Source organism: Coffea eugenioides, chromosome 4, assembly GCF_003713205.1.
Source record: "Coffea eugenioides isolate CCC68of chromosome 4, Ceug_1.0, whole genome shotgun sequence".
In the NCBI taxonomy this organism is placed as follows: domain Eukaryota; kingdom Viridiplantae; phylum Streptophyta; class Magnoliopsida; order Gentianales; family Rubiaceae; genus Coffea; species Coffea eugenioides.
In genome coordinates this window covers 9,358,928-9,429,656 of record NC_040038.1, presented here as the reverse complement: position 1 = coordinate 9,429,656, position 70,729 = coordinate 9,358,928, and the positions used below count along the sequence as shown (strand labels likewise).

The window sequence follows — 70,729 nt, the reverse complement described above, 5'->3', positions numbered from 1 at the left end:
GGTTGGGAATATCAGAATCATAGATAATTATGTACTATTCCAATGAAAAATAAGTTAAAGTGAAAAAGTTACCCTCCAATAGGTTAATAGGACAAAGATATTTGTGAAATGAAGTTTCTCAAAGCAAATAGTGAGCAGTTTCTGTGTGATTAACCCAAATTGTGAAATTGCCTTTTTCTTGTTTCTTTTTTTTTTTTTGGATAGAAAACTGCATTTTCATTACTCCAATTGGGACATTTCCCCATTTCCCTGAAAATTGCCTGTTGATCCATCCCCATTTTTTAAATCAATTTCGAGAATAATGTACCCAAATATCCATTTCCGTGAACATCAAAGTTCATCCATCTAATTCATGAAATCTCATCTTGTCATATTAATCATCTCCTCAGGTCCTACCAAATTGATCTCACACTGTGGACCATCCTCTTTTCTATTTTCTTCATGCTGTTACTATTATCTCCTAGACACTAGAAATCAAATATAAACGTAACTATTTTGTTTCTGTCCTAAAGCTTCAAACTTGTCGAGTTTCACATGGACGAGGAGTCTTACAATCTCGAACAATTATTAGTGGTTCTACCAAGAAAACAAAGAGAAAAGAAAATTGTCTATATATGTATGATTCAGCATCTATTGTATAACTTTTGCAGGAAGGCAAAATATTTATACAACAAATAGGTTATATTGAAATATGGTTCTAATTAAACATATCTATCTTGGACTTAATGCAAATTAAACGCAGATGTGATTTTTCCATAGAAAACTCTGTGCAGCAAGAAACATTTTAATTGAGAGTTCTGGCCAGCTAATGTAGTTTAATTAAAGTGGCATTAATTACTCTTTGCTTTGAGTAATTATTGTTGCCTTTTCACAATAATTATCTAAATTGGTGCCAAAGCAGCAAAGTTTGGTCCAGGTTGTTAACAAGCCAACCATGTAGAAGTTACGTTGTTGATCTATGTTTCCAAGTTCCTAAGCAAAAATTTTTGTTTTGTATGGATCATGCAACTTGGGAGCAAAAAGGTGTAATAATGGAGACTTCAATTTATACAAATGCATGTTGGGACATGCATCAAATAGTAAATGATGCTCGATCAAACATCAACTAAAAAAACCTAAAAACGAAAGATTTGATGTTTGCTTATCATGAAAACAATATAACGTACTGTTAAATGATGAAAGAAATAATTAAAGGATCTCTTAATCTACTAGTTTCCACGTGCAGTTCTGAGATTGTAAGCCAATTTTGTTAATTAGTTAGGTCTAGAAAGGTGATGAGGACCTAAAACACCATTAATTCCTATCAAAATGGTCTAACTAGCATATCAACCTTTCCTTCAACTATAAAAGTACACATCAATAATAATAAATCCAGCACAAAAAAAAAAAATACTTTTGTCCCACCTGATATATGTGACAAAGGAAGAAATTAACAAACTCCAATCCATATTTGGGGTTCAAGGTTTGGTTAGGCTTACGGTTTAGGTTGGAAATTTTCCCAAATGTGGTCAACAGCCATTGAACCATACATAAACCTGGTAGGCATTTAAGTTGTTAGAACTTAGAACAAGAAAGAAGGAAATTCTTTGTACAGTATACAGATGTTGCATGTAAAATTTTAACCCTTTTCCCTTTTTTTTTTTTGGTTTTTTTTTTGGTGGGGGGGGGGGGGGGTGTTGGGGTAATATAATATAATAGACAAGTTAGTATAACGTTGCATGTACGGTTAGAAAGAAAAGAAAATTCTCTCCTGCTAGGTGGGTTACAAGTAGAAGTTGTAGGTTAGAATTTTGGAAGGACGTTGAAAGAAGAACCAAAATCACCCCACCAAGCAACCCTCTCATATGTATCTTTCATTTTCTCTCCCCATATATACTACGACTACTACAGTTTTAGAAGGTGAGAGGCATATATAGAGGAATATGAATATAGTTATAGTTCAAGGGTGAGTTTTAATTAGTTAGCCTAGACGTTGCATCAATCGCTGGTGAAGGTCTGTCCAAACCTTCCCACTCTCTAACGGAAAACACTTCTCATCTTCCCCTTATTTATATTCTTCTGTTGGGATCGGCTTTTTTTCCCCTTACACTATTTCCTCTCTTCTTAAAATCCCTTTTTTTTTTTTTGGTAGGGGAAAAAGAAACAAACTCTCATAAATTTGTTCAAGAGCATCCTTTAGGCTTTGTCCCTTGATCACCGTGTTATCATCCGATTGTTCTCTTTGTGTTGTGTGATTTGTTTTTGTTGTATGTTAGTTTCGGTTTTTTGGGGTGGTGAGGTGGGGAGTTGTTAACTTCAATATTAGTTCATCAACATCAAAAAGAGCAAGAAAGATAGCTAGAAGAAACAAGGATTTTGGAAAGACCTTGATAAAAGCTGGATGGGTGGTTATCTTGCTGTGCTTTCTGGATAAAAATTGGCGGCTTATATATATATATATACACACACATATACATACTGGTGATAAACAGATAACCAGATGTGTAGCAGGGGCCATTGGAGGCCTGCTGAGGATGAGAAGCTACGAGAGTTGGTGGAAAAATATGGACCTCATAATTGGAACGCCATAGCTGAAAAGCTACAAGGAAGATCAGGTGAGAATCATTTTGTATCAAGTCAAATTATTTTTCTTCTATTAATTCACTTGTACCATCTTACACCCCTGACATCCCCCAACCTCCCAAAAATGGATGCAAAATTTAGGGCAGTTAACGAAAAAAAAGTAAAGAAGGAAATGAAAAAGTAGAGTTGAACACTGCTGGTTGGCTTCATCTCATGAACAGTGATTAGGGTTTTGACATTCATGAAGAAAGTGTAACAGTAATATGTTGGGCTAAGTGGAAAAGAACAAAAGAGAGAGAGGAAAAAGTTATTGACAAAGAATCAATCTTTAAGCACGTAATGTATTATTGGATTGTAAATTCATCTACTAATTGTAGGAGTACTATACATTGAATGTTACATTTCACCTTTGATCTGGTGAATGTTCATCTCAACCCCATGCAATATATTCGGCCTCAAGATATCTCTATTTGCTATATTGAATTAGCAAAACCCAAGAAAAAAAAAAAAAAGAAAGTTGTTCAATTGTGCTTGTCATGGTTTGCAAGTGTCTAAAACCAACTATTAATTTGCTAAGTGTATTTATTTCTAAGGATACATGTTATTTGTGTAGTGGAATTATTTTCTAAGACCTAAAAAAATAAAATAAAATAAAATATTGTGCATGTCATGTTTACAAGGGTGTAATGTAATATCAACTATAATTTGTGTAGTGGATCTATTTTCTAAATGATAAATACGTCACTTATTCAATATTACATTAAACCAATCATCAACTTACGAGGTGTATTTCTTGATCAGGGAAGAGTTGTAGGTTGAGATGGTTTAATCAGTTAGATCCAAGAATCAATCGAAGCCCCTTCACAGAAGAGGAAGAAGAACTCCTCCTCGCATCTCATCGTATACATGGGAATCGATGGGCAATAATTGCTAGACTTTTCCCTGGTAGAACTGATAATGCAGTGAAGAATCATTGGCATGTTATCATGGCTCGGAGATGCAGAGAGAGGTCAAAAATGTATGCAAAAAGAGCTGCTCAAGCATCAAGAACTGATCAGCAGAAATCTGAGTCGCCAAAGCAAGACATGCAAGCAAGTAGTAATCAGATCAAATGTAGCTTCAGTCCAATACTCTTTGAGAATAATTACTCTCAAAGGCTTCATCAGTACCCTCTAACATTTAGCACTTGTTCTCCATATCTAAAGGAGCTATTGTCTCAAAAACATATTCATGATATGAATATGAGCCGTGATAAAGGTATTCAAGTTGTAAATCCTTTTCCATTATAGGACTTTTTTTCCGTGAATAGACTCGATCATTATTTGGTGATTTTATAAATTCAATTGCAGATAAAAATGAACCAGTGGAGTTTTATGATTTTCTTCAAGTGAATGCTGACTCTAACAGAAGTGAAGTGATAGACAATGTTGCAAGAAAAGAAGACGAGGAAGTGGAACAAGAATCAATACTGGAGCATGATCATCAGACAAAGACTGGTGTGCCGTTCATTGATTTCTTTTCAGCTGGAGGAGATCAGTACTCTGAAATTATATCAGAGGGATGCAATTATAACCACTCTGAAAAGGTTTATTACTGATGATAATGAGAACACTTACATTTCCAAATTCTAGGTTCTAACCAAACATATTTCCTGCATCCCGATTAATTCCCTGATATATGCATTGCCCGAACAAGATTATCTGCATGCACAAGTTGTAGATAATGAGTTGTACTAGTTAATTATGTACGTGTTCCAGTTTAGTTGAGAGAAAGAATGCAACTGATAGAAGAATTAAATGTTGTTAAAATGATCATAGTGTTAAATCGTGACTTCAATCTGCAGCAATGTACTGAAAGTGTAGCTGAAAAGGTTACCTTTTATTTCATGACTATATTATCCATGAATATTTCATTTCATGAACACGAAGAAATGCGCAACAAGAATGTTATGCTTGATTCATGCATGCAGAGTTTTTGTGGTTTTCAACTTTTGGGAAGATAATTTTTCTTGGTTTAGCATCAGGAAAGGGTTTCTGCCTTGGCTCTTTTCTAATAAATAATAATCGCTGGTTCCTTCTGGAGAACTAATTACGGCTTAGCATTGGAAACTACAGCACTTTTTGTTGCTTCTCTTCTCATGTATTTATATGGATGATGAGAAGCATATTTGGCTACATATATAATATTCTTAATGTATTTTTTTTTTGTTTTGGAACAGAGACTAAAAAACAAATATCGTACAGTTAAAGAAGTGATCACCTAATGGAAAACTTACAATGCAACTACGAAATGCATTCCTTTTGGCTGTTTAAGCACGCATAAAAACTCACTCCTCACCTTATTTTTTTTCCTCTAATTCTTTCCTTAATTAATTTCCTTTTATCATATGCTTTTGGGCTTTTTTTGTTTTTAATACTTGTGAAAGGGAGGGGGGGGGGGGGAGATGGAAAAAAAAATAGTCTCATTTCCCTTGGACTAGAGAAATTTAAAGGTATTTACCAGAGGGAAAAAAGAGAAACTTGGAGGGCACTGAGAAAATTTAATTTCATGCTTAAAGTTGCAAGTGATATGATCAAAAGACATAATTCAAGAATTTCATGACAGTCTGGAATAATGGCAGCCTCTGCTCCATCATGACTGGGAGCTTCCAGTTGGAGGTTTTTGATGGAAATCAAGATGTATGATGTGTGTGTATATATATATAATGGCAATAATCCTAACCTACTAATAATTTACTTAAAGCTGAAAAGGGATAAAACTACTGCTTTTTTCTCCTCGTTCTCTAAGCCTAGTTGTCAATTGTCATGCAGATGCATGCAGATCTTTACAAGAAAGACATTTCATTAATTATAAGCAAGGGTTTTAGTAGAGGTACAGAAATGGTTTGAAGTTTGAAGACATTAAATCAAATCTTCTTTTAAACGAGATCCAAGCAAGACATTATTGTCTAGTGTTATCAAGTTTGCATATCTTGTGGAATAGAAAGTATGAAGAAAGTTAAGAGCATATTCATCCAAAAATAGATGTATGGTGGAAAATTGGGAAATGACTTTTGAGGAATATCAACATAGTCAACTTTCAAGAAAAATCGGCTGATGGACTCTTCTAGAAATCAGCATATTGATTTTACCTCACCATTATGTGAATTCCATAATTATGAAGCTAAGAATACACCTTAATTAATCTAAGATACTTTGAGACTATAAACCCATGATTTTGACAGGACTCATAACCACCCCATATGTGTCTCCCTACAAATGGTCCAGAGGATTAATCACAATGGTGCAAAACTCTCTGACTATTTGGTTTGTCACAGAAGCAATAATGACTTTCTTAGTGACATTCTTAATCGGTTGTGATTAAGAATTAACCTGGGATTTATTCAACATTTAAATCATAATTAAGTAGCGTTTCACGTCAAAATCCACCTTGTCATTTTACACTGCTAGCTATACAAATTTATGTACATTTACAGAAATGAAAATTCAGAGATTCTATGAATTGTGGAATAATTTAAATACCCAAAAACAAGAAGTTATGGAATGTTACATTTTTATTGTGTAGTTTTCTCATGAAAGTTCATATGCCATGAAATCGATAAATCTTTTCCAATGAAGAAACAAAAATAGAAGGAATGCTATATTTGCTTGTCGGCAGCATATAGTGCAAACTTTTACGGCCTACAACAAAAAGTAAAAAAAAAAAATCTAGAAAGGAGTGGGAATCCATAGAAAATTGATTAATCAAAAAGGTTCTAATCGCCAATTACTTTTGAGTTGGATTTCTGATTATTTAATATTACGTTTTTCTTATAAAATATTTGAACAAGATGTACATTATTAGTGAAGTCCATCTTTTATTTAAAATAATAATATTTTTCAGAACTTTTAGTATCTGAATACTAGATTTATCCGCCTCTGACTCGCTTCACTCGAGGGATTCAATCCCACTGTGAAGGTTCACGGGCTATGTAGCTTCTCTGGGCATTTGGTCGCAACTACTACTGCTGTATTGATCATCATCATAAATATAAATTGCCGTTTTGAGGGAAACAGTCATTGATCATCTACGTTAGTGTCAACTTTGAGAATGTGGAAACTTAGACACTAGTTTAAAAAACTCTATGCCCGTAATTGGTAGATGGATGGCAATTCCTTAGAAAATAGCTCTTTCCAAAAAAAAATCCATCAAATATGTCTGAGGAATAGATTTATACACACATTCCAAATAATCATATTTGACGGATTTTTTTTTCGGAAAGAGCTATATTCTGAGGAATCTCCCATACTTATTCTCGTTAGTATATCTAAACTATACCTAATTTATTATGTACATTTATTGCACTCTCTACAGATATTTTCCCAAATTATATTTCATAAAAAAATAAAATAAAAGCTCTTAGTGAGTGTCAGCCAAACCCTTTTTAGATGTATTCTATTGTGTATGAATGAGAACTCATTCTAATTATAACACTCGAGATAGGTTGAGGTAAATTGATTTCAACGAAGCTCGGGTTTTGGTTGCTTAGTTGTTACACTTCAGCTTAAACCAAATATTAGAATATGAAACAATTTATCAGGTTTTGGCTTCTTTCCCATTATTGTTTAACATGATCTTTTTGCATGGAAAATGCAAGAAAGAATATTGGCCGTTGCAAGGAGTTGTAGTTGTGAATCTTGTGATAATATATTATTTAACGGTATATCTATAGTTTTATTTAGTACTACATGGTTCTCCACTTGTTTCTTGTTGATTTACAAATTTTATGATGTGTTGAGTGATCTAAGATAAGAATTGTCCTTACTTGTTGAGGAGGGTCATTTCGATTCGTCGTGAATACGCACACCTCGATTCTGCCACGGCTTAAGACCGCCGAAGGGACCGAACTTCCCGAAGTGTTGGATCACCTCGGCATGACTTCCGCCAAAGGCCGGGGTCAAAGACGTGTCTCCCACCCATGTGCTCCTGTCAAGTGATGGGACGGCCGGGTTCAGGTACAGTCTGACACCTGCCAGGGGTCAGGACGATTGATGGGACCTATTGCCGCCGCCAATCTGTCAAGTAAAGCTGACAGTTTGGGCATGACAGTCCCTAAGGGGAGGGATCCTTTCAATTCTCTCCCCCTCTCATATAAATACCTCTAGGACCCCTCAGAAAGAAGGGGTAAGACTCCTTCTCTAACTCAATAACTTTACCTTCACCTCTAAAAGAACTAACTAGAGCATCAGAGGAGAATCAGGGGATCTAGCCCTGCATTTCTTAAAACTTGAGCAGGTGACTTCTGGGGAGCTGCATTTCTCACCTAAGAATAGCTCCAGCAGGTGAGGTAAAGCCCGAGCAGCAAAAATCACCTCTTCAATTTGCGCCATCTGTGGGAACTCGAAAACATCCAAGAATGAAGTCCACGCGTTCTAGGAGCAGGAAGGTTCTTACCATTGGGGCTCAGCCGAGCGCTGTGGCCCAAGAAGAGAACATGGCCGAGGGATAGGGGTCTCCAGAGAGACAGCCAGTAAACGAAGAAGCCATGGCCAAGATGGCGGAGTTTGTGGCAAAAAATCCAAATGTCCTTGAGGAATTAGGGAGGTACTTCAAGAGGCAAGGCAGACAAAAAGCTGAGTCCTCTAAGAGGAAATCAAATGAATCTCCCGAGCATCCATCTGATGAAGAATATGATGGAAGACGTTTGGCTAGAAGCACCTCGAAGCGAGCCATGCTAAGGCTACTTCTAAAATTGCGTCCTTATCCAAGGCCTTCTCACGGGGTTTACTAGGAAGGCGAGCTGACGAAGAATCTCGGCTCCTAGGGAGGTCTGGAGTAGACTATATGAGGGCTTCGCCCTTCACGGATGAGATCAACGAGGAGAGTCTCCCTTCAAATTTCAAACTCCCCACGATACCGTCCTATGACGGTCGAGGTGATCCGGAAGATCATCTTCGCCCGTTCATCTCGGCGTTCAGATTATATTGCATTCCCGACCCTGTGATTTGTCGGGCTTTCCCAGTATTCCTACAGGGGACTGCTCGAAAATGGTTCTGCGGTCTAGAACCTAAGAGCATATCCACCTTAGGGGAATTGGTGGAGAGATTTCTCCACCATTTTGTCTCTTCCAGACCTACTACCAAGACCTCAGCGTATCTGCTGAACATACAATAGAACTCGGGAGAGTCGCTTCGGTCTTATGTACCAAGATTTCAAGTTGAAAGTGTGTAGATACCTGACCCTAATGAACAGGTGACGATAGCCGCCTTCATTAACAGGCTTATGGCCGGGACGTTTAACACTGCGATACACAAGAAATATCCCCGCACGCTCCAAGACCTCTGGTTAAAGGTTGAAAAAGGCATACAAGCCGAAAACCTCAACCACATGAAGAAGGAGGCCCAGGTAGCCCGTTCGAAACCTGACCCCAGGAGGAGAGAGTCAAGTAGAGGCGAGACCGGACCCAGCGTTGGTATCCAAAGCCTCGGCCGGGATCATCGGAGCGTCTTCGAAAGGATAGCCAAAGGGAAGCAGCTGGTCTCGGAAGCCGAATTGACCCCCTTGAATACCAGCCGATCCCGTGTACTGTCCGTAATGGATCAGAACGGGCTTGGACGAGCCCCTCCGAAGATGAGCGGGAAGAAAGAGAGAAGAAATTCTAACCTGTACTGCCTGTACCATCGAGATGTCGGGCACGAGACGGAGGATTGCAATGATCTCAAGAAGGAGATAGAACGTCTCATCAAGCAAGGTTACCTCAAACAGTTCGTTCGGTGAGACGGAAGTTACAATCGGAGTGACTCCCGCCGTGAAAATCGCGGTGACCAACGCCGAGATGAAAGACGAGGTGGTAGAAGCAGCTGTCGACCCCCGGAGGACCCTAGGGATGCCAAGAGACCCCCCCGAGATGGGTCCCCCAGTCATGGGCTCGGTTATGGCCCCACCGGACAGGGTTCAGGATATGGGCCCAACATCGCTGGAGTCATCAACACTATAGCTGGTGGTCCAATGGGAGGTGACAGCCAAAACTCCCGGAAGAGGACCTACCGACAAACTAACCCGGACCAGGCCCAGCCGAACTCCCGGCTATCTGAGGTGATCACCTATGGCCCGAGTGACCCCGTCCCGACCGCATCTAGCAGCCATGAAGCCTTAGTGATCGAAGTACTCACCAACAATTACATCGTCAAAAAAGTGTATGTCGACCCGAAAAGTTCAGTAGACGTCATGTATTATCGGACGTTCGAAAATCTGAAACTGACAAAGGAGCAGCTCATCTCTGTCAGGACACCTCTTGTGGGATTTGGGGGACACGTTGTCCACCCCGAGAGAATGGTCACGTTAATGGTAATAGTCGGGCACCACCCTCGGTGCCGAATTGTCCCGGTCAATTTCGTGGTGGTTAGGGCTGATTTCCCCTACAACCTACTGATGGGTCGGCCCACCTTGAACGCTTTGCAAGCTGTGTACTCAACGTACCACCTAAGTTTCAAGTTTTTCACTCCCGCAGGGATCGCCGAGATAAGCAACGATATCTGTGCGGCATGGGAATGTTGCCTTGCTACTTTGCAGGCTGCGTCATCATCATCGCCCGAGCCGAAGGCTGAAGGCAAGAGGTCTAACATTCTCTCGATAGACTGCATTGATCCTTACCAATCCGCGAAGCCTCAAAGGCTGGAGATCGGAGATGAGGTCGAAGACGTTGTCTTAACCCCTAACAATCCCGATCAAACCGTTCGTGTCGGCATAAATTTGTTTGAACCGTTCAAGGGCGGGTTAATCGAACTTCTTAGGAAGTACCAGGACGTCTTTACCTGGACCGCTAAGCAAGTGGTCGGGGTACCTCACCAACTAATGCTGCACGAGTTGAACGTTGATCCGAGAGCCCGGCCGGTTAGACAGAAGAAGAGACATTTCGGCCCAGAGCGCGACAAAGCTGTAACGGAAGAGGTGGACAAGCTCATGCCAGCGCGAATGATCAAGGAGGTCCAATACCCCACCCGACTTTCCAATCCGAAAATGGTCAAAAAGGACACCGATGGGTGGAGGATGTGCATAGATTTCACCGATTTGAATAAAGCTTGCCCGAAAGATTGTTACCCATTGCCGAGGATCAACACCATAGTCGATTCGGCGATGGGATATGAGGTTCTTTGCTTCTTAGATGCCTTCAAAGGCTATCATCAGATAGGGATGAGTGAGGAGAACCAAGAAAAAATAGTTTTCTTCACAGATCAGGGGGTTTATTGTTACACGACTATATCCTTCGGGCTGAAGAACGCTGGGGCCACCTATCAGCGGCTGATCAACCGAGTTTTTAAATCTCAGATAAGCCGGAATGTCGAGACGTACGTCGATGATATCCTCCTTAAGAGCAAAGAGACCTCGGCAATGCTGTCCGACGTGAGAGAGGTCCTTGGGGTCCTCCGTGACACCCGAATGATGTTAAATCCTAAGAAGTGCGTGTTCGAGGTGATTTCGGGCAAATTCTTGGGGTACCTAGTCTCTCGACGAGATATAGAGGCGAATCCTGATAAAGTGAAGGCTATTCAAGAAATGTCTTCACCTCGGACTCCTCACGAAGGGCAAAGGTTGACCGGACGCTTGGCCGCCCTAAACCGGTTCTTATCGCAGTCCGCAACCAAGGCCTTGCCCTTCTTTAAGGTACTCAAGAAAGCGGACAAGTTTTCTTGGAACACGGATTGCCAGCAGGCTTTTGAAGAGCTGAAAGAATTTCTCCACCATCTTCCTACTCTCACGTCACCTCGGCCTGGGGAGAAGTTGTATCTATACCTGTCTGCCGTGAGACCGTCAGCGCCGTGCTAATCCGGGATGATGGTGTTCAAGTACCCGTTTATTACGTCAGCCGGGTCCTCCGAGGTCCCGAGACGCGGTACACTCGAGCGGAAAATCTCGTGTTGGGTTTAGTCCACGCGACTCGCAGGCTGAAATCTTATTTCCTAGCCCACCCTGTAAGCCTGCGGACTGATCAATCAATTAGGCAGATCCTGTCGCGTCCCGAAACATCCGGACGGCTGACCAAGTGGGTCATTGAACTAGGGGAGTACGACATAACCTATGAGCCTCGGACTGCTATCAAGGCCTAAGCTTTGGTGGATTTCCTGGCCGAACTCACCTTTCCGTGAGCCAAGACGCCGCTGTGATTGACACCGAGCTAAAAAGATGGACCTTGTATGTGGATGGATCTTCCAATAGTGATGATAGTGGAACTGGTTTGCTCCTCGAAGACCCTCATGGAGAGATATGTTCCTACGCGCTTCGGTTCAACTTTGCCACGTCGAACAATGAAACTGAGTACGAAGCGCTCATCGCGGGCTTGCAGCTAGCCCGGAAGCTTGGTGCTTACCACATCTCGATTTACAGCGACTCTCAACTCGTGGTATGTTAGGTGTTGGGAGAATACGAAACTAGGGAGAAACTTTGCAGCGCTATCTTTCTAAAGTTCATCAGCTGGCTGCCTACTTCGAGTCGTTTGACATCGAAAGGATACCCTGATCCAAAAACAGGCGGGCTGATGCCTTGTCAAAAGTTGTCTCCACTGCGTTTTCCACGCTCAACAAGACGATCCACGTGAAGGTTCTGTCCGAGCCATGGTACCTCGAGGAAAAGGTTTATCCGGTGACCTCGGAGGATACGTGGATGAATCCCCTCATCAATTTTTTAGAACAAGGAATTCTTCCCAATGACAAGGCCGAGGCGAGAAGAGTTTAGTGCAAAGCAGCTAGATACGTGCTTCAAGGTGGCAACCTGTACAAGCGTTCTTACCTCGACCCGTGGCTGCGCTGTATCACTGTCGAGGAGGGTAAGAACATCCTCCGAGATATACATGAAGGAATGTGCGAGGCACACGTCGGCCATGGATGTTGGTCAAAAAGGCCTTATTGCTTGGCTACTTTTGGCCAATCATTCGGCAAGATGCCCAGATATTGGTCATGAGTTGCCCCTCCTGCCAACACCACGCGCCCGAATACCATCGGCCGACCAATCTCATGGTCTCCATCACGTCTCCTTGGACTTTCGAGCAATGGGGTATAGATATCATTGGCCCCATCTCGAGGGCCACAGGTGGCTATGCCTATGTCGTGATGGCGGTTGACTATTTTACGAAGTGGGCAGAAGCCGAAGCCCTAAGGAGCATTACTGGCCAAGCCATCTAGAAATTCTTCTGGAAGCACATAGTCTGCCGTTTTGGGTTACCTCGGGTGATCATCTCTGATAATGGGAAGCAATATGCGGACAATCCCTTCAAAGCGTGGTGTGAGGAGCTTGGGATCAAGCAACATTTCACTTCGGTTGGACATTCTCAGGCCAACGGATAGGCCGAGAACTTCAATCGAACGCTTTTACACGGCCTCAAGACTAGGTTATCTCAGCTCGGATCCTCCTGGCTAGACGAGCTCCATAGTGTGCTTTGGTCTTATCGGACTACACCTAGAACCGCTACCCAAGAGACCCCGTTCTCGTTGACTTATGGATCCGAAGCGGTGGTTCCTGCCGAATTCCTTACTTCGAACCCTAGGATTGCAGCTTTTACCGCCGAGGCCAATGAAGATGAACAAAGAACTAACCTCGACCTCGTCGAGGAGAAGAGAAATGCTGCAGCAGCCCGAATGGCCTCGTACAATTAAACCCTAGCTAGTTATTACAACTCCCGAGTCAAAAACCTCCGGTTCAACCCGGGGGACCTCGTCCTCCGAAAGAATTCAGTTAGTCGAGTTGAGCCCCAGGGTAAACTAGCTCCGAACTGGGAGGGGCCGTACCGCGTAGTCGAAGCTAGCCAACACGGGTATTGTAAGTTGGCCTATCGAGGTGGTGCCCTAGTACCTAGAACTTGGCACGTCGAGAACCTTAAGTTGTACTTTCCGTGACACTTGCATCTTATTTGATGCTGTTTACACCCTTTCCGTGTACTTAGTTATTTTCTTAACACCGCTGATTTATGTTAAAGAAAATAGGAGGACAAACGAGTAGTAATCGAATAAAAGAGCGAAGTGTTAGAAGACAGAGGTAATGGAGAAAAAGGAACGAAGATTGATATTAATACTGAAGAAGAACAGTTACAAAAAATTGAAAGTACAAAACGCCGAGGCCTAGAACTCTACTAAGAGTCCCTTCCCTCGGCAGCCCCTTGGCCCGCGTTGGCCCCGATTCTCTCCACAGTTGTGTCATCTCCTTCCCCACCGCCTTCAGGTCTAGGCTCAAAATCTGCCATTTCGCGATTAAATTCCTCCCTAACCTCGACCAGGTCTCTTCCAATTTGGATCCCCTCAGCCATGCGGTCGCAAAGCTCTCGGGCATCCTCGTTGTAGCTTGCTTTGTCCTTGAAGGAGTCCAGTTGTTCCGAGGTAAGGAAGGGAGCCGCCTCATTGATAGCCGAAGTGTACCCGAACATATAGCTAGGCAGGATTAGTTGGTCGAGCTCACGAATGAAGGTTTCGGATGAACGGAAAGCTTCCACTGCTGAGCTTCCCGTCTTCTCTATGGCCTCCCGGGAAGACTACTCCTCTTGAAGTCACCTATTCTTCTCCTCTTCCAGAGCAATCTTCAGGGAATTGATGCTGGCCTCGGACTACTCCATTTCGGCCAGGTGTTCTTTGCAAAGCTACGTCTTTTCCTCCTCGGCCAGTTTCAGATTCTTCTCCAGGAGGAAGACCTTATCCTGAAGCTCGGCGGGAGCTTGGTTCTCTAGCATGTTGGTATAGCATTGCACTAACTCGGACAGGAACGCCGAGGTCGAGGCCCATGATACCGAGGTGCTCTGCACCAACTCGGTGGGAGTCAATTTTTTGACGTAGTTATTATCCCTCGGCAGGCTGGAGTGTACCAGCAGATGCTGGGCGACCTTGAGGTTCAGGCATCGGTCGTTGACGCTGACATCCCACTTGGGACACCAATGCCAGCCGAGGTGCCTCTTGTCGTCTCCAACCTCCTGAGGCAGGATGAAGTGCCGGTTCCAGAGGGACGACCCCATGACAGGCGCCTCGGCAGTAGGGACTTGAGCTTGTTTGCCCCGGCCGGCAGGGAGGCGGGCCGCAATGGTGACACCTCTGTTGACCACCCCCTCCGGAATCGCGGAACCTTGGGAGGTTTCTTCAGCGATGACGACGATAGGGGGAGTCCGAGTTGAGGTGGCCGTTTTCTTCTTTTGGGTCTCCGAAATCTCCCTCGGAGCTTTCCTCTTCTGTGGCTTCTTCGCGACTTCGGCAGTACCCGTGGTGATCAAGTCTGATAATCTCACCACTGCAGGAGATGAAGATATTACTACTTAGAATCAGAGTAAAAAGAAATGAAAAGATACGAAATGAGAAGTACAATATTTTTGAAGTCTAATAGAGAAATGAGGGGGATGATCCAGGCTGATCAAGACTCAGCTAATCCCACCTTCGACAAGGATCACTTCAGGGTAGTCCCAACAGTTGATCTTGAGGTCCGACCCAAGAAGCTTTCCGAAGTTCTCCTCTTTGTGACGACCAGGAGAGAGATCCTTAACCGAGGTAGGCGGCCTCCACCAAAACCCCCTGGGGATGTCCCCGGCGGGGACGAAAATGAAGTTATGCTTCCACTCTTTTATTGAAGAGGGAGCATCCACCACTAACTTCGGCACGTACTTATTTCGGTTGCCGAAGTAAAATCAACCCTTCTTATCGCTGTTCTTGATCGTGTAGCAGCATCGAAAGAGGGTCACTATGGGAGTTATCTCCTGCTCTCGGCAAAGTAGTTCGAATCCAATGAGGATCCGAACTGCATTAGGAGACAACTAGGTGATCCGAACGCCCCAGTATCTTAGGCTATCCTGAAAGAATCTCGTCGTGGGCATCCTCAACCCGGCTTCCAGCTGGTCAATGTAGATAGCCACTCTTCCCCTTGGGGGCTGCTTAGCTGTTTGATATTCCCAAGGCGGATAGCTGCTATAGCGAGGGCGGAAGGAGTATCGACGGATCACCTCGTTAGCTTCTTGAAGAGTGACCACGCTGTGGTACTGGAAAAGTAGACCGAAGTCTACCGTTGACAGGTTGGGAGGTGTGGCCGGCTCTAGCACCCCCTCGTCCCTAGGCACCTCGACCCCGAGCGTGTCGTCATACACCACCTCGGAGTCCCCTTCGCTCGGATCTTGAGAGGGTTCACCCCCACTAACATCCACGGCTGCCTCATCCGGGCTAGAAGACGAGCCTTCCTCTTCTTCGACCGGATCGGGCCTTTCGGGATCGGACCTTTCGGCTGCGGCAAAGTCCGATCTCACTGTCTCCCTATGCGTACTGGCTACCCGAGCCATGACGATAAAGAGTAGGGAGGAAGGCGAAGCGAACTTACTGGTTATGAAGTAAAGAGGTTGGGGAAGACTATCAAAACTCTCCGGAGGATTCACACTCACTGCGGATATTCACTCTGATGCTGCTTTATAGGGTGTTGGAAATGCTTGTGGTAAAATGTAAATGGAGATGGAGGCCTCCTATTTATACAAGAGAGAGGAAGACGGAAAGATGGGGCGTTGGGATCTCCTAGACTGACAGCCTCTCTTCTCATTTATGACTGCCAGCCCCTTGGTCTTCCATCACGCGTCCTTTCGTGTTGTCATTTAAAGCTGACACCCGTCCCGTCACCATTTCATATCTCACGCTGGACCTATCCTGACACAGTTGCGACTTACTGTATTCGTATGGAAACCCCGGGAAATACCGCCCATCTCGCCCTTCCCAAGGCTTGGGGGGTTTATTGAGGAGGATCATTTCAGTTCGTCGTGAATACGCACACCTCGATTCTGCCATGGCTTAAGACCACCGAAGGGACCGAACTTCCCGAAGTGTTGGATCACCTCGGCATGACTTCTGCCAAAGGCCGGGGTCAAAGACGTGTCTCCCACCCATGTGCTCTTGTCAGGTGATGGGACGGCCGGGTTCAGGTACAGTCTGACACCTGCCAGGGGTCAGAACGATTGATGGAACCTATTGCCGCTGCCAATCTGTCAAGTAAAGCTGACAGTTTGGGCGTGACAGTCCCTAGGGGGAGGGATCCTCTCAATCCTCTCCCCCTCTCATATAAATACCTCTAGGACCCCTCAGAAAGAAGAGGTAAGACTCCTTTTCTAACTCAATAATTTTACCTTCACCTCTAAAAGAACTAACTAGAGCGTCGAAGGAGAATCAGTGGATCTAGCCCCGCATTTCTTAAAACTTGAGCAGGTAACTTCTAGGGAGCTGCTTTTCTCACCTAAGGATAGCTCCAGCAGGTGAGGTAAAGCCCGAGCAACCAAAAATCACCTCTTCACTTGTGTTGTTTCAAAGGAATTGAACATTCAATTAGGAATATTCAAGGTGACATTTTCTGCCTCAAAAATGTCTTGGGAAGTAATTTTTGCTGATTGAATTAGCCTTATTGACTAAAATCATTTGAACCACATGCCGCTTGAATAACTTTTGAACGTAAGAATTTTCAGCTAGGCACACTTGCCACATTTCACATTAACTAGATAAATTACTCAGGCCACAATTTGCCTCACTTCACTATCTATTTTCCCTTTCATTTCTAGTTACTTAACTTATCTACATTTTCTTTTCTCAAGAATCACAGATTCAATAATTTTTAATTCTAAAATCATTGTATGCATGCAAATTTCACTAAAGTATATACAATTTGACATCTATCTGCATCCTCATAATTTGTATAAGAAAAATCTTTAATCGCACATCTTTTTCCTTTTTCACTTTTATTCCTCTATTAAAAAAAGCACCACATCCTGCGCCTGCGCAATTAAAAAAAAAAAAAAACTTCCATTATTTGGCACAACAAAGATTTTTCATTGACTAATGACGTTCGTTTAATCTAAAGACATTTTTCTCACAACTGAACTCAGGTGACACCAAAAATCTGTTCTATCATATTTACAACTTCCCAGGAAAATAGCCCACAACACCAAAGAACAACTAATTCAGCAAATATATTACAACGGAGCTTCCCCCCCACTTGTGTCTCTCTTTCTTGCAAAAGCAATCTGCAGGCACTCTTGAGCCTGGAAGCTAGTAGTACTTGCTCACTCTATAGTTCCAGATATGACTTGAAAATTTTGGAGCATTCTAACCATATAAACACATGTATAGTACTACATCGATTTAACAGTACTTTACTCATCCTCGCCTGCGCCAACTCCTCATCCCACAGTCAGCAGCAATCATCTTTCAAATCCATCCACCCAAAAACCACCATAGAAGAAATAGTTTCCATCATAGCACAAGTGCAACCGCGAATCATAACTTGTAAGCCAATAATCTGTTGCACTAGTCCAAGATTGAACTGCATCATATTTAAAACAACTCATATCATATTTCCATCTCATCTTGTAAAAGGATCTCGTAGATGTCGGTCCTCAAATTGAGTTCTTTATCCCGCATGACTTCCTGCAGGTCTGAGAGCTCCTTGGCAGTCAGAACAGAATTTAGTCTGAGGAAACCATCCAGCCATAGTTTTTTGGACCTGAGAAAAATGATGAATAGATCAGAGGATTTTTGGAGAGAGAGACCCCAGGGAAGAGAGACCAGAAGGAGGGCCTATTATCATGCAGTTGACCAAATGACCGGTCTAGTACATCCACTTTAAATGAAAAACCTATCCGCCCACAAAGAGAAAACACTAGTTTGCGTGTCAATTTCTCTTATTACAAATTCTGTACAGCATAATTATTAACTAACCAGAATCCATTGGAAATAGCGAGCTTCCAGGATTAATCACATCAATGTTCTGGAGTAACGATAAGCATTTCTATCATCAAGAGATGAAAACTTACCATGGACAAGCATGAATTGCTCGAAAGAAAACTCTTCTAGCAGCAGAGAAATCATGTGCTACAACACTTTCATAGGCAATGTAGCACCGCCAGAGTACCACCACATTGCGAAATGCAGCATTTTCCAATGCCCTCTCAAATATTGCACGAATTCTATGCTGCAAGCCTCCTTTGCTCATCTCAAACAACAAAGAGAAGAAGAAAGCAACTATAGATGGTTTCCTGTGAGAAATAACAAACAAGAAGACAAAAATTTGGAGTCAATAACAATGTTATCCTGCAGCAGGACAAAATATGTATATGATGGTAAGAGCTATAATAATGCATGCTCATGTATTAAACATTTCCAAACTCAAAATACAATGAATCTAACTTTATATATACTCCTTTTCTTTTTACAATACGTTAACAGACAAGATATAGAAGACAACAAGAAAAAAATACTAGTTTCTAAAAAAATGCGAAACGTAAAGATAAACTGTAGTCTATCTTCTCTCTGTTTTTCCCACTCTATTCTCCCTTCTGTTTGTTAGAATCTCAAAAATATCAAGACATCAACTTTCCACTCCTCTAACTAACTATCTAATGTGGATTATGAGACTCTCCAAAACCTCAAAAAGAGCTACCAAGAAAACTCACTGCCTACAAATGGAGCGTCCTACCCCAAATCTCTGTCACTCACCTCCTAATAGGAGATCTGGTAGCAAGACAGGATTTCTCTTCAATGGAGATAGGTAACAGACATTAATTAGATATTCATTTTTTCCTGCTTTCTTTCTTGTATGGTTTGTAAGTCGGAATACTCATATCATCGATAAAACACAATTTTAAAAAAAAAAATCTAATACTTTGGATTACTTTCATCTTAAATGTGATCTGTTGGATATTTAGATGGTTTAGAACTTTCATTAATTCAATTTGTTGTCTTCTAGGCAATGTAATTGGGATAGGAATTCTGAAGCCCTTGAACTGGGTCTAAAATGGATGTTATATTGGCAATCCAAGTTTTAGCTTGTGCAGGACTAAACTGAGGTAGAGTTATGGCTTGACTTAAAGCGAGCTCAAGCCTGATGACAAGTCTGGGTAATCTTATCCCAGTTGAACTGATTACGAAGCATTAGAGCTTGACTAAACTCAAATTTTACCCCTAATCATACTTAGAAAAATGCAACATGTCACTAAACAATAAAGAATAAGGAGTAAAGAGTTTACTTGCTACAGAAATCATCAAGAATCCAGCGCAATTTATTTGGGGAAGTATGAAGGTGGCTAATTTCAACCAAGGCACTATACAGGTAAGGACTGAAAGGATACATCTGCAGCCCTTTCACAATAGCATCCCATATCTCTGAGAACCTCATTTCCTGGTGATATTTGCAAAGAATCTTCACATAATAGTTGAACAAAAATTCAAGCTGGTAACTTTGCCGCCTCCTTTCTGCAGTGAAATAAGTTACAATATTTGTTACAAGCCAATGAATAAATAGATAGCTTAGATGATGGGCGCTCAAAGAAACAAGTGGGCTATCTAGTTTCAGATTAATAAGTAGAGCAAAGAATCAATGACTCATCAGCTATCTCACATCTTCGTATGGTAAATTAATTGGGCTTGCACGCCTTAGGCATATAAACCCTGCATAAAGGACCCAAGAAGTGACACTCTGGTTCCAATACTTGTACTTCATATGTACTATGTCAAACCTCTAGAGGTGACAATACATCACGTATGCTCCCAGAAAATTCAGTATTCAGTCAACATTCTACAAGTGTATCACTGAGAATTGGAAATGCATTATCCTTAGAGCTACAAGAAGATATAAACTTGCTAACTAAAGCAAGAATACATATCTCTTCCACTTTCCACTCTTTATGTCACAATCCCAGCACTTATTGCAAGGATGAAAAGCCATCTCTTCTGCCTTTGGGCCCAATAGAAGGTGATCGTCTAATATCATAATGACTCTCTCATCAAGTTTAACCAAAAACAGCAACAAAAGTTGTTATATGCAAAGAAAGATATCACAACAAAGTCACAATTTTGGACTCATGCTTGCACCATTGTGAATAAATAAAGGAAAAGGAATGCTAAATTACCAGGAAGCACCATTGTGAATGCCTGATCCAGAATTTCAATAGCAGCAGCTGGACCAGTTGTCAGTTCTTCAAATAGAGCAGCTGAACATATGACAGCAGTGGAAAAATCATCTATTCTACCACGTGCCCATAGTGGACCTAGCATTCGTATTCGTTCTTTGAACCCTTGTCGTGCTCTCAGCTGTTGTAAACTGGAAGCTTGCCTACTATATGGAGTGTATTTTTCCCCACATCCTAAGCAAGATAGAATGTGCACAGCCCTAAGTGATGATTCCGATCTATCAACTGATTTATTTGAAATCTCCATCTCAGCATACCACAGATACAAAAGAGATGCATTTGACTGAACATCCTGTTTGATCACATTCAGTAAATAGCAACTTAAATCCCAAGCACCTAATGAAAACAAATGCAATGACCACAAGAAATTATGAACCAACTGTACAAGAGACACCACTAAGGATACGAGCAGTACGTTGTAATTCAAGTGCAAACAACTACTCCTCCTTTCTTCCAGGGAGTAACTTGCAAATTTTACAACTTTAAACTAGCTCCATTGGGGAGAGAATATCTATGAGCATGTTGGATATGGATACAATTACCACCTTAGGAGGTTAAACTACTATAATTTGGAGCATGTTCAATAATACAGATAATCCAGGACAATGTGTTGCACCTGCTGGAGACATTTATGCAGTCCCAAAAAGATAAACAAGTTTTTGAAACAGGTCATTTGACAAACTAAAATATGCTTTTCCAAAACAGGCAGTATACAGTGTTTAAAAACCTTATCAAAACAAATAAATCCTACCAATGGAAGCCCTCCAACAGATAGCAATGCCATGTCGAAAATCTTTCTTGCCTGGTCAATATTGCCAGAGACGGCCTCCCTTCGTGCATAGACACCACATAACAACACGTCCTGATGAAACGAGTCACAAGAAGACAACTTTAGTGTTCTACATGGTCAGAAAACTGCAAAATCTAAAGTGGTCTTTTTCTCCAGTAGTTTGCTTTAGTGATGAAAATTTTATGTAAAATTAATTCGCAGAAAAACCATTTCTGAATGTGTGTGCCTCTAACACTAGTCAATTACAAAGACACAGACACACAAGCACGCATACAAATGCATAAATACTGTCTATTAGTAACTCTGAACAAATATTCAGAAAAAACTGTCTTCCAATAACGAGCAAGTCATTAAAAAAATCCATAAGACAAACTGCAATTTCTCAAGAATTCTCCTGAAAGCAGGAAAGGGTGTGCTCTTTCAACCTTCAATTTATGCACTCTCCACTTCTGAAAAGACATGTTTTCCCCAACCAACAGCATCCCAAAACTAACTTTTCCAATACAAACACTATGTAGGAACTCTATTGCAGACTTCAAAATCAACCACTGATTAACAGGCTTGCCTACCAGTTAACATACTGCTTGCTGCTTCAGAATGTCTAAAGATAGGATGCAGTGTCGTCTGCTTCTGGTTCTAGCATATAAAACAGTGACGAATAGTCATACTTTTTAAGGTTATCTGCCTTCGTCCATTTAATGTTTGACAAGATAAACCATTTCCGAACAACAAAAGGTAGTATATCTGGAACCCTGTCTTAGCCAAAAATAACTCATTTAAAAAACTGACCCCTTCCCTAGCCCCTTATTTTCCTCTTAGACCTCTATAAGTGCTCGTTCATGTGCAGCCTCACCGCAAATAATTCAACTGGGCATCCAGCGAAACTGTGTTGGTTAAGTGTTCCACTTAAATAACAAATTGGGACAAAAATCAGAAATACTGAATTTGGACGATAGCACCTCTAAAAATCCATAAAACCTTTAGGTCCACCGTTTAGCTCTTTAATCATTAAGTCTTTGTTGCAAGAAAAAAAAATGCTTCTTATCCTCAAGCCCAGGCTTCATGTCCATATTACTTCTAATATATAAATGTGTTCATCTTTATGTTCTTACTCATCACAAGGACCAAAGTGATTAAACTGTTATTATATTGAACATTTAAGAATATTATCCAAGTCTACTACAATTTAATTCCCAAAATATAAAACTTGTTAATACCAAAAGAATGTGTACAGTCCTCCATCAAAATAAGTATTACAAATAAGAGGCATACCTGTCGATTATTTTTCAAAAGGCTCTTTGCCAAAGCTCTGCATGGAGTAACGGGAGACACCAATGAATTCATTCGTGTGTTTGATAGCTCTTCAGCAACAAGAACAGCTTCCTCCAAAACGTAGTTTTGTGGAAGAGCACTCAAACAAAGCAAGGAAGCATTTCGAACAAATTTCATCATACTAGTCCTCATGGAAATGTCATCCGAGCTGCTTAGAAGACATTCCAAAGGCATACTCATTGGAATGCTTTGCTTTTCAGTCAGAATATTGTGCACTTTTCTCAAGTTGTCTAGGATAGAATACGAAAAAGCATCTAAACTCCGTGTAGTCCCATCCCAACTTGAACTATTAGTGCAAGCCCTATGACATAAGCAAATAGTACAACAGTTGTTGCAGGATCAGGATATTTCCAATCATGACTTGATAATTTAAGTGCAAATGAGAAAGGGGGACAACTAGGAGGGGGTAAAAGAGATAAAAAAGACAAAACAAAAACAAAAATTTCTTTAAAAATTAGAAAATCTGAACCCTTGATCTTTAAGCATCAAACTTTCCCACACCAAAAGAAAATGAAAATCTAGGCACAGAAAAGATTACTTTCAATAGCTTCAGAATATCTGAAAAAACAATATCTTTTAACAAAACCATGTCCAAAAAACTATGTCAACTGCAACACCCAAGTATGCAGAAACTGAACAAGTTCTAAAATCCTCTCCACATAAATGTCCCACTGTGTTTTTAGAAATAAAGATAAGATGCCATTCTCTGTTAATCTTCCAGAACATAACCATTCAGATGATGCACATCCAAGAATCCGGCTTCAGGCATCACAAAACAAAAATATAACAAAATAAAAATAACAAGTTACTTGTCACTCTTAAAAGCAAAGTTCTCACTTAGAATAACATGACACAATATGAAGGAATTCGTGAACAATTTCTTGAAAAGAGAAAATTTCTAGACAACGAGATTAAAGTTCAGGTATGCAATCTATTTGGTTCATGAACTCGATAATTGGAACATCTTGTTCTAACACCTGACAAAATTGCATAAAACAAGCTACTCTATGGAGACTAAGTTACAATTGAAGCATTGCCATTTGATTCTAAATTTTTTACATTCTTGGACAAGTTGTTTGAGGGTCCTATTCTGTTCCCCCCTAACATAATCAATTCTTAAGGAGAATAATTAGCAAGAACATTAAGGAGAGAAGAGCTTATCTGAGACTTCTTCAAATGTTTCATGCAATAAGTAAAACACTAATTGACTTCTTTATAAAAAAAAAAACAAATAAAAAAAACTTAAAATTTTGACATTGATCTAGGAAGAAATTCTGATTTTCCAGCCTTCATTATTCATATGAGTAGACCACCAGGAATAATGTATAATTAAGCTAACTTCTAGGAGCCCAATAAAAAGATAGAAAGATAAGGATGCAACTGATTCAGCATATTACAAACCATTGAGAAATTCGTCCACCAAAGAATTCAACGAACTGAGAAACAAGAGACAAACGAGCTTCCTCGGAAATCAACGTAAATAGGTAATCTGTCACGTCTTCATATAAAATTACTCTCAACAGTTGCTCATCAGCTTCTGCATCATCATGATGAGGAGCCCCAGCTGTGGCAGCCATAATCAGTAAATTAACTTTTGCTAAGACGTCTACCATAGCCACAAAAGCAGTAAAAGATACAATGACACAGTTATTCAAAGAAATAAAAGTATTAATGCAGCCCCATTAAGAATGCATCAACAGAATACTATAAAAGAAGTACATTGAAAATTAAAGTTCATAGTGCAATGGCCTTTCAGTATAATATCCCAGCAATGGAAAAAACAAAAACCACACAATCAAGCCATCAAAAGAATCTTTTTAATCAAGCCACCAACATTATTAATCTAGGGAAAAGAAGAGCTCAACAGAACAAAGAAAATTAAGTCACATCATGAACATGAGGAAAAAAATTAACTATCTAAGCAAAATATTTGCTGAAGTGAAATGAGGAACAAAATGAGCAAACCAACCAATGGAAACTAGGCTATGATATAATAAGTACTGTGGTATTGCATTTTGAAACAAGACTTGTGGCAACTTCTAATTTGTAATTAATGTTTCCAATGGTTAATTTATCATCCACTAAAAGAGCTCCTAATTTGTTTAATCAAAGGAAAAAAGGACTCTCTAATGATTATAAAAGAGAGATTCTACAAGTCCACCATTCTTAGTCTATTCCAATATATTATTCCTTCAATATCTTTTATTGTTTCCCAAAAATCAAGTGTCCAGTATAATACGAAAGAAAAAGCAAGTGAAACTCTTGCCCATGCCCCATAATTTAGGGTCTTGTGGATATCAAAAAATAAAACACCAAGAAATTCACATTAAAAGGAAAAACAAATACACACACACATATTAAAGAAAGATTGTTCAACCAGATCTTGTGCGAACAGGCATCCACTGATCAGAGTCCCTTGCCAACTCTTCTTCTGACCACTTAGTCCATGTCTTAGTGTCTTTGACCTCATTATTTGCATCAGCAGAAGCATCAATGCCAAGCTTTTTCAACAAAGCTTCAGTATCATCATCCTGCTCATCATCTCTTGCAGAGACATCACCAGATTCCTCAATAGCCATGTCACTAACTCTATCATTTTCCAGAGCTTCCATCATATCCTTGGTTTTAGACGGCGGATCTGACCAACCTGTCCAACCACCCTCTTCAGCTTTATGAGATAGCTCCTCGTTAACAATCTTCTGCCTCTGTTCTTCCTCTTTTCCCAGCCATGTTGACCAGCCTAGAGCACCATCTTCCCCAACTCTAGCACCATTACTGTTCCAAAAATGCTCGAAAAGTCTTCGCTTACTTTGCTCACTAAGAAGTAAAGATGGACAAAACAAAGTATATTCAATCTCTGCCTGAAATAAAGCAGTAGCCAACTCATGGTACCCAGCCTGCCATTCAAAATGGCAAAGGCTAAGAAATATATCAACTAAACCAAGTTCTAGACGAACAAGTTCTGGATCAGAAGAAGGTCCAGTAGTATGTCGTTGAACCTGCAGTGAACATAATCAACTCATTAAGGGTTCAACTACACAATTTATTCAAAGCAGAATGAAAAACCAGAAGGAAGGGGGGGGGGGGGGGAATTTAACTATGAGGTCAGTTAGAGAAAGGCCAAGAAGAGAAAATTGAACAAATTATCCTCTGCTACATATTAATAGCTAATCTCACATTCCAAAGGTGTTTAGGTATGGGATAAATCCCGTGAAAGTTTGACCAAATGTCGAAATTAAAATTCAGTATCAGGAGTTACGTGAGAGGGAGAACCTGCCTATACTGCTTGCTACATGCACCAGATAGAGCTTGGACTGCATTGGCATACATTTTCCTCATCTCAGATATCTTAAATCTAGAGAATTCACCCTGAATAACCTGCAAAAACTCCTTCCATAACCTGTGACTCCCAGAATTCTGCACAAGTATCTTCTCCCATCTACCAATCAGAACATCAGTGCTATCCCTACTCTGATAAGCTTTCATAAGAGAAAGAACTAAATCTTCGTTATCTGGATTTAGTTCTGTTGCCTTCTCCAGTATACTAATCTTCTTTTCAAGAGTCTGCAGACGAGCACCCTTCTGTGGCTGCATCCTGGCCACCTTGTCTTGAAAATCAGCAAAAGCTAACCAAACTTTCTCATCATGCGGCTTTTCTCTTGTCAACTTGTTAAACTCCTTGGTTTTACGATAAACCTCATCTTCCCATGACTCCTCAACTACTTTATCCCCTGAAGATCTGAAATTGGGACCCCCATCATCCGATAAAGGGATGAATTCAGCAGCTACAGTTGGAACGATCTTTTGAGGAGCAAGAACCCTAATTCGCTTCAAGTTCTTATGCCGCTCTAGTGCAGCAAACATTGCTGACCAATAACGACCCTCCAATCTAAGTTTACCATTCAGTCCATCAATATCATCATCTCCATCCAAGACTGAGCTCTTCTGTCTCCGTCTATAGAAGCTAAGATCAGAAAATTTTCTTGAATTTTTGAGCTTGTAGCGAGCCACATCCATCCTGCATATAGCGTATAGTATTACAATGAGAAGTAACCCATAATATGCAGTTGGTCATTGCCTCCATCCCCATTTTATCCAATTTGGATACATTTACATGGTGAAAGTTGTTGATGGAGTTGATTGATTCCTGATTCCAGTGAAAGAAAAAGGGCTCCAAAGCTAGCAAGTTTAGGATGAAAAATTGGAAATCAATCATTTTACAGCTTGCAAAATTTTAAAAACCAAACTCTTACATCAGTTCCACAAGTAACTGACTTCTGAGAATGGCTAACTGTATCACGTAAAATGGACAAAAGAAGTACATAAATTACAAACTACAGGAACTAATGTAGGTCAACAAATCAAGAGTTGCTTCTTTCATACAAATGCCTATGGCATATGCCGATAACTGAAAAAAACGCCAAGCAATTACCCGTTTCAATCAATTAACATGAAAAGTCTTAAACTTTGTTTACATAATAAACTGAAAACTAAAGAGCAGTTTCTACAAACTCCTTAAATTTGCTATCTTCTGTCTCTACTCCGATAATCCAGAGAAAATGTATCACTATTCCCATAATAAAATTTACTTTTGATTCATCTATAGGAACAGCTTAACAATCTTGATTTTCTAAATTCCCAAACACTAAAAGGTATCCAAATTGTCCAAAATCTTGTCACGAATTTAAGCAGAGTAGAATTTAACTAATTATTTCTGCAAATACCTGTAAATACAACCGAAGGCCAAATTATCGCGGTCGCCCTTAGAATCAAAGTAATACTCTTTAGTACTACCAGTAGTATCTGAAGTAGAAGAAGCCCAAGCTCGAATATCAGGTTTTCGAGAAGAAGAAGAAGAGGATGCGAGTCCGTATTCATGCAATGAGGCTACATTACTAGATAATTCCCTTCTTCTCCTCTTCTTCTTCTTCCTCTTCCGATTTTTCCTCTTCTCTGTCATTTCTTCGTCATCACTGTACGAGCCACGATCCGAAGCGGACGAGTCTATCAACTCATATTGTGGACGCGCCAATTTTTCTTTACTTTTCTCTGCCCTTTCTTCGTCTTCTTCCGACGATAATTCTTCGAGTTGAGATTGCTGATAGTGGGTGGATACGGCGTCGTTTATGACGGTGAGGTCGGTGGTGAAGCTGGTGTTCCGAAGCCATTCCGGAGCGTTATCCTCGTCGCCGGTGGAGGATTGAGGACGAACGGGGAACAGCGACGTCGTTTCGGGAACGGTGGTTCCGGCGCCTTCCCTTTCCATGTGTTAGCTTAGCTCTGTTTCATCTAGATTCTAGACTACAGAAGGAAAGCAACTGTTAATAAAACAGCACCGTTTGGGAGTTTTATCCTAATTGCATTTAACTCCTCAGAGTTTGCATATTTAGCGGTTATCGTTATTAATGCTAGTGTATTTTTGTTTTCCTCCTTTTGGTGACGTATTTGACTTAATTATTTTCCCAAATTTATCAGACTAAATATTTTTGTTAAATAAAAATATCAAAATAATTAACAAGTAGCAATTGACGGTGATTGGTTATTATTTTGGCATAGAAGCATTGACATAATTAAGTTGATTGAAATATGACGTAACAACCAATTGTGATTAGCGGTGAATTACAACTGGAACAGTAACATCAAAGCGTGAAGACAAAAATCTTGCATCATATTTAATTGGATTGGTCAGAATGCATTATCATTACATATGGACAACAAACTTATTAAATATTAGAAATCAGAAAGATCTGGAAGTAGACAAGAGGAAAATTTATTATAATAATTTGATGTCTGTAACGTGAAAAGATTTTTGAAAAATATATTTATAAAAAATGTGAAAATTTTTCTATAAAAAATAGCAATCTAGACAAATTATTTTTCAACTTGTTGTAAGGTAGCAGAGTCAAACTAATACGTAGGAAGTAGTACAGCAAACTAGGGCCTTGTTTGGCGGACAAGTTTTCTGTTATAAGTTTTTTAAAACATTTAGCTACAGTAATCTTAAAAATCTTTTAAAAATTTTTAAACTATACACTTCAAAATATTCAAAAGTTTACACACTTCAAAAATTTTTTTTAAAACTTTTACAGTAAGTTACAGTAAAGTTTTAGACAAACACCTAAAAAAACTCACTTGTCAGACGAGACTCTATACAAAGATAATTTTAAGATAGATGACTCAAATCTGGAAATGTCGTCATAGCTTTTGAAATTAATCAATTTCATCTTAACTCAAACTTAACATCAATCCAAGCAAGAAGCAGCAAGTAACCAAACCATTAGTGGCCGCATTATTTTGACCTTGGAGTGCTCAGGTAATTGAGTGTTAATTAATTAAAGAATGACGTGATAGGTGTTTTGTGATTAGTGGTGAATTACCATTGGACACAAAAACATTGAAGCACAAAAGTCAAAAATCTCATGCGTACGTGATAGATACTAAAAATAGTACTCATTTGGATGGGACCATGATATCATGCTGCATATTATTATTGCTAATAAGCAACAAACTTGTTAAATAGTGAAAATCGGAACAATCTAGCAAATGGACGAGTTAATTTAGTAATAAGCAAAACCCTTCTTAATCAAATTTCGTCTTAATTTAAACGGTGAACTAAATATGCCGGATTTTGCCATCCGTTGACTACCATAGACAAAAACACATAACGCAAAACATTCACCAAAACGACGTCATTTATTATTTCACTATCTCGGATTTCTCGTTCTAATTACATGACTTTGATAAATGATAAGTATACATTCCCCTCTCGAGAGCTTAGTCTTTTATATAAAACGAAAAAACCAGCTCCCTTCAAGATATACATACATATTAGGGGATATGCAATATATGTATAAATGGTCTTTCCTAGATGAGCATCTATCACGGACAAGGGGCACAAACGGTTGCAGGTGTAACCGTTTCTGTCGGTTGTGTGTATTTTTCACCGTGCGTAACTTTGATTACACACGGTATAACTTTTTTTACACACGACGTAACTTTAGAACAAATTTTTGTGGGTCTCACACACGGCGTGAAAATCGAGTTATAAGATATGATCTGAGCCGCACAAAATTTTTTGGCCAAATCATGGCCGTCAACTGCCAGGACAACCGTTCCTGGCCCATTTCCATCTATCACATAAGGCTAGTCTGTAAATCTAACGTTGTAGAAGCAAAGATCCAAAGTAATGCACATGCAGCATTTAACAATATTCCAATTCTTGAATCCTTTCGATCGATCGAACTCAGCGAAGGTTGTAGTTGCTGTCCTATATTCTGCTGCAGCGACGACTGAACAATGATCAATGGAGGGCTCTTGGACTGTAGGAGGAAGATCCAAACATCTGCTCGAGGACGATAACAAGGGCCATAGCCACGGCCGACTCAATTCTGCTGCCAGGCTCGTGTACTATAAGCCGAAACACATCCAACCCGAAGACCAGCCCTCCGACGGCTTCCTTCCGCTTGATCTCCGCCACTCCCCTCCGTTTGTCATCATACACCACACAACACCGTTGCTTGTAAGAGCCTTCAATCTCGTACACTAACTTCTTCTTAGGAGAAGAGGAGGAGGAGGGCGATGACGGTGATCCACTGTCACAGCAAGAGAGGCAGCTCACTTGAGCTAGTGATCTTGAATTCAAGAAATTCACTTGCTTCCTCACGGAAAACCGGGGATTAGCCGCTTCCTCGCCCTCGAACACTAACCAATTATCCGCAATACTCAGTCTCTGCATCCACATTAATCGTGCAAAACCATTGGATTAATTACAGCAGATTATATGGATTAATCTTTCGTATACTGCGAGCGAGTGCAGAGATCGAATTATACTAGTGAGTTTGGATGCAGTAAACGACGTCTCCACCACATAATATTTCAAGATTTCCAAAATTTAAATGAATCAAGACGTATGACTTCTTGATCCAAAACAAATACTACTAGCAAGTTTGATATAACAACGTTAGCAGAACCAAAAACAGTAAGGAGACGCTATATATATATATAGTACCTTGCGACGGATGGTTAGCAGAGACTTGCCAGACGCGTCCATAAGAACGATCTCTCCTTTAGCACCGGACATGTAATTGTCCACCCGAAAGACCAAATCTCCCTCGGCATCAAACACAGTAAAACCATCGCAATTAAACAGCAAGGATTTCTTCCAAACAGTCAAAACCACTGGCCCCCCATCCAAGTTCCCACCATGATCAATAGCCAATGGTTGTTTTGGCTGATCAACCTCCTTGAAGGAAGTTGCATTTGGGTATACCCTTGTCATTAATAATCCAAGGAATATTGCAGGATTAGCTAGGAACGGAGAAAGAAATTGGTGTTAGATTTGTGGTTCAAGCTGGATGATGTGTAGTTTGGAAATTGTGTGTGGCATCCTATATATATTACTGGATGGGGCAGGAAAGTCCGCTGTCCAAACGCGCATTGGCGTGTGACGACATGATAGCTACTGTGATGGCTACAGACGAAAAGTAAAACAAGGCATATGCATGGCTGCATTCTATCTCAGGTTCCAAATTTGCGTCTGATTACATTTGTTTATCTTTTTTATATGCTTGACTACAGTAATTCATTAGGCTGGAGATTATGTATAAATGTTTAGGCTGGAGAAAAATCTAATTGCCATTTGTGCTCGATCTCTTTCATCATTACCACTATGATTACTGCGTGGAAGAGAAGAGACGACCAACTTAATCATCTCCTCACAACAAACCTCCAAGATTTTTATATACATTCTTCCAAGCAGAGAAGGTAGATATTTGCACATAAGACTAGAGAAATTAGGTAACTGAAAAGTAAACAAGAATAAACTACTACTAGTCTTGTAGTCCAATGAAATGATATTAGTACAACCGAGAAGAAGATAACAGCAATCAATTTTGTGGCTGAGGACCAATTTGCGGTGAGAAAAAATGAAGAAAAAGGCCTATCATTGCTTGCCACCTCCATGACGAAGAGATTTCTTGAATACTTAAAAGATTTGATGGGGTCGTCTAACCTTCCGTGCCTGAAGCTATTATTATACTGGTTTAGACTTTGGACGGCAGTTGCGGGGCAGTGCCGGTGCTGCCGGACTGTGGGCATTTTTTTATGTATGAATAGATCTTGTTATTTATTCATTTACTTGAAAGGTCACAAAGGTGATTTCTTCTCTTATTATGAGTATGGCAAGAAACTATTAAGGGTTATTAATCCACCTTGAGGTTGGTCCAACTACTTGACTGTTAAGAGGTTAGTAATTTTCAAGCTGCAACAAAACCTTTCAAGTCCATCAAATACAAAGAAGAAAAGGTCTAAAATACTACTGCTTCATCCATTTTTTTACAATGAAAAAGTGAACAGAAAAAGAAAAGCAAGAAATAAAAAAAAAAAAAAGAGAAACAAGAAAACAACCAAACAGAAGAATAAAAGGAAAAGCCCCCACCACCCCCAATTTTGTGGTCCATTGCCAATCACTAAGGCCAGCCTTTCAGCCATTAATTTTGTGGTCCACTGCAAATTCAACTTTTTTCCTTTCTTCCTACTTCCACGTTCACTCACTTGGTCTTTCGGGCGTCCCTCATACCCCACCCAGCTTGCAGTTGCCTGGTGGGTGGCTCAAACCAATTACTCTCAGGGTTAACTCCACTTTGTCCCCTCAAACTTTGGACGATTACCCACTTCAGTCCCTAAACTTCAAAATGGGACACTTAAGTCCCTAAAACTTATAAATTAGGACACTTAAATCCTTAAACTTATAAAATGGGACACTTCGACCACTAATGGCATTCAGGATTCTGTCAATAAATTTCCTTAATTGGGAGGTATTTATAAGTTTAGGGACTTAAGTGTCCCATTTTGAAGTTTAGGGACTGAAGTGGGTAATCATCCAAAGTTTGGGGGGACAAAGTGGAATTAACCCTCACTCTCATGATGTTTGCTGGGGCATGTTTACTTCGTGCTGTATTTCATCGGCACCGTCTTTGTTGCAAAAGTTGGCGTCAACTTTGCTGCACATATTGCACCTGCTAGGGTTCAAGGCATACTCTAACGTGTCTGCACAATTATCTCTTTAACAAGTTTTTTTAATGGATTTTATGGGTGAAATTTCATTATAATACAGATAATCATATACGAAAATCATCGAAGTGGAGGGGTATACGTTGGACTCGAAAGTTAGTGTGAGGAAATTGTAAAAAATAATAGAACTGTTGGACTTGAAAGTTAGTGTGAAGAAATTGTAATTAATGGATAACTAAACACAAAAGTTAATGTATAGAAATTGTAATTAATGGATAACTGAACAAATATATCTTCTCAGTCAAATAACTATCGGCTCACTATCAAGATTTTATTGGAATAAATTGAGACAAATTTGGCCTCGAAATTGAGGATATATTAGAAATTTCAAAAAAAGACACTGTGTGATGCGCTCTCCCTTTATATATTGTATAGACATCCAAATAATCATGCTTCCATGATTCCGACACACTCCAAACTCAGCCATCTAATACAGCTATTGCCCTCTCTATAATTCGGAGGAAGTGCCCGAGAAATAAAAGTGTTCGGAGGGGGAGGGCATAGGGCCATTGAAATTCCGTAGCAACTCATTTACCTGAAAACGACCAAAAGATACTCCGAGTGAAAGTCAGGAGACAGTTTTGCCGAGGCTGCTTTCATTCTAATAAGACCAGCCAACCAAAATTGGATAAAGCCAGAGCAAGGTATTGCACAAGCTTTTACTAGATAGCCTAAAAAATTATCACACATCATGTACAACAAGATTGAAGAGTTCCCTTCCACCAAGCAAGATTAATAAGAAAAACAAAACCTAGAGTTACATATGGCCTGTCCAATCTTACATTCTTGGTTGAGATAAATCAAATACAACTCAACACCGGGGAAGGAAAACCAGATACTACCTCTTCGCACCTTTCGATTGTGCAAGCACGCGGAACAGACCCCATCCATCCATCCGGAATTTAATGGGATTTCCGCCGTGTCATTACAGCACATAAACTGAGAAGATGGACAGCTTCATCAGATTGGGCCAACGAATGATTTCCAATTTGTTCAAGATGATATTGGTTCGTAAGGGTATGATAGCCATGGGTGTTTTAGAGCCTCCGCGGCTGAAGGGCGCTTCTTTGGGTTTATTTCAAGCAGATGAGCTACGAAGTCAATAAAACCTTGATCCCCCATTGGTAACCGATGCCTTAAGGATGTCTTTTTCGGAATCAAGTATTCAAGTCTGTTGGTCTCCTGAAAAAAGTATGCAATTTGAATGAGTGAAGGGGCGAAAAAATGGACCTGCTGTGGCATGCATGCTCGTATAGGACTTGAAAAGAATAAGATGATACAGCTTCATATCTTAAAAAGGGATACCAAATACAAAGAAAAAAATCGACATGACTACGCATGCTTTTTCTAACATGCTACCAGGATCTACGACAACAGAGAGTTCCACTAATAACCACCCAAAAAGAGCTCTCTCCATTTAAGGAGAAAACAATTGGATACAGGACCAAGAATATTCATAATCATGAGATTTCAATCTAAAATCTTCATAATTTTATATCACTCTTCACGCTGTAAAGAAAAACGATCAGTTACTTTGGTCTATCACGTGTTCAAGGCCTGCCACAGTTAGTTCATAATAAATATGCAAATAAAACTTCAAACGCAATGTACTTGAATAGTTATCATGAACTTCCTGTCCCATAGAAGCAATAGGGGTTGCACCATATAAAATTTATCATAAACCTGATCATTCATAATAACTTCTTTTTAAATAAAGGACATGGACAAAACCAGGTAAAAAATACCATCGAAGTTGTAACAAAATTTGATCTTGATTATGCAAAAGGAAAATTAAACGTGAGATGAATATCATGGACTCACTACAAGAAGGAAGAAGAATTCTGAAAGGGGAAGTGTAAATATAAATTGTAAGTGTAATCCCATGTCCGTCAAAACCGTTGAAAGAAACATCAAAAAGGAAAAGTTACCACTTCTGATAAATTGCTTTTCTACATTTTCATTTCATTTTTTTCTTTTTTTGTTGGGGAGGTTGGGGGGGAGGAGGGTGCAGTATCCAAAGCACCAACATATTATTGGTCCAGTATACTCTACATACAAGTGAAGATGTGGTGAGGGGTTGAATGTGAGGTACTACCTGATTCCGCTCATAAAGCATGTGATTTTTTGTAAAGTATTTGTATGTATCTCGTCCTTTGGCAAGCATCTCCTGTTCAATGGATCCGATAATCCCAATAACTCGAGCAAGTAAAGTTGCAGGAGAATCATTTTGAAAGAGGACCTACAAGGCAAACTAGAATGGTTAAGAGCACAAAGATTTCCGCCAAAACAAGTCAGATGAAAAGATAATCAAGCAAATTAAATTTTAACATAAGGCAGCCACAGCATTGTTAAACAAAAATAAGATCTCAAGTCATCTATGACAAGCTTTTAGCAGTATATTTATGCAAATTAACCAAGAGACATAAACAAAAAAAACAAGTCAGATGAAAAGATAATCAAGCAAATTAAATTTTAACATAAGGCAGCCACAGAATTGTTAAACAAAAATAAGATCTCAAGTCATCTATGACAAGCTTTTAGCAGTATATTTATGCAAATTAACCAAGAGACATAAACAAAAAAAAGTTAGGGGAAGATCTGAGAAAACGCTAGTCCTAAAATTCTCTTTCTCACACTCATCAGAGCTAAATACTCAAATTCATGTCCCAGCCCTTCATACTTGCTTTAGATGTTCAGTATGAAGGCAATGTTTTCATACAATATGGATATGTTATGGCAACATAATTTCTGATGTGCATAACCAATCTCCAATGATCATGTACCTTGAGAATTTTCTGCAAGAACCTCAGACACCACTATAATATGTTAATGTACCTGCATTTTAGTCCTAAAAGGTAGCTATTATGATTTTGCAAGTCTATTAACTCTATTTTTAGATTGCTACTGAAGGATCTACATGCTGCTTTACTAACATAAGGGATTTAGTGTTGATTTTGTCAAAACACAACAGTCAAGTGCAATTAACAGTAGTAGTACTTAAAAAACCTATAAAGTCAGCAACAAGCATACATACATTATAAGTATTAAGTTCACATTGATGCACACATGGACATGTACGTGCATGAAGGAGGGAGGCAAAGAAAATGCGACCACCACCACATCAGAACCTTTCAGGTATTGTTCCTCATCCTAAGTTTTGGCCATCTTACATTCTTATGTTAAAATCCTCCAAATTCAATTTTCTGACTCAATAACCAATTCCCTCTATTACCAAGAGGCAAAAGTTTGGCTAGAAAAGCTTTTGGATGTGGATGGCAAAATCTACTAGCTTTTTCCTTTCAGAAATATATGGTTCCAGTCTAACATGTAACGTTGTCCTAATCATGGAGATTGCGCTCAGACTCAGTTCTTCACATAGTTTTTCCTCCCACAACTTTTAGGACAAAAAATAACCTAACAAACCTTCTAGCAGCTTTCATGAATCACTTCATAACAGCTTTAAAAAAACTAACAAGCAAGAACCTGACAATCATAATTAAAAGGAGCTTTATAAATGATAAATGTGACCATCTAGTTACTAGATATTTACCAGACATTTACTATATATTTACCATCTAGTTACTATATATAACTAAAAGGAGATTTATATTTACAGGAGCTACAGTGAATATAATGCTTACATTTCCAGTACACAGTTCTGCCAAAATGCAACCAAGAGACCAGACATCAATCTTTTTATCATATGGAAGGCCCAAAATGACCTCAGGTGCACGGTAGGACCTCGATTGCACATAGGAACAAAGATGATCCGTTGCAAAACAACTGCTTCCCAGATCAATGACCTTCACCTCACATCTACTGTAGCTCTTGACAAGAATATTCTCAGGCTTCAAGTCACAATGTATAAGGCCCAAACCATGCAAAAACTGAAGTGCCTCTAAACACTGGATGGTAATTGACTGCAGTGGTTAATTTACAATAACACATCAGTTACAAACAAACTGAATGTTAAGCACAAGCTCTCAAAATATCATGATGCTACAAACCTGGAGTCTTGGCATAGTAAAATAAACTTCCCCTCCAGATTCTCTATTAAATTTATGAAACTCGTACAAATTAGCCTTGAGAAGTTCGCAGACAATTAACAAATGTTCCTGTAAACATAGAAAAGTCTCAGTCATAACTAATTTTATCATCCAAGAAACATTGATCAGACCCCTTTTATGAAATTTGGAAATCAGCCCAAAAAAGTTTATATATATAAAAAAGGAGAATAGGGAAAGAAGAAAGGACCCATAGACAGTTCACTTACACGATAGTAGAAATAATCATACAACCGGAGGATATGGTACTTGTCACCAGGATCATGCTTGTTAATATACTTGAGAAGCTTAATTTCATCCAGGCTCTGATCAAAAAAGTCTTTGTTGTTCTTAATAATCTTCACACAGACATCCATGCCAGTGTGAAGGTCATGAGCTTGAATAGCTTTACTAAATGCAGCAGAACCAAGATACTCTGTAACATGATACCGCCCAGCAATGACTGAATTTAAAACAACGTGGAAGTTTTTGTCCTCCTCAAAGCCCGTCCTGTGCAATCAAAAGTTCAGTTGAACAAAAAATAAATAAAACAAAACAAAAGAAGAGAGGTTTTTGAATCACTAAGACTTGAAGAAAATTTCTTATGAAAAACAGGAATACAGAAGGAGAGCCCGACAATAAGCAAAACAGCAATTATAGTCATAGTTACTGAAAAGAATATGCATACTACAAGATAATAAAGGGTAGAACAAAAGGAGGACACATTTAGAATGAACTCCATCAAATTGAAGCTAGCATCAAAGTATTATTTTGCAAGTGTATAGCACCAAATATCTTCAGCATAATAAATGCATACACAGTCTCTTCAAATCCTAAGACTTGAAGGAAACAGCTAGTGTCGTCTTGCAACGAAACTAATGCTACTAGACTAGTATAAACTATTTTTGAGGCAAAAGATTAAACTATTTCCACAAAAAAACCACGGAAACAAGTGAAATTTCTCAGTTCAACCCTGGACAGAGCCCAGTATAATCGATTTCCATTGTAAATTGAATTGCTATTAATGAACCCCCAAGAAAAAAAATCACTATTAAAGGTTAATCATAATAGAAGCCAAAAACAAATGAATCATGAACCTTACTAAGCCACAACAACTAACACCTGAGCATCCTGATAAGTACAAACAGGAAGGAAAGAAAGAAAGGAAGAGAAAAAAAAATAAAGAATAAAAACAAGACACACACAGTATAAGACATCAAAATATAGAATCTCGGGATTAGGTTGCATTACAATCAACTTCAAGAATTATGCCTACAGAGTACAATGAAGTTGACAATATTACTGAACTCAATAATGCTCAGATGGCCAACCCACAGAAATAATGAATGTCACAGAAAATAAAATGTCTAGGACAGAAAAAAGTTTCTTTAGTCTAAGACTGGTACCACTAATTAACAGATAGAGGAAGAAGATACTTACCTGTTTTTCCTGTGGACAATCTTAAGATCAAAGGTTTCAAATTCTTCCTCCTGTGCCTTTATCTGTTTAACTTGCTCCTGCACAGCTATAGCTTCCTCATCCTCCAGTAACGCACCTGGATCTTCTTCCGTTGCCCTTGCTCTGGCTATTCCATCATCTTCTTTCTTTGCGTGCTCTGTCTCAGCGTAACCATAATTTGAAAGTGACGACGGGCTAGAATTTGCTGATCCTGCAACGTTAGCATTGTTTCCATCGATTGAACTCTTCACAGGTGAAGACTCACTGCTTTTCCGCCTCCATGAAGCAAGCATGTCATCATTTGTTACCAAACAGTCATCTGCTTCATCACTCACAACAGTATTACCTTTCTTTGACCAGAAAGCTTTCCCTGAGCTTGTCTGGACCAACTCTTTATCTCTAGGAGGGGGAAAAGAAAACCCTCCATCCATGTGATTCTTTGCCTGTGAATATGCACCTTTGTCATTAAGTGTGATGAAATTATCCAAATTGCTCTTATTCAATTTCTTTTTGCCACTGCTTGATGTTTCACTATAATTCTTATCTGAGTCATGCTGTGCTCTCCTGGACATTCCAATACCAATATCTTGATCAGGAAAGTACTCTAAATCCCCCTCACTACTACCACCAACCAAACTCTCCCGCACTTCACTGCCTATATCAGCTGCATCGCTATTGATACCTACTCCAATAGATCTGACCGATCCATGCTGATCATCATCCAGGCAAATATCATCTAATCTTGGCCTTACACAATCATTCAGAACTTTCCCATCCTGTAACATAATAAGTTCATTTGACTGAGTTACAAAACCCTGCCAGACGGGTTCTGCACGCATCAAATTTAATTCCTCTTCATCCATCAACTGTCCATCATAGTGGCCAATCAAGTCATTCTCATCACTTCTCCTATACATTTTGGCCACTGACAACCCTATAGGATCATCAGAAGGACCAACTGGATCAATATTTTTTGACTGGAAATACCGCTCACCAGAGAAGTAGGAATCCTCTTCTGCAAATGATTGATCATCCTCATCATTTTTGTTTTGTGTTCTATCTTGAGGGTCTGGAACACTCCCATGTCCTGTTCCCTTTTCATTGTCACTAGGATAATCAATTTCATGTGCCAAAAACCAGGTCTCGTCTTCAATAGGCTGTCTCATGTAGCCAACGTCATCATCATCTTCATATTCATCAGAGTCCCAGTACTCATTTGGGTAGTCAACAGTTTCACTCAATCCATCACCAATAGTTGCGAAACCAGACACTAGATCTGAAGTGTCCTCAGAAATGCCCTGACTTACAGATAGCCAACTACCTCCAACAGGCCGCTTTGCTCCTATAATTTTCCATGTGAAAGGCTACTCAGTATCTCAAAATTTAACAATTAAGATGAAACCAACAAGCTCATAGATACTGCTCAGGATAGAAGACAAAAAACAGCACTGTATCAATTGCTCACCAAGAGTAAAAACTGATTATAATTTAAATAGAACACTTGTAATCATATTATATGTGAAGATTATTACATTAGGATAAAGGCCTTCTCGTGAATTACTTTACGCTGGTTTCCACAGTGATGATAGCTAAATTTTAAGCCTTAAGTTCATGTATAAGCTTGTTCAATGTTTGAAAACTTCTTAAGCCCTTTCTTGACGATGCTTAGTGTTAAAACTTCTCACTACCTGATTATATATTATCTTTGTTCATAAGGCTTCTCTTGACTTGGTGCTAAGAAACATTCTCCCTAAAAAACCAATCCTAACCATCAAACTAACATAGTGTTGCCTTGCTAACCATAACAACATCATTATAAATCAACACCACTTCTGATAGAGCATGAACCTAAATATGATGGTTTACAATAGTGCTTTTTTTTTTTGCCTTGGTTGAGAGCAATGACTCAAATCCATATCAGTAATTTTCAGTTGACTTGTAACCAATACATGCATTTTCTTCTTCTTTTTTTTTTGTCATTAATACATGCACTTTCTTCAAATGTTTCTTTTCAAGGAAAAAACCATCTATACACGCACATCTCAGTCTCTTTGATAATACTTAGAATGCTCTCTAACAGAGTTTGACCGGTATAGATACTTGTGAATGAATCTAGAAGATTTTGGTGGCCACATAGACTTCAAGTTCCAATTTAAAAGTAGACCATCACAGTATACTAAATCAGAGTCCTTGAAAATGCAGATACTATACAATTGTGATTAATGTTATACTAAATGAGCTAATTTCTTAATAGGCTACAGCACTGTAATTATTCAAGAATATATAAGCACATCCATAATGCTCTGTCTGGCTTCAAATTTTAAGGTGGGAATGGGGGAGCATAATACATGTAGTTAAGTGCTTGAATATCCCATTACCTTTAAGCAATTCAGATAACAACTGGAACAACATTTCTAGAGCCCTATTGGATCATGATTGATACAACTTACTCGTGGCTCCTTCAGAATTCGGCCAAAATTTATGTCATAAATTACAACTATTAAGCATCTCAACTACGGAGAATCTGATTATACTTCAATTTACTTTCTTAAAACTACAAGTGCTACTGAGTGAATCGATATAGATTTTCTACAAGCAGTTGAACGTGCTCTCTCAAGTTTTATGGTGTCTCTGCTTCCCACTTCCTACCACAATACTTTGTCTGATACAGCTGTTTATATCAAATGGATATCCATCAATTTGTCAACATTTTATTCCACATGACGTTGCATACTTATTATATTACTTCCACAAGGTCAAAGTTTCAATTCTTTATTTATCCATCTCATTTTGTCGCATTCAGACAGTAAGTATGAGAGTTTTATCATGTCCTACCAGCAACACCATCCAACAATTTCACTTCAACAAATTAACACATTAAAAAAAATCGAATAAAACCATATGCAGGAAATTTCATTTGGCATACAACTTTTTGTGTATGTCCATAATCAACACAGTTCATAATTAAGCAAGAGACTGTTGCACAAGGACAAAACTCAGGCCATCTCTCTTCTCTTTATCGTATTATCCGTTTTCTACTGACTGCGAACAAATTTGCCATTTGACAGCTAAAGAATTCAAAGGTAAATGATGATTCTCCTCATATAGTGCAATTTCATAAAGGCCAAAAATGGCAATGAATCAAGTGTAAAGATTACACACTACAATGGAGTCAAGTATTTCTATGCAACCAACAAGAAGCAGTATTTCTATGCAACCAACAGGAAGCATGCATTTCAAGAAAATAAGCAGTAACCATGCTCAAAAAAGGAAGATACGCTATCAGCAATATTTATGGAACAGAGATCGCATATTGGAGTGAAAACTAGTAGCAACAGTGAACAGACCTGATGTATTAATTTCTTGTCCAATTGGAACATCCAAAAACGACCCTATAAGATACGTATTCTCAGCACTTGTAGACTTTGGGCCAGGTCCATCAATTTCATATTTCCCTTCCCAATTAATACTGAAGGGCTTTTCTTCTGACTTGAGTTTAACAGGTGGCAACCTAGGGAACTCTTCCTTTTGATTTTCAGGAGTGTGAGGAAAACACAAGGCACTGAAATCCTTTGGCTCACTCCCTTGGGCCTTCCCAAAGTACAAAGATCTTCCTACCTCATCCACTTGTTCTTTTATTGCTGCCCTAATGTCATTGACCTCTGCCTTTCTTTTAATTTCCTTTTTGTCACCAACGCTAACAGTACCATCATAACTGGATGATGTATCGCCTTTGGAAAACGGGAGAATAGTCTTTACTGAACAATCTTTCCACAGTTCTGAAGATGGATGTGAGAGTTCATCATTCCTAGACCATGTGTAATCCACAGAATCATCTTTAGTGGATCCCCCAGTTCGCTTGTGCGGTGGGTCAACTTCCTTGAGGTCAGTATCTTGATTTCTCTCGTTCTTCAGTTCCAAAGTTGACTTACTGGTACTTACAGGCCAAGCTGTTCTCTTATCACTAGAAGAGGCATCTTCTTCACCAGATTTTGTATTAGGCTTGACACTGTCAAAAACCTCAACCAAACTCACCTTTGATTTCCCATGAACCTGAAACCCTGAAAAGTTGTTTGCACTGGCACTTCCAACATCATTCTGATAAGACACAGTTGGGCCATTACTGTGACTATACTTCCATGAATACAAATCAAGCACCATATCATCAGAACCCTTAGAAAAAGTAAAATTCTTGTCACTTGTTCCAACAGATTGATCAATTTTGCTTTTGTCTCCAATATTAGAAACACCTTTCCACTTGTTCTCAGACCCATTTCTCTCTGTCCCACACTCTATCTCTTTCACAATGAGCTCCTTTGAAACTTCACCACTACTCCGTGAACTCGACTCCTTTGAAACCTCCCCAGTACCCCAAGAACTCATGCCTAGGCTTTGCACGACTAGCTTTCCCCCATTTGCTTCTTCTGACGGCATACTTAACCCCTTATCCTCAAGTACAAGCTTCTGAATTAACCCATTCAAATCAGGCCGGTTTGTCAGCTCACTGCGGAATGTGGCCTCAGTCCTAGTTAAATTGTTCCTTCTCAAATTCCAGAAATAACATCAATAGAGCTCAGTCCGCATTGTATATCAATCACTACAGGGAACTTCCAATAGAAGAACCTCAGCACTAGAAAAACCTTTCACTACAGCAGCTGGTAAAGAAAATTTCAATCGTCATAAATCCTGCACTGAACTCAAGTAGTCCACAAAGAAACAAAAACCAAATTCCATTTATTACTCATGCCAAGAAAAAAAAGGAGAAACCCAAAACTTTATTGCGCATTAAAATCAAAAGCAAGGACACAATGGTACTGTCAAAATGCTAATCCACATACGTTCTCGCGCCCATCTGTGCAATCCTGGCTCTCGGTTTAGATCGTCGATGATGTTGGTGATGTCATGATGTGCTCGTGGCACAGCGCAGACGGGTGCGCAGCTGGATGGAGCGATGGTTATTTCGTCATCCGGGGCGTGATTCTTTCTGTGGGTATTTCCTGGGATGTGTTCTGTCCGGGCTGCGAGGCGCGGTGCGGAGCGTCGTTCGCGCCAATTCAAAGGCAACTTACAGAGAGCCAAAAAGGTACAACAAAGCACCATGTACCGGCCCCAATAAAATCGGCATTCAAAATTTAATAAATTTCGGGGAAATGCAGAAAAATAACCCAACTTTTTTTTAATCTCGGGATTTCCCCACATTTTCTCGACAACCCAACGGAAAAACCCTAGCAGAACTACCCATTTGGGGATTTCGAGATCTGAAAACAACCCACTACTCAAACCCTAGAGACCATTTCAATTGCTCATAAAATTAGTCAAGGAAAACGAAAATTTGAAGAAGGATTCGAAAATGGAATTGCAATTTTTAGTAGGGGAAGAAATGAGAACTTACAGATCGAAGAAGAATATGTTATCTCCACAACCAAACAGAGAATAGCTTTGCAAAGTATTATTGAATCCATCGCCATCATCTATCTGCCTGCAAATAAATATTTTTGTTTCCTGGTTTTAGTATTTTTAGCCAGCCAAACATTGCTTTAACTTTTCAGTAGGAAGTGAATGTTATGAGTAGTTTTTAGCTAATGAATCTTTTGATTTTGATTTCCTTTTTTAAAAAAAAAAAATTTCTCAATTTTTCTAATCAGTGATATTTGTTTACTACCATCCAGGGGGCAGATGCTGTATTATGTAATAGACCTGATTTTTTGTAGAAATCTCACTCTTTCCCTATCTACTTTTGAATCAGTCCATTTGGGCCTTGCACTTTTAAGAGATGTAGCATTGCCAATTAATTATATTTAGGACTACAAGGTTAACGAAATTCTTTTAATAAGAAATCATCAACGTTGGTTCATCAAGTAGTGATATTTAAAATAAAAAAAAAGAGATTAATTATCCATTAACTTTTAAATTTAATTGAAGCTCACTCATAAAAATAAAATGTCAACTTGATATGTAAATATATAAGTCAAATTATTTGACTTATCTCAAATTCAGCTAAACAGAAGTCTATTTAAGCTCAAGTTGAATAATAATTATGATGCCGTTTTAAACTCAAAAAATAACTAAAACATGAATTATAATGCTCAATTAAATTAAATGCATCTACTCATAGTTGGGTTTTAAGAACTATATATATATATATATATATATAGTTGCACATGAATAGATTTGTCAAAAAAAAAAGAAAAATATTAAAGTAGTCAAATATACATCTAATAACTCCTGAGGACTAATTGGTATAATTGCAAAAATGAATGGAGAACAAAGTTAATTCCTTTGAAATTAGAGAATAAAACGCAATATCGAGAACTTTTCAAAACTCTTTCAGCCATTTGCCTTCTATTTATTCACAGGAGTTATGTTCTGTGGGCCATGTTGCTTCCTGGCTTCTGCCTCCCGCTTCATTTTGTTTCTTCTGGCCAGCAAGCAAGATTTTTCATGCCTGCCAAAAAAAAAAAAAAGAGCAGAATATAATAAAAAATAATAAAATAGACCGTATTATAAAATCAAGATGAATTGAACGGTTGAGATTTGGAGTTGCATCAAAGTACCTGAAGGTCTGTTGTATTAGGTGCTTTTTTAAGTGAATTACTAATTAATAATTATCTAGATATGCAAAGTCCACGACAAAGGCATCCGTATATTCTACAATTATACTTCTATAGGGTACACGTGGGAGTGTCTTTCCCATTTCCTTTTTCTTTTGTGGACCATTGGCTCCTTGAACTCAGCACCCTTCATATATTTGTGTATTTCCTTTTTTGGATTTTTTAAATTTTGGATTAGAAATTTTTTCCATTTAGTAATTAGTGTCCCTTGTTGGTTGAAGAAGCTGGTTAGTTCCAATTTATGCCTTCTTGGAGTTGTCTCAAATGAGCACAGCACCTCACCTCAGAAATCTATTGCTTAATTTGGGATAAGTCTTAGATAAGCCTAAATAATATAAATCAGTGGGTCTGGGTTTGTCTACTACTCAAGGCCTTAATAGTCTTTTTTTTCCTGTTCAAGATTCATTTGAATTCTGTGCCGGACAGTTGGAAATGAAACGGTGTGCGAAGAGATAAAAAAATTGAAAAAAAGAACAAAATCCTGAATAATGTTTATAAATTGAATAAATCTTATTTATATTGACAGTGTATACACTATCAGTATTGAGTAAATTTTACATATTTGTCATTCATCCAACGCTGATAGCATATAAACTGCCAGTATAGGAAAAATTAATCCAAATAAATTTTGCTATCTCATTTCAAAATCTCTTCCAAGCTACTATCAGTGAATGATGTGATATCTTTTATGATTAATTGCATTCAATCCGCTAAGATTTAGTGTGGTTTTTATCTTAACATGCAAAACAAGGTAGCATAAATATTATACTGTAGCTAAATAGTGACAAACATGCTCGAAATTACAGAGGGCTAGTCCCATACCATAGTTTGCATTATTTTTTAGTCATTTTTATGTTTTATACTTGACTAAATTGATTTTTCATAACAAGGTATTCCCATCACTTTATTTTATTTATTTATGTATTTGTTCTGTTTTGGGTCAAATTGGTAGTCCCCTTTAGTAGTCAACTAGTCAAATCTAGTGAAGAGAAAAGGAAACCAGTAAGTATCAGTCAACGAGAATCAAGCTGAAAAAAGGCTTACCTATGGACCAATATATTCTGTTTGGATTGTGAATTATTAGAGATATTTTTACTGTAGCACTTTTTGTGATGTGATGTATGTGAGATAAAAAGGTAATTGGGAAGGTAAAAAGGTGTATTGGAAATTGTAATGATGATGTAAGCAAATAAATTTGGGGAAATAAAGCCCAATCCAAACAAACAAATATGTTTTGAAAACCGGATCGAACCGACCGATTTGACCTGTTGAATCGCGAACCGATCATGCCTCCGGTCCGATTCAACTAAAAACCTGAAGAATTAATTGAACGGTCAAGAATCGGTTGAACCGATAAAAATCGGGAGGTTCAACCGATTTTTATTAAGTATTTATTTTTTAAAATAAATATTTTAGTTTTATTCAAAATTTTGAATACTAAAATAAATAAAAAATTATTAAACCTTTGAATTGAAATCGAATCGGTTGAATCGGTTGAACCGTGAACCGAAAAATTTTCTGGTTCACTATCCGATTCGAGTTTAAAAACATTGCTATGGACGGTAGTATCTTTTCAATAAGACTGGTGGGTTTTTCCTATAGCACCATTTTCAAGAATCCATGTAGGAATAAATACCATTCAATCACTGAACTCTTAGCTCGGTGGCCACCACCAAAGTTGGTCGGGCGAGAGTGGGAGGTTAGGGGTTCAAATCTTGTCTCCTACCATAAGCCACAAAATGTGGCAAGTCACTTCAAGTGGCTTCCAGATGAGTGCGTTGTGCACTCGTTTGGGGCAATAGGTGATTCAGTCCCCTCTGGTTTTCCTTTGACCTCTTCAGGTCCGCCTCTTTCCATAGCATAGAATAATTGTAGGTCTATCGTATCGACAAAAAAAATGTAGAAATAAATACCATTCGATTATGAGGGCAATTTCATCAAACTGCTTAAACATGGAATATATACTTTACACCTTTTTTTTGTCGATACGATAGATTCCTACACTAAGGGGAGGGGAGGACTTGAAGAGGTACAAGAATAATCTGGAGGGTACTGAACTATCACCGGACCAGACGGATGCACTACGTACCTCCCTGAATTTTTAAGCAGAGCCACCCTTTAATGTGACGAATTGGTAGGAGACAAAACGCCCACCAATCTTTAATGCATTGGCTGGTGGTTGGAATATATACTTTACAAGAGCGAGCAAATAATTACTTTTTTCCTCAGGCTAAAATGACAGAAAAGAAAAGGAGGATACGACTAAGGAGGACACATAATCAAGCAAAGATTATAGAGCAGAAGCAAGTAGTCGTTTTAACATTTTCTAAGATCCAAGTTGAACAACTAACTATTCGAGTATGAATTCTATTTACCAAATTCCTTAAAACACAACCTACATATTTTACAAGAGAAAGCAAATGATTCTGTACTCTTGGGAAAATATGATAGACAAAAGGAGGAAAAAACTGGGAGGGCAATCAGGATTTGGATCCATGTCATTTGTCAAGCAAGTCGAAATGCAGCAGAAGAAGGCAGTCGATGAAGATAAATTGAATTGTTTTCATATATTTTTATTTTCTTCAGAAGCTGGCATGCGTTTCATAATAATGTCAATTAAAACAACGTAATGCCTATTGATGCCAAAAAAATCCCAGTTCATTCCTCATGCAAAATATTCTTTTCCAGTAAAGCAAAGGAGGACAGTGGAAATGGATTTTCACATCAATCAATGCTGTGACAGGAAAAGCTCTTTCTCCATCATTTTAGAACATCTTTCCAGTACCCTCTTTCCGGGGAACAGATTCGTGGATATCCATTTGACGCCACTTGCCCACCAATGGAGCTATCTGTTCAACTTTGTCGTAGAGACCGAGTAGTCCGCCTGTATGTATGAAGAGGATCTTTCTTCCTTCCCACATTGCTGGATTCTCAGCCATGTCTTTCATCATTTGATAGGCTGCTTTTCCACTAGAGAATTAGAAAAGCAATACACAAATGTCAGCATAAGAGTTCTCTCAGCTGCAGAGCTCAGTCACTACATCCATTAAACCACACTTTTGCCAGTATAACGAGAAAACATCGATAAAAGTTTCCCAGTGAACTACCATAACCAGGACACTGGAAAACTGGTATAACAAGATCCCAGTTAACACTAGTTACCGAAGAACTTCATATCCACATATCCTGATTATGCAGAATGGAAAGGATGCAGAGCAAGGCTTTTCAAATTTCAACACATTTAGTTCCTATGCACAGCCCCCGCCTCCCCATAGCCACCATCTTAGACATCTCCCTCCCTCTTTCTCCCTCCAAATGAATATAAAACAAAGAATATAGTTAAAACCTTGCAGCTTATGGATAGAAATTTGGCATATAACGTGATGAAGCTCAGCAAAGTAGTAGGTAGTGCCCCCTTCCTCATCCTATATGCGATGTTTTATACGACTGAGAAACATGAACTTCTGAAAGGTATATCAATTTCCCACTAGCCTAATGTTAAACATAGCGCCTCAATTTCTATGGCAGATCTATTTGATTCAACCAATTATATTGCATCTTTTTTTCATCACTATCCAACATCTAAGAGGAGGATTATGTACAGTATGGAAGAAGTGAGAATTTGTATGACTGCGTATATAATCATACTATCTAAAAGACCATGGTTTTGACTTCCCGACAGCATAATGCTGACACAAGTTCGAGAGCGGCAATTCGCTGGCTGACCCAGACATGTAGCCGTCTCCAGATTCCCAGTGGCTTTCAACAAGGGGTGGATGCATCTTCAGCTTCAGAGAACAAAATTTGACACTATTTTGAACATAAAAAGAGGGCAAATAGTCTATCAACCTAGTTATCTAAATACGCAATGTCTAGACCTCATTGAAAATCAAATTGCAATATCAACAAGTCCTTTTGCAGACTGGGAGCCATCGAGACTAAAGAAACAATGTCAAATCTGAAAGTGAATTTTAGAGTATCTTAACAATGCCTTGATTTTTAAACTTGGCACCTTGTGCATTTTTAACAAGTTACTGATAATGTTTAAGGAGTTTATACCTATAGACAGGGTCAAGGATAACGCCAGTGGTTTCTGCGATTTCCTTGACAAATTTTAGTTCCTCACTTGTGCTCATAGCATATCCAAGACCTTTGGCCTGAAAGAAATGAAAATAGGATCACCCATACAGCTTCAACCAATATATCAGAATCATCCATTCACCAGCTGGAAGGAAAACTGTCGAAAATGAATCTATGACTCAATTAGAGGAAGTATTCATCCATTTCATACTAACATGCCAGCATTTCTAGTTAAAAGCTCTAGGTACGACTAAAGGAGACATCAGCCAAGCCCATGCAAGAAGTTTTCTAACAGATGGTTATTTTGCTTTCAGCACATATGGACATTTCTTGAGCTTTATATAATGCAATCACACTAAGTGATGACAATGGCTTTTTAGTGAGTCATCATAGAGAAGATTACTGTTCTTGTATAATTGTTGATCATGCATCACATACCGTCTTTCTGATGGTTTACATGAATGATGGCAAATGAACGAAATTTGAAAAAAAATAAAATAAAATTCAACAACTGGTATATATTTTTAATATGGTCACAAGGAAATGGAAGAACTGCTCACATTTTGAATATCAACAATATCGTGTGAGCTTACTCCTGCATCAAGTCCATCAAGAAGCCCTTGGACGTAATCGTAGAAGTACTCAGGATCATCACAAACACAGAATGCATGAACCTGCACACAAACCAGACATACTAGCCGAGTTTCCAAAAGACGTGCAGCTCAGAAGAAAAATTGGCAAGCAAGTGGACCTTTGCTTTTAAGTTACTCAACCAGGATCCAATTGACAAACCAGCAACTGTACCCCCACTGAAAATCATGACAAAGATAATATAAATGTTGACATATCAGATGAAGTAATTGTGTGTAAAGCTGTACCGTCTGAATTGCTAGTACAGAAACTGTAGACAAAAAAACAGATCAAGATTTTCTAAGTGTTTCTTGATTCAACACGTAAACAACCCCAACTACAGTTAATTAGAAAAATGGAGAATCCAAGCTCCAAAGGAAGAAAGCTAATTTTTGTATCTGCTATCATTTATTATCTATTTTTCATCTGTTTTTGCACTCTTTAAACCCTTCTTCGTTTATTTGACAAGGACAGCAGATAAGGCATGCCTGATTGTTTTATCAAATATCTAATTATCATTACTGAATAAAACTGTAGGATTTGGTGTTACCCAATTCTTGTGAATGCACAGATTTATAAAGCATATACATTCCATAAGGAAGAAAGGGAATAGCAAAACCTGCCACATGCGACAACAATGTCATTAAATCCTGATTTACTATGCTGAAGTTGGTGCTCTATCTCCCTAATTGCTTCGATGTAGCCCCTGAAAAGTAAAGAACATATGCATTTATGCATAAAATTTAAAGCCTATAACACAGAATCTTTTCTATTTGATTTACCACTATTATTACATCTCCAACAGAAGAGAAAAAGGGGAAGAGAGGAAAAAAAGGCACTGTCACTAGATTTTCCTTGTTCACTTAAACTGTGTGCAACACATTCCCTATATCAATCTTCTCAAGACATAACATGTGAGAAATCGCAAGCAGAGTTCTACATGTGACCATAAGCACCAATCTAGAGCATTTTGCGTGATAGATTGGACATAACACTTAGCTACTTGAAAGTTAAATTTGTCAATGAAAGGATAATTTTCTCCAATCTCCTGAAGGGTCAAAGATAGTCCTTGAAGAAGTAAGCTCTACCAAAACTTTTGTTGCGGACATAAAGAAGGCCAATAGTAATTTATCATTCATCTCAAACTTTAGCTAACAACCAGGGATAATTTCAAAAGGGCTCTTCTCGAGCCAAGTAATTACCACCCAATATCAGATAAAGGATCCAGGCATTAGCCTAACAGACATCGAGAAGATGTGAAATGTCCAAGGTTCTTCCCCACCTCCCTTTTTCTCCCCCAGAAGGAAATGAGATCTCTCAAGTACTTCAGAGATCTCCCAGTCTGTAATAAAGGCTTCTAACTACCACTTCATCTAATTACGGTATATTGCACATCAACATTTCAGTCCACGTCCCTTCATTTACAAGATTTATGCAGACTTAACAATTTCTCCATTATTTGTCTGTCACCTTAACAATTTCTTCACAGATTTGTCTGTCTGTCATGTATAAAATACCTACATAGTAGAATGCAAAGAAGATATAGAGAATCAGAAATCAGCCTCACCAGGTTCCCAGAGAATTGGATCCCCCAACAGGAATAACATATGGCCTTCTCCCCTCTCTCAACAGTTTTTCCTTTAAAATTTTAGTAAGTTCCTGAGAATAACAAAATCTTATGTGTTCAGGTGAATCAGAATCAACTTCAGTTAAGCAGGAATTTACATGAGTTTTATCCTTCAAATGCATTTTCTGAAAAGGTCTGTCAAAGCCTCATCAGTTCTGCTTGAAGCACACAGAGCTCCTGATTTTGCAATAGTTGAGAGTGAGGATCTTTACTTGTCTTACATCATAATCCAGCATCAGGTAGAAAACATTCCAAAAGATCAATATTTATGAGCCAATACTTGGTTTGAATATTTGGTCAAGGAAAGGTATAAGCTGCCACCCTTTTCAAGATATCAAATATGTCCCTAGAGTAGCAAACATAAATTATCCAAGATGTGACTAGTATTATTATATGGCATCATATAAGTGTCATTACAATACTATACCTGTTGTTGCATTTAGCAAAGGATGATGTTTGGATTATATATTTAGTAAAATGTGTTTCTTATATTTTAAGTTTGCACTTCTTGTGATATTTTCACAATTTATGGGTACACACAACCAAGAAAGTTGGATATATGAACTTAAGTATCCTATCCCAGATTGAAATAAGAGTTTGACAAGTGGTGAGCATACCACACTGCCAACTTTGGCATACTCCTCTTTTGTAACAAGATCGATGTGTGCTCCAACTAATCGCTCAACCAGCAGATTTCCGGTCAACCCAGGATCTTTGTCCACAAGAACCTATAGAATCCTGAAAGATGTTATTCCGAGTATCCAAACATTTCCAAGCAAACCACAAACCTAGAATACTGCAAGGATGAACAGCTATGCACCTTGGAAGTACGTAATATAACAAAGCAGTCAAGATTCAAATACTTGGCAGCTACAGCAGTAGCACGGCAATGATTACTTTGGATGCCTCCTATAGTAATCACACAGTCTGCTCCCTTTGCCACGGCATCTGCCAGCAAAAACTCAAGTTTCCTAACCTTATTGCCACTTAATTGCATCCCAGAAAGATCGTCACGCTATAAGAATGGCAAAATTTCATCATCATCACGTTTTGTTTAGCATTAAAAAGAAATCTGCATTAGTACACATGACTAACACGTATTTCAATTGGTTCAGCTCACAAAAATAGGCAAAAAAATCATTTATTTCTATAATCTTACATATGCAATACAACAATTATTCTCGAATTACTTGCACATAATCTAAAGAAACATCACTTGTACAGGGTCATTAGCATCTCTATCTAGCAGAGACAAAATTCCCAAGTTTAAAAGAAAAAAATGTACCTTCAACCAGACTTCAGTATCTTTGGGTAAATTTGGAAGGTTCCACTTGTGAATTGGAGTAGGAAACTAATTTAAAAAAAAAAAAAAGTAAATTCACAATTGATTAAAACATCAAAATGAAGCAAATTGATAAGAAAATAACAAGGAAAAAAAAAAAGAAATGTTGCAATTCTGCTTACGTGGCCGAGGGAGTAGACATGAGAAGGGATAGGGCTGAGGTGGGATGCCCACGAAGGTGGATCATATGGCTTCTTGGTAAGAAAACCGAAATTGAAACCAGATTGTTGATGGGCTTTGTTGTCTGTCTCCATATCTGATCTTGTAGAGCTAATCTGGGAGTAACAAGAAAAGTACTTGAGTCCCCTCTTGCGACTCTGACCGCAAGCGTTGGTGGGTGAAGTCACAGCGATGGGAGGAATATCCGGCGGCGGTCGGAGTGGTGGAAGGGGAGTGATGAGATTGTTGAGGAATGATGATTTGGTTCTGGTTAGGCTCCAATTGTTGCAAAACATTCTACTATTAATATCTGATTTAACTAATTTGTGTATGTGCAGAGTAGTGGCAATACACTAATTTCAGGCTTCCATCATTTGAAGTCTTGTGGTGTTGTCTTGATATGAATAAAGATAATTTGGAGAATCCTAAACAGATTAGTATTAATTTGCCTCATTGTTGATTTTGTCTGTTTGTGTCTTCTTCATCTTTCTCAATTTAACAAAAACAAGGGGATATTACAAAATTGTCCGCTTAAATGTGAATTTTACTTGGGCATCTTCAAACAAGAACTTGCACTCTAAATCCCTTTGTGCAGAGATAAAAAAGAACTTTAAACAGGAATTTATGCAAAAAATTTTGATCTGCAATGCACCATTGCCATCCATCTCTTGATCAATAGGAACACCCAACTTGCAGAATTGATGACTAAGCAAACTATGGACTTGTAGACCTGCTCAGGTAAGATCTTAGCAGAGCATTCAAACCAAAGTGCAAACATCTCCCTTTTGTCAATGACAGGAGAAATCAACATTTTCCTGGTAGTTGTTTACTCATTGCCATTCCACAAAAAGTAGAGACAAACAAAGTCTTAATTGAAAACTTTGACAAACAAGTTTCTCCCAATCAACTGGATTGTGTATCTGACGAGAGTCTCCAGGTCTCAGGTAACTGACAGGCGAAAAGGCCTTGCATTCAGCCACATTGGGATTTTGTCATTTTGACAGGCATACATACGTTTGTCCTTCCCAGATTTAGGTTGATAAAGGGCATTAACCAAACATGAACAATCATATCTGAAAGGAAATTCTCGTAGCAGATTTTACCCCCAAAAAAATTTAAAAAAAATACAAATTTTCCTTAATTCTGGAAGAAAATTCAGCGTTATAAAGCAGGATCAATGACAAAAATCAACCATCAAGGGCAGCTGTACCTTCAGATCAAGTATCACGACAGCAGTTATAATAGCAGAGATGATCAAAAACAAAAACCAAACTAGGATTTTGTCAAATTCCATCCTCAAATTATACCTCCGCAAGACTCTTCTGCATTCATTGTAGATATAGCTACTAATATGAAAGATGACGACTCAACTTGGCTCCCTAACTACATGAGCCCACAGCTTTAGCTGAACAATTACAATTCCTCTAAAATGGATCAAAATTTTTCACATAAAGCCTAGCCCTCTTGCTTGAATCAGCAGCTAGAATGCAGAGTCAGACGCCCCCTTCTTCCTTCCCATCAAAATCTCCTTGGCCTCATTAATCTTTGAAGCAAGATAATGGCTACCACCAGCATCAGGATGATTGGCCACCATCACTCTCCTGTGAGCCTCCTTTATCTTCTCAACAACAGCACTCTCCCTGCAACCAATTAAATCCAAACAAACATTGCAAATGCCAATTCTTTGAAAGCAAAATTTTTAAGCCAAAATTGATCAAAACTCAGTTAATTCTTGCATCCTAAAACAGGCAGTAATCAATTGATGATTAGCCTCACCTACCCAACAACCACCCCCCCCCCCCAAAAAAAAAAACAAAAAACCAAAAAAAAAAAACCTTTATCTTTAGAGCAAATTTCACCGATGGCATTTTCTCCAAAAGCAACAATCCTAACCCCAAAATCAATCAAAACCCAGTTTTTCTAACATCCTAAAAAACGCGGTAATCATCAATCACTACTTTTGTTATGTTCCCTTTTTTCTTTAATGCAAATTTCAGAGGACGGACAGAATTGAATCCCACGTTCCTAATACTAGCAAAGCCTCATCACCGATCAGCAAACCAAATTCGATGTTCTCATTGAAGACCACTGAATCCAAACATTAATAGTACAACAACACCTATAAGAGGGACAACGAAAAAAAAAATTGCAGAATACTCAAGTAAAAAACCAAACTAACAAATTTTGAGAAATTACCTAACTCCCAGAATCAGAGCAGCCTCACGTCTAGTCATGGTGGTCTCAAATCCGCCAGGATAAAATCTCCGAACTCGAGGAGCAGCTTTAAATGCTTGCCAATATTTAATTAGTTGTCTTGCTCCTAAAGCAGCCGCTCCAACCGCGCTAAACATTATCATAGGAGAAGCCTACATATTTATAACCCAACAAAACAAAAAGACAAAATTTTCAATTAGATTGATAAATTAAGCTGCAAAATCAACATGCCCACAAAATTAAATGTTGAGAATTAGACAATTAGTCTAAGCTAATTAAATGCAGGCGGGTTGACAGCAGCAAATTCAAGGAGAAGAACCATAATATAGTAGCACTACATAATAAAGACCGCTTACCATGAAAGAACTTGGCAAACTCATCGAACTTCAGTTTCCTTAATCTCTTTTTGTTTTGCCTTTCTTTAATTTCAACTCTGTTCTAGGGGGAAGATGGCGAACCAGCTTTTTCTAAAATCTCTTCTTCTTCTTCTTTTCGGTGATTTCGAATAAGGGAGGAGATTTTTCTAGTTATAGGTTCGGTATAAATGGGCTTGGCTTGGGAAACAAGGCATGCCAAGTTTGAGCTGGTTGGACCGGGTCCCACTAATATCGTCGACGTGTTTGTTCAAAGAAAGTTTACTAAAAATAAAACTTAGGGTAAAATATCAAAAAAACTCTTGAAGGCGTGAGATTTACCAAAGATTTAAGAAAACTGGCCTTGTCACCTGAAAAGTCACAAAATTTAAGAAGCTGAAATCGGAGACGTTGGCTGGCGATACATTGATACGAACTCAGGACAATAATGATGGGACGAGAGGCACAAGATATAGTTCATTTTAAAAAACGGGTAATTATAGAACTAAATTTTATATATGATGTAAAAAATAAAGTACAAGATGCAATTTAAACCTTACTCTTTTTTTTTTTTGCCAAATCTTGACTATAAATCTTCCTGCAACCGTTCCTGTCCCTCCTCCCCAAATACTCTATCATTCCACTGCAAGCAGTGCAGAATTGCTCCAATGTGAATGCCTGTGTCGATGGCCTTCTAAATGAATGTTACAAAATAAAACATCCTACAGGGTAAAACACAAGGCCTTTGGTCAAGAATTATCAATACACTTCTTACCAATAAGCGGGAGCAAGCAGCTGAATCGTTTGCAAACTTTAATTTGTTGGCAGCCAAATGCTCTCATCAATGTGGCATACAAAAAATGCAAAACCTGAAAGTAAACTTGTTTGAAATGTAAAAGACCTGGTTCCAATTAATTAGTGACTGAAATGAAACATATATATTGATTGATGCTCCGCCATCCCGAAATTCTAATTAGAATGTGCAAACCAGATTCACAGAAATGTAAAGGTTCCAAAAGGAGAGGAGAAGAAGAAGAGAGTATTTGATGATTCTAAAAGACCATTATTTACATATCTCACAATTGAATCGGTTTTCTGTGATTTGTTCATTTTCCCTTCAGTTACATAGCTAGAATATCCCTTTTCCGCAGTTCACACTTCAGACTTGAAAAAACAAGATTCAACTCTACAATAAGCAAGTCAGTTAAATTTGGCCTTTATCTAATATTTTTTCCCGGGCATTTGGCTAGTTATATGGCTTAATCAATTAATTATATAAGCAAAGTCAGCAACAAATCCAATGCCTGCGAGTCAAGAACTTTTTTAGGGAAATTAGTAGAGTTAAACATCAGTTCATGGACATTCATTAAGTGGGTACGATTTGGAATTAAGAACTCCACTCCCATTTTCAATAGCCAGAAACCTTCGACAGGAATATCTGTTCCTTTGGATGGAGGTAAATATCAAATAATCACTTAACTTTTTCCCCCTCTAGTAAGCGACAAAAACATCTCGTCTCAGTGAGATTCTACACCAGACACGCGAACCATCTATTAACACAAAAGCATGACGTCTGCAACTCAATCCGGGTACGAAATTTGTTCGCCGAATTTGCTGCACCAATCAAACTTTCAAATGTGCTTCACATTGGGAGTTTACGAAACAACCCTTAAACCAACTACTACACATACGTTTCCACTACAGTAGCATCTCTTTGAATTGTGCACGGTCGAGATTTAGTAGGCAGGTTAGTCACGTAGGCAGAACATGCTACAAATGCAAGCCAGAAATTCAAGAAGGAATAACAAATTAGTAAACGAGAACTGAGAGTGATAGCACAAGGCACAAGAATGACGAAACATTGAACTTTAAATTGTTTACCGACCAAGGAGTAAAAACTCATCATCATATGTTTTAAACCTATAGAAACCAAAACAATTGACAGCTTCGAAATGGACTCCACCACTGTCATCAAGCAAACCAGGTTCACACCCAGATTGCTCGATTTCTCCACTATCCTCACAAGCAAGGCTAGAGAACCGTGATGAAATCCACTCTGCAATATTCAAAACTGCTAGGATGTCCAGAAGAAAATCGAAAATAACTAAAGCAAGTAACAGAAACTAGTTCATCAGAGCGAAATCTCATAAACACATTTCATTTGGCTCCCTTCTTGGCTGCAGCCTTGGTGACCTTGGCACCAGTTGGATCCTTCTTGTCAACGTTCTTGATCACACCAACAGCAACAGTTTGACGCATGTCCCTCACAGCAAAACGTCCAAGAGGTGGATACTCAGAGAAAGTCTCCACAACCATGGGCTTGGTGGGAATCATCTTAACCATACCAGCATCACCATTCTTCAAAAACTTGGGCTCCTTCTCAAGCTCCTTACCAGATCGTCTGTCAATCTTGGTCACAAGTTCAGCAAACTTGACTGCAATGTGACAGGTGTGGCAGTCAAGCACTGGAGCGTATCCATTTCCTATCTGGCCAGGGTGGTTCATGATGATAACCTGAGAGGTAAAGCTGGAAGCTCCCTTGGCAGGGTCATCCTTAGAGTTGGAGGCAACAAAACCACGCTTAAGATCCTTGACAGCAACATTCTTAACGTTGAACCCAACATTGTCACCAGGCAGAGCCTCCTGAAGGGCTTCATGGTGCATCTCAACAGACTTAACTTCAGTTGTCAACCCTGTTGGACCAAAAGTAACCACCATACCAGGCTTGAGGACACCAGTTTCCACACGACCAACAGGAACAGTTCCAATACCACCAATCTTGTAGACATCCTGGAGTGGGAGACGGAGTGGCTTGTCTGAGGGTCTCTTGGGCTCTAGGATCTGGTCAAGAGCATCAAGGAGAGTTGGGCCCTTGTACCAGTCAAGGTTTGTAGACCTCTCGATCATGTTGTCTCCCTCAAATCCAGAAATTGGGACGAAGTTGATTTTGTCAGGGTTGTATCCAACCTTCTTCAAGTAGGAAGAGACTTCCTTGACAATTTCATCATACCTTGCCTTAGAATATTTAGGAGTGGTGGCATCCATCTACAAAAGCCAGGAATCAAAAATGATTAACAACAGCAGTTAATGATGCAAGAGAAAAGACAACCCAAATAAAAATGTCATTTTATACAAGACTACAAAACTTCAAGGCAAAAGAGTTCACCTTGTTGCAGCAGCAAATCATTTGCTTGACACCAAGGGTGAAGGCAAGCAAAGCATGCTCACGGGTCTGACCATCCTTGGAAATACCAGCTTCAAAACCACCAGTGGTAGAGTCAATGATGAGCACAGCACAATCAGCCTGTGAGGTACCAGTAATCATGTTCTTGATAAAGTCACGATGTCCAGGGGCATCAATGACCGTGCAGTAGTACTTGGTGGTCTCAAACTTCCACAAGGCAATATCAATGGTAATACCACGCTCACGCTCAGCCTTGAGTTTGTCCAGCACCCAGGCATATTTGAATGACCTCTTGTTCATTTCAGCAGCCTCCTTCTCGAACCTTTCAATCACACGCTTGTCAATACCTCCAAGCTTGTAGATCAAGTGACCAGTGGTGGTTGACTTTCCAGAGTCGACATGTCCAATGACGACAATGTTAATGTGAACCTTTTCCTTACCCATCCTAAACTTTCAAAAGACACTGCAAACACAGAACACAGCCGTCAGTCCAAGCTAGTGCATGCAATCTCTAGCGCTTCTAAGCTAATAAAAACAAAAAACAAATCACATAACCCAAAATAACTCGTATTAAAAGCTTAATAGTAATAAATCAAGATACGTGGACGTGTAGCAGCAAAAAGTTTTGAACAAAATCACAAAAAATGAAGCCCAGAACTACATACCGGTCATGCTTGTTTATCAAAAGCCTTTACTGACGTTAAATAAATGGTCCAAAACTAAACAAAGACACTTGATTATCAACTCAAATTCAGGTCTCTGACTGAAAAGCCAGCACGGTTTCTAACTCTAGCATTGGTAAAACGAAAACAAAAGCAAATTTTGGGGGAAAAACTGTTTTCGCAGAACAATTCCATCTAAAATTCGGCCTAGCCCACAGTTTTTCATAAATCATCAAAAAATAAGACGGATCTGAACCAAACACCAACGAAACGTGAAAAGCAAAATAAATTTTCATTTGAAAACTTAAAAAAGGTCTATTTAGCTGAATTCCGGACTAACATCAACATGCAGACAACATAAACAAAACATTCATACGAGGTCAAGCGGATCGTTTCATCGCATCTAATACACATTAAAACCGATATAACCCAACCGATCATCAAATAGACCCAAGCTCTTATCACTAAAAACGAATCGAAACCAAAAACTCAGCACTCAACAAGCCGACCAATTATTATTTATTAACCGAGTAATCGACTCTAGAATCACAAATCAGATAATTACACTCCCAAATCGCACACATATCAGCAAATTTCACAAGCTCCAACAGATCTAAATCAACAAAAATGAAAAATCTTCAAGCAAGCATCTAAACAACCATAAATCAACAGAAAAAAAGGCTTCAACACCTCTGCTTTTGTGCGAAAGTGTGCGTGCCAGAGAGAAATAAATCGGGAGAGAGAGAGAGACCTGACCTTAAAACAAATGCAGATGGAGAGCTCTCTCGCTGCTGAGCAATACAGAAAGAGAGAGAGAGAGAGAGCGAATGAAGAGCGAGAGAGAAACTGAGAAGGAGAACGAGGCGTATGAGGACTTTATAAATGGGTTTGAAGAAGGATGCCGTAGCTAGGGTTTTTCGTGGGCCGTTGGATTGAATGATCTAACGGTAAAAAGTATGGGATGGGCAGCCGCGGATTCCATTGATGTCTGAAGATGCCCTAGTGGCCGTCTTGTTGCGCACTCACTTGTGGCTTTACCTGTTCTTCGGTTTGGGACTTGCTTTTGTGTGGATTTACAGATGTAGCCTCGACATGAATTTGCTTTTACTTTTCTGTCCTACTTTAGTATTTTACCCCTTTTTCTTTTTGGGGAATAAATTCAGAATTATACTCTTGTAGTCCTTGAGTTTTGACGTAATTACAAAACTTCCATTTGTAGTCTCCAAAATTATTGCCACTTCTGACGTCTCTTGTACTTGTGAGCTTAACTAGATTCAACTCTGTGCATTTGCACAATCCATTTTATCTTTGGTTGGAAGCGGTGTTGTAAAATAAAACATATCACGAGTCAATACTATATACATTGACAGTGTATACACTATCATAGTTAAATACATGACACATGGGCAAAATTTGAAATTTAAATTTAAATATAAATGAATTGTCATACATCCAATGGTGATGGTGTATACACTGTCAGTGTATAAAAGATTGATTTTAAAAGTAATATAGATAAAGATAAATGAAACTTTTATTAGATAAGTGGAAGATTTTGAACCCGAATTAGGTAGGTGAAAACTCTTACACTCCGATACCTCTCACTTACACTCTGATACCTCTCACTTACACTCCTTCCCTCATACAACTCAATCCATTGCTCCCCCAAATAAAACTTTGCTGATAGACATACCTGCAAGTGCAAAGAAAAAATGATTGAACCTGTAATATATAAAACCTATATGATAAAAACTAATGTTCTTTTCAAAATTTAATTTGAAAAAAAATTCTAATATGGTCAATTAAAAATGAGCCATCAAGAGTGAGATAGAAATTTGTTTGAAGAAGCATATTGAGAATTCAACATGACATCACATGTGATTAGGATAATAACAAAATTTACATTAAAGATATTGGTAGAAAGATTATCCAAAATTGATAGGAAAAAAAAGAATAAAGACAAAGGAAATCAAGAGAAAAAAATAACCAGAGCACATAGACATTGAGAGAAGTGTGGAATACTCGCTCTATCAAATAGCCACGTAGGATAGAGATAAAAGTATGTGGATAAATATTAAAATACGACTTTATTAAAGGTAAATGGACAAGTATTATTTGAGTCAATTTACAACTTAGTTATGATTAGGGATTCAAGGTGACACAAGGTGTCCTAAGTTCCAAGTGCTAATTTGTAGCTTCTTTGTATTCTTCACTATTTTTTCCGTATCAATCGGGAAATACATAATGATTTTTTTAATTATAAATTAAATTTGGTTTCATTTTGTACCAAAAAAATTATTTCATTTCAAGTTTTGTTTTAACCGAAATTTTGTAGGTTGACGCCAAACTATGAAAATGATTAAAACCGAATTAAAAATAAAAGGGAGAGAAAAAGGAATAGAGAGAAATAGAAAAATCGACTTGTATTATAAGTTAATTTGGGCTTAGACAACACTGCGACTATTTTGTAAAAATGCCTTGACCAAATCAAGTGGCAAATTAAACGACCCAACAAGAGCCGATATTTTGTGGGCTCAAAGTTGCTTGTCGACACATCGGGCTTCAGGCAGACATAAGAAGTTGGACCCACTATCGTTCATAAACACATGTGGATAAGAGCATATGCCACCAAAATCCAACTTAATTGGAAGGAGCTTAGCAAGATTTTATTCCTTTCCTCTTTTCTCTCTTCCCCTTTGTAAAGTTTGGAGTCCCTTATAAATAATAATTTTAAAAAAGAATAGGAAAAAAAAAAGCAAATTCCTAACTTTTGCATCTAGTTTCCTTTAAAATCAAAATCACAATCTCAAAAAAAATAAAAGGATCAAATGGTACGGATATTAGGCATGTGACTTCGAGTCTTGGTTCTCTCAAATCCTCATTTTTCTTCTTTTCTCCCTATAAGACTTGGGGTCTTCTCATGAAACAAAATTTAAAAAAGAAAACATAAAACCTTTTTTTTTTTTTGGGCTATAGGTTATTTGCTCTATTGATGAATGTTTCGGGAGATCTATTCCTAAGTTTATATATGATCTCTTAGGTCCAATACTCAATCATCTTTATAAGAACTCAAACGATATCCTAGCTTTGATGAGGTGGTGGATTGGATCGTAAACCCTTACATAGTGTTTGTTTATAAGCATGGAAAAGTGAAGGAAAGATAATTATTATTTTTCCTTGTATGTGTTTGTTTAACAAAAAGTTGAAAAATTTTCCTATAAATTCTCTCGCTTTCCTGCATTTTTTGTCCTGCAAAATTTGCAAGATTATAGGGGAAAATTTTTAGTTACATATTAAAATAACTACTACTAACTTTCAATAACTTCTCTCTTTTCCTCAAAAATTTTTCTTGCTAACCAAATGTACACAAGAATGTAATTTCCATTTTTCTTTACCTCAATTTCTTGCGCTTCACTTTCCCACACAACTTTCCTTCTGTACCTCATTTTCAATTTCAAATGTTAGGCATGCCTAAGGGAAGTTGTAAAGGATGACGTCAAAAGCTTCTGGACATTGAGCTAGGGTTGTTCACGAGCTCGAGCTAATCAAGTCGAGCTCAAGCTCAAAAACATTAAGTTCGGCACTCGCGAGCTCGATTATATATATATATATATATATAGATATTTTTTATTTTTTTTTATTGTAATAGTAAAATTACATATATATTCTTAATATTTTATTATTTGTTAAAAAAATTATTATTTTATTCATTTTTAAAAATAAAATAATTATTTTTTTTTATTTTTTAAACTCGACCTCGAGTTCGAGCTTCATAAATTTAACGGGAAGCTCGGCTCGATTAGGCCAAATCTCGACTCAATTCAACTCATTTGCACCCCTACATTGAGCATTCTTTAAGTCGTTTCCTGGTTTCTTTCAGCTAAGTTGGTCGAAAAGGATTTAATGCAGTGCAAGCCTTTCAAAAAAAATTCACCATGAATCCCAGCTGATTGGAAAATTTTTAGCAAGGGGAAATGGAAATTGGTTTTGTCCAGGGTTATTGGAGTTGCATCTTTATTGATTCAGAATTGATTTTCATTGTTACATAGACAGGATTGCCAATTGTTATTGATTTTGTTTCTTTATAGCTCGAGTGCACAAACAGACTATTCTTGGTGCAAGATATAGTAAACCGTTATTATTATCTTCTACAGAAGGAGATTTTTAAGAAATGGCTGCATCTGAATGGTATGTGACACCAATGCCATCTTCCATGGACTCACATGTTGATGGGCAATACGAATATCTTTTTTTTTTTTAATCAAACGATAACATTTGTATAATATACTCCAATCTAATCTAGGAGGAACGAGAGTCGACAAGAAACCCATCAGACAAAGTCACTTGAAGTGACGGCCATAATTAAATGGTAATTATATAGGATTAAACCCTTAATTTTCCACCTCCACCAACAGCCCATGAGACTGTTGGCATGGGCAATACGAATGTCAGTTATGAAGGTTTACATCTAGGACAAGGCGTGCATCCATATCTATCCGCATGAACTCCATAGAATACCATGACAGCGAGAGCAGTTTTGTAGGTTAACAATTAACATGTGTGTTTGGATTGCGATTATTTGCTTGTATCACAAACACATTTTCTTATACACTTTTTTATCGCATATATATCGCATCATAAAAAGTCCTACAATAATTATTCAAATAAGCTTTCAAATAAACTCCCATCCAAACACTTGTGTTTCAGCGTACACGAGGGTTGTTAGGGAACAAAACTACTAAGACTGCAGTAGAATGATGTCCCTCGTTGAATGGCATGGACCAGGATGTTTGGTCAGGATAAAAGACCATCCTGGGAAAAATGACCATCATCTGAAGTCCGGGCAACCAGGAATGTGCCACGATCCCTACTGCACAACGTGCCCAAGCTACAACTGTCAAAGGGCCACAGGCGAAGTCCAAATCATCCGAGACATTGGAACAAAAGGTATCATAACTGCCATTAGATTGAATTTTTCTCTAGCAATTCGACAATGATGACAAGTTCTTTTGGATTGCTTTAAATCTGAAGTCGGAAAAAGTTTTCCATGACATTGGCGATGAGTTTTAATTCCAGCTCTGCACTTGCAATTCAATGTTCAATTGTTAAACATAACAGAAAGGAATTTCAATCAAGTCACCTCCCTTTCAAACTTCATCTAGTCCCCTCCTGGCCTACAAGGTAAAAAGAGTGTCCACTTTTCTATTTTGGTATAGACAAAATGCAGCAGAGTAAGGAATCCTGAAAGAAATTTAAGATATAAATATTTAATTAACATCTTCATCCTGAAGATTGTCTCCCTTTCAACACATGCAACTTCACAAAAATTTCAAAAGAAATCAACCACATGATGACATAAATTCTAGAATCCATAGACTTCTTAACAATCAGTTGCCTCAGTCTAGCCATATCTCTAACTTTATGAGTCCAGATGATTATAAAAGAGACCAACAAAAGAAGAAGAAAAAGGTAAACGAAAATGCAGAAACAGAACCTTGATAAGAGAGAAGTCGGACAGCCTATTTATCAAACAAACTAAGGGCAATCACAAATTTTCTGAAAAAACGCACCAATTTTCACCCCCCAAGAAAAAAAAAGTGGCGTGGACACCCCCAAATTCCTACACTCTGAAAATGCAGTAGTTAGTTTAATACTGTAAAAAAAGTATCTAAAATTTACAGAAATGACTAGGCTAAGCCTCAAGTTCTTTTCCTTTTATAAGGTTATGGTCAATACCAAATTAGACTCCAAATTGAGAATTTGAAAATGAATATCACTTTCCATTCACCACCAAAAATGCCCAAAACATTTTGCTAACCTTAAAAGAGTAAAATGAATATATTTAGGATCTATAATCACTATAACAGCAATTAGAAATATACCTATCAAAAATCTTGGGTCCAATTACAAGTCCAAGGAGAAACCTCGGAAAGCATAGAATTTAGCAGTGCTGAAGCGGTTGCGCTGTGAAAAGGAAACATTGATCCGGCACTTATACAGCTCATTTCAACTGGAGACCTATAAATACCACCCCACAAAATCATAATTCATATTTCCCATTTCAATTTAGATTATATCCTATTGCACCTGGGGAAAAAAAAGATTATGAACAATATAGTTCTACCTGAATTTGCGAGCTGAGAGAGGATTTTCAGTAGGGATGCGAAAAGTGGAGCGACTGGACTTTGACTTGGCGCCAGTAAAAACTTCTCCCGCAGCAATCCGGGCGGATGTGGTGGCTGAACGAAACATAGTCCTAGCAATGCTGGCAGCCATGGTGGCTGAACAAAAAGCTCAAACAAGGGTAGAGGAGAAATTAATTCTTTCAAACCGGTCCTGGGCTTTTTGAAGGGTTTAAGCGAAAAAAATAATTAAACCTTTTCCTATTTTCTTTTCACCCCTCTTCTTTTTCCAATGTTCTATTAAAATATTTTATGAAAATTATTAACCAATAATCTTATGCAATTTTTTCCCATGACCAAAAGAGTCTTTTTCACATAGGTTTTATCCCTATTTGTTGTTTCAACTTTCAAATATCAACTGACGGTATGGTCATGCTAGAACAGATTTAATTTTAGATTCAGATAGAATTTATTAAGTTACAAGTTGTAATGCTTTGCTGTCTCTTTCAAAAAAAAATATATTTTTTGGTAATAAATAAGATAGATACATTCCAAATAGTACTAGACAACTGTAGCCGAAGTTCCATAAATTGTATACAAATTCTTTTCAAAATTATTATATACTTGCAGATAATGAAATTTCCTCAATTAACATATTTTACTCATAAATGAAATTATTTTTCTAGATTACAGAGGTAAAATGGAGTAGAATAATATTAATACTGACAACACCATCTTGCAATAAATGAAATAAAAGCATTACTCTTCAAAATACATGGGACTTTTTTATTGATGACTTTCCAAACCTAAGAATTTATTGGTCTTAGAAGAGTTTCATTCTTCCGATATTTTGCTGTAATATCTTATTGCATTTAGGAGAAATTGATTTTTAAAGGGTCGAATCGGATGTTTATACTTGAAGATTGATCATTCAAAGCAATCGCAATGCTAGAAACTCTCATCCTTTTACTTGAAAGATATTCAAAAATGCCACAAATAGTTTTTTAAAAAATTAGGAAAAACTTAGGCAAATTTTTGAGATTACCTTATTACTCTAACCTTTGGTACAATTATTTCAACTTTTTGTTATATATGGACAAATTTCAGATAAATCTCTAACATAACTATATCTTCCAACAAATTAGTTGTTTGAGAAGATAATTATTATTACTAATTCCTAACAAGCTGTTCAAATTAATTTAAAGTGCCTATTATGCCCTCTAAAAAGAATTTCAATTTGGTCCTTAAATTCCAACAATGCATCTTCTAAGCACCTCACATGCTAATTTTGCCAACATAACTTCCAATGTTACAATTGCCTCAATCTAGCCATACTTAAATCTTGTTCACTGAATTATCCCTTCAATTATGAAATTTGGTCCAATCCAGCCCTTCACAAAAAGACTCTGCCATCTTTAGCCCACTCTTTATCAAAACAATTCAAACTGGCTTCCATCAAAGATTAGATATTTATGTGAAACATCCAAAGCATCTTTCTTGCCCTTTTTTTGTGTGTGTTTTAGGAGTAAGGAGGATTCAATTATGCAACAATTCTGTCCTTGAGAATTTATAACCATTTTTTATTTAAAAAAGAAAAGAAAGAAATCCTAACGTACAAGTATTGTGAACTATATTTGTGCCCCTCTTTCCTCCCGACTTGACTGTTTCTAGCAGAGCAAAGTCCACCTAGAATTGCTTAGTGTTTTACAATATTCAAAATGGTGGCCATGGCTGAACTTGACAAAATAACCATCAGCAGTCCTTTGTTTCTCTTATCTAAGCTGACTTGAAGAAACTTGAACTAGTCATGTGTTCTGTTACCTAACTTGATTCAAGAAACTTGAACCAATCCTCAAGCCAAAGCAGCAAGCAGTTGATTTGACAAAATTTACAGAAGAACAATTACAGATAAATCATCCATTAGGGAAGCAATCAAAGATGTATAGCAAGAATCAATTCATGATGTCATGCTATAGCATAGTGTGAGAATAAATTCATTAACCAACTAATTAAGTCTACAATCAGCAAATCAGATAGTAAAAAACCGAAAAATCAAATGCATAGCAGCCAATTTCACAATTTCCGACGGATCTAAAACAATCCAAAAAAAAAAAGAAAAATCTTCATGCATCCATCTAAACAACCGTAAATCAACGGAGAAACAAGTATCAACACCTCTGCTTCCGTGCGAAAGTGTGTGAGAGAGAAAGAGATAGGGAAAGAGAGGGAGAGAGAGGGCTGACCTTGAACAAATGAAGAAGAAAATGCTTGGACGGAGATAGCTCTCTCGCTGCCGAGGGCTGTAGCCTGTAGTGAGAGAGAGTGAATGAAGAGCGACAGAGAAACTGAGCAAGAGAACGAGGCGCATGAGGCGTTTTACTGTTTTAGCCCTTAATCCTATAGCTCACAAACTTGTGGTTTTTTTTTCTTTTTTTTTTTTTTTAATTTGTGTAGAGATTTAGTGTTAAAAAAATATCATTATTTATTATTCGAAAAATACCCTTCTAATATTTATTATTATCCACTCGCATCTTCCCGCTCTTGCATAATTATCACTGCAGTCTTGCTGTGTTAGTCCTCCAATATTAACTAACGCATTGCATGACCTTCTAAAAATCTTGGCTCCGTTTAGATTGACCTATTTTTTAAAAGTAAGTTTTTCAAACACAATGTTACAGTGATATACAAATAAAAATAATTCAAAAAATATTTCATCCATATAATATATTTAAATATTTCAAAAGCATCCATAGTAAAAGGTTTTAATATATATTATTACAGTAAAATATTTCAAAAACACCCTAAAAACAACTAATCCAAACAGAGCGCTTGTCCATTACTACTAATACTCATCCAAGTCTTCCGGCTAATTTCAATAAAAAAAAATCTTAACACTTTGAAAAAAAACCTCTTTTGCTCAAATTAATTTTTTAATCTATATTTTTTATTATTTACTTTTGTCTAAAATATGCACATACATAGGATGTATTTCACCCCACTGGTTAATCACAATGAGTACATAGCTAGTAGACAATAATTAATCTTCTTAATCCTTTTCAACCATCCCATATTTGATTATCTAAAATGCATTGCGTTAATAGTTAGTGTGTAATTCTTATACAACAATTTACAGCACTCCCATGCCCCCCACGGGTTGCTCGGCTGGGCTTCACGTTCTTAGTTAAGGCGCCGGTCCTGGTTTCGATTCCGAGGTTGGGCAGCCTGGGGTATTCTCCTGAGGATCGGTGGGGCCCGCTCTCCTCAGGGTTAGGGGAATAGTCGGGTGTAGGCCCGGATACCCCTAACTGAAAAAAAAAAAAAAAAAAATTTACAGCACTCCCATCTTGTGCACTGTGTCAATTTTACATTTTAGTTATAATTAGAGATACAGGGAAGTGACCTAAGGGTCCTAAGTTTAAAGTTCTAATTTAAGCCTTGTTCATGTTTTTTCACTAGTATTTTTTTCCCCCACATCAACCGGTATATACAAAATGATTTTTCTATTATAAGTTAAAATTGATTTCATTTCGTACCAATAAGAATTTTTTTTTGGAGTTTTATTTCAAGGGAAAATTTGTAGGTCAACACAGACTATGAAAATGATTAAAAGTGAATTAAAAACGGAGGGAAGAGGAAAAAGGAAAAGAGAGAAATATAAAAATCGATTTGCATAATGAGGCCTTGTTCTCTCAATTGCTTTGGATTTTACAAAATCTAATTATGAAAACAAATGATAGAGAATAATTCGAATCAGCAAAAGTTATTGTTTGAATGATTATGAAATTTAGCTTTTTCAATAATTAAAAAAATCTATAATTAGAATGCAAGAGTAATTTAAGAACATTAAAAAACTCATTATATATTTAGAATCTATAATCAATTAAAATAATCAATTGGAAAACAAGCTCTAAGTAAATTTGGTCCATGCCTCTTTACGTTGCATTGGCCTTAAACAAAACATTAAAATGAGTCAAATTTGTTGAAATGCCTTGTCCAAATCAAGTAGCTAACTAAGCGAATCAAAGATGGCCCAAGAGGTCCGGGCCCAGAGCTGATATTTGAGATATAGGGCTTCACACAGGCGTAATGTTAGACCTTTATTCCTTTCTTTTCTTTTTTGTCGAAACGATAAGTTAATGATATCATATCTTAAACTCTTTTTTTTCTGTCAAAAAGATTTTTCTTTTTGTCGAAATGATAAGTTGGTATTGTTAGACCCCTTACTCATTTAACACGGACATGACTAAGACCAACTATTGGGTCTCGGTCCACTGGTCAGGGAGAGTCTCTTTTAAAGTTCTCCCTTGCATTAGGTCAAGTGCAGTAGTGCACTTGTATAGTTTTGTAGTTCATCCCATTCCTGATACAAGTTCTATTGAGTTCCCCTACATTATGTATCTGATGATTAACGTCTCAATCTCTGTACAATTTTCTTTGGACTCTCTCTTCCTCGCAGTGGAGATTGGTGTAACGAGCATGATAATTTATTGTCGGGAACACTAAAAAAAGAAATAAGGCCGTATGTTCCTAAAATTCAAAAACAAGTTTGGATTTGGAAAAATAAGGCCGTATTTTTTGAAGAAAAAAACAAACAAGCAAATTCATTCCAAGGTCAGCAAGGGCAGCATGAATCACATCCACGGGGAAGTTTACAAACCAAACTCCACTTCCCTCAAAAGTCAGAGACAAACTCTTATCTTAGCTAAAATGTGAACTGGAACATTGCTAGTCCTCTTTTAGTCTTTACATGAAACACCTTGACAAAATCAAAGTCAGCCATCATGAGCTCTAACTAAAATTCAACCTTTTTTTTTTTTTGCAGGAAAACTAAAATTCAACTTAATTCTTTGAGACATTAGCAAGATGTAGTCCCAATCTGACTCCTCAACCCCTCCCCTTTGTACAGTTTAGAGTTTTCTTTTGAACCAAAGAAAAAAGAATAGGAAAAACCCATCTAGTTCCCTTCAAAATCAAAACCACAACTTAATAAAAAGAAACCAAGACCGTGAAGGTAAATTAGTGAAGATATTGGCATGTGACCTTGAGGTCTCTGGCTCCCTCAAATCCTCCTTTCTCTCCCTTTCTCCATATAAATTTGCTGTAGATTCCTTGTTTTTTTACCCCTAATGAAAAGTTGCTATAGATTCTTTGTTCTGTTGAAAATGATTTGAGAGATCCATTCCTAAGTTCATATATGATCTCTTTATTTCCTTTTTTCTTTTATGTATGTTTGGTTTGCAGAAAAGTTGAAGAATTTTCTTGCATTTTCCTTCACTTTTCTCATTTTCATATACAGAAAAATCTACAGGATTTTGAAGGAAAATGGGTGGGTTAGACTAACCCAAAAATTTTTTTTTTTTATGACCTTAACTAATTATTTCTAACTTCCCACTTTTCCTCAAAATTTTTGTTGGTAACCAAATATAAGTCGAAATATGATTTTCAATTTGCTTGCTTTACCTCACTTTCTTGCACTTTGCTTTCCTCTATTCAAACAAAATCATTCAACATACAGTAATCTTTATATATAAGGTCTCGTCTTTTAAAAAGGGTACCATTA

The 70,729-nt window shown here is 38.2% G+C and overlaps 7 protein-coding genes across 8 annotated transcripts; 1 reads left to right on the top strand and 6 right to left on the bottom strand.

Moving 5' to 3' along the window:
* Positions 1 to 2,479: 2,479 nt before the first annotated feature.
* LOC113767342 (transcription factor MYB54) lies at positions 2,480 to 4,245 on the top strand. Its single transcript, XM_027311404.1, has 3 exons — positions 2,480 to 2,594; positions 3,364 to 3,819; positions 3,912 to 4,245. Exons 1-3 carry the CDS (start codon positions 2,480 to 2,482, stop codon positions 4,157 to 4,159), a joined length of 819 nt encoding a protein of 272 aa, XP_027167205.1. The 3' UTR covers positions 4,160 to 4,245.
* A 13,094-nt stretch (positions 4,246 to 17,339) lies between these two features.
* Positions 17,340 to 27,882, bottom strand: LOC113768965 (protein NRDE2 homolog). The gene is made up of 10 exons (XM_027313463.1): positions 27,341 to 27,882; positions 25,890 to 26,634; positions 24,994 to 25,615; positions 24,018 to 24,180; positions 22,557 to 22,917; positions 21,246 to 21,356; positions 20,435 to 20,786; positions 19,553 to 19,778; positions 18,341 to 18,562; positions 17,340 to 18,030 (listed from the first exon to the last, which is right to left on the bottom strand). The coding sequence occupies exons 1-10, from the start codon at positions 27,880 to 27,882 to the stop codon at positions 17,877 to 17,879; spliced, it is 3,498 nt and encodes a 1,165-aa protein (XP_027169264.1). The 3' UTR covers positions 17,340 to 17,876.
* Positions 27,883 to 29,290: 1,408 nt separating this feature from the next.
* On the bottom strand, positions 29,291 to 30,991 carry LOC113767769 (protein LURP-one-related 8-like). Its single transcript, XM_027311956.1, has 2 exons — positions 30,625 to 30,991; positions 29,291 to 30,345 (listed from the first exon to the last, which is right to left on the bottom strand). The coding sequence occupies exons 1-2, from the start codon at positions 30,892 to 30,894 to the stop codon at positions 29,917 to 29,919; spliced, it is 699 nt and encodes a 232-aa protein (XP_027167757.1). The 5' UTR covers positions 30,895 to 30,991; the 3' UTR covers positions 29,291 to 29,916.
* Positions 30,992 to 33,311: 2,320 nt separating this feature from the next.
* Positions 33,312 to 42,748, bottom strand: LOC113767682 (the record flags this gene model as incomplete). The annotated part of the gene is made up of 7 exons (XM_027311857.1): positions 33,312 to 33,869; positions 34,783 to 34,926; positions 36,329 to 36,607; positions 36,695 to 36,802; positions 36,961 to 37,240; positions 38,171 to 39,530; positions 41,536 to 42,748. Coding segments are annotated over 7 exons (3,573 nt in total), but the record flags the coding sequence as incomplete, so codon positions are not given.
* A 4,593-nt stretch (positions 42,749 to 47,341) lies between these two features.
* Positions 47,342 to 53,105, bottom strand: LOC113768058 (putative D-cysteine desulfhydrase 1, mitochondrial). The gene is made up of 10 exons (XM_027312289.1): positions 52,601 to 53,105; positions 52,422 to 52,487; positions 51,957 to 52,151; positions 51,754 to 51,864; positions 51,077 to 51,168; positions 50,129 to 50,215; positions 49,631 to 49,688; positions 49,440 to 49,553; positions 48,859 to 48,956; positions 47,342 to 47,769 (listed from the first exon to the last, which is right to left on the bottom strand). The coding sequence occupies exons 1-10, from the start codon at positions 52,931 to 52,933 to the stop codon at positions 47,565 to 47,567; spliced, it is 1,359 nt and encodes a 452-aa protein (XP_027168090.1). The 5' UTR covers positions 52,934 to 53,105; the 3' UTR covers positions 47,342 to 47,564.
* Positions 53,106 to 53,815: 710 nt separating this feature from the next.
* LOC113768664 (mitochondrial import inner membrane translocase subunit TIM14-3-like) lies at positions 53,816 to 55,353 on the bottom strand. Its single transcript, XM_027313112.1, has 3 exons — positions 55,208 to 55,353; positions 54,834 to 55,003; positions 53,816 to 54,277 (listed from the first exon to the last, which is right to left on the bottom strand). The coding sequence occupies exons 1-3, from the start codon at positions 55,229 to 55,231 to the stop codon at positions 54,118 to 54,120; spliced, it is 354 nt and encodes a 117-aa protein (XP_027168913.1). The 5' UTR covers positions 55,232 to 55,353; the 3' UTR covers positions 53,816 to 54,117.
* Positions 55,354 to 57,034: 1,681 nt separating this feature from the next.
* Positions 57,035 to 59,911, bottom strand: LOC113767691 (elongation factor 1-alpha). 2 transcript variants are annotated; one of them, XM_027311866.1, is made up of 3 exons: positions 59,807 to 59,911; positions 58,371 to 58,851; positions 57,035 to 58,249 (listed from the first exon to the last, which is right to left on the bottom strand). In XM_027311866.1, the coding sequence occupies exons 2-3, from the start codon at positions 58,830 to 58,832 to the stop codon at positions 57,362 to 57,364; spliced, it is 1,350 nt and encodes a 449-aa protein (XP_027167667.1). In that variant the 5' UTR covers positions 58,833 to 58,851; positions 59,807 to 59,911; the 3' UTR covers positions 57,035 to 57,361. The 2 variants fall into 2 exon arrangements, with proteins under 2 accessions (XP_027167667.1, XP_027167668.1); XM_027311867.1 differs by having other exon boundaries at positions 59,802 to 59,889.
* Positions 59,912 to 70,729: the final 10,818 nt, after the last annotated feature.

Excerpts from the sequence above, each read along its gene's own strand:
- LOC113768965 (XM_027313463.1), bottom strand. The coding sequence starts at position 27,882 with ATGGAAAGGGAAGGCGCCGGAACCACCGTTCCCGAAACGACGTCGCTG. Across the intron at positions 26,635-27,340 it reads GCCTTCGGTTGTATTTACAG|GATGGATGTGGCTCGCTACA; the intron begins GTATTTGCAGAA and ends CGCTATATGCAG. Across the intron at positions 18,031-18,340 it reads GCAATTCATGCTTGTCCATG|GTCCAAAAAACTATGGCTGG; the intron begins GTAAGTTTTCAT and ends CATTTTTCTCAG.
- LOC113768058 (XM_027312289.1), bottom strand. The coding sequence starts at position 52,933 with ATGTTTTGCAACAATTGGAGCCTAACCAGAACCAAATCATCATTCCTC. Across the intron at positions 49,554-49,630 it reads TGAGTAACTTAAAAGCAAAG|GTTCATGCATTCTGTGTTTG; the intron begins GTCCACTTGCTT and ends GTTTGTGTGCAG. Across the intron at positions 47,770-48,858 it reads ATCCTTGACCCTGTCTATAG|TGGAAAAGCAGCCTATCAAA; the intron begins GTATAAACTCCT and ends CTAATTCTCTAG.
- LOC113767691 (XM_027311866.1), bottom strand. The coding sequence starts at position 58,832 with ATGGGTAAGGAAAAGGTTCACATTAACATTGTCGTCATTGGACATGTC. Across the intron at positions 58,250-58,370 it reads TGATTTGCTGCTGCAACAAG|ATGGATGCCACCACTCCTAA; the intron begins GTGAACTCTTTT and ends TGGCTTTTGTAG.
- LOC113768664 (XM_027313112.1), bottom strand. The coding sequence starts at position 55,231 with ATGAGTTTGCCAAGTTCTTTCATG. Across the intron at positions 55,004-55,207 it reads GTTTGCCAAGTTCTTTCATG|GCTTCTCCTATGATAATGTT; the intron begins GTAAGCGGTCTT and ends ATAAATATGTAG. Across the intron at positions 54,278-54,833 it reads GCTCTGATTCTGGGAGTTAG|GGAGAGTGCTGTTGTTGAGA; the intron begins GTAATTTCTCAA and ends AATTGGTTGCAG.
- LOC113767769 (XM_027311956.1), bottom strand. The coding sequence starts at position 30,894 with ATGACAAGGGTATACCCAAATGCAACTTCCTTCAAGGAGGTTGATCAG. Across the intron at positions 30,346-30,624 it reads TGCTAACCATCCGTCGCAAG|AGACTGAGTATTGCGGATAA; the intron begins GTACTATATATA and ends ATGTGGATGCAG.
- LOC113767342 (XM_027311404.1), top strand. The coding sequence starts at position 2,480 with ATGTGTAGCAGGGGCCATTGGAGGCCTGCTGAGGATGAGAAGCTACGA. Across the intron at positions 2,595-3,363 it reads AAAGCTACAAGGAAGATCAG|GGAAGAGTTGTAGGTTGAGA; the intron begins GTGAGAATCATT and ends TTTCTTGATCAG. Across the intron at positions 3,820-3,911 it reads GAATATGAGCCGTGATAAAG|ATAAAAATGAACCAGTGGAG; the intron begins GTATTCAAGTTG and ends ATTCAATTGCAG.